The sequence below is a fragment of the Phragmites australis genome, chromosome 22 (genome assembly GCF_958298935.1).
Source record: "Phragmites australis chromosome 22, lpPhrAust1.1, whole genome shotgun sequence".
In the NCBI taxonomy this organism is placed as follows: Eukaryota; Viridiplantae; Streptophyta; class Magnoliopsida; order Poales; family Poaceae; genus Phragmites; species Phragmites australis.
This window is the reverse complement of record NC_084942.1, coordinates 5,369,223-5,439,567: the sequence shown is the minus strand read 5'-3', so window position 1 is coordinate 5,439,567 and position 70,345 is coordinate 5,369,223. Positions and strand designations below refer to the sequence as shown.

Sequence of the window (70,345 nt, the reverse complement as noted above, 5' to 3'; positions counted from 1 at the left end):
CTGCACTTCTCCCACGAGCTTTTAGGTGCTCTTTGTCTTCGTGCAGTAACATCCCAGCTTATCACGATTGATACTCGTATTGAGGCCACATTTGGTTCAAGGAATCAGATCCATTTCTGGTAAGAATTGGGATTCCATGAACCAAACAGGTAGGTGCTCGGTGTTTTGCTTTGGAAATAATGTGAAACGACGCACATTTTTTACCTACACAGCCGAATTGGCCGAAAGGGCACTTCGCTGGAGAAACAACCATCTTTTCCATACCTGCCCCCATCTTCACCTCCTTCTTCGACATGCCAATCTCCTCCTCCTCGGTGGCAGTGAGGGCCAAGTCTGCCTCAAATGCAGCCTCAACCGTGCGTAGGTTCAACCGCCCGAGCGATGATGCGGTTTGGGCCATGCCATCCGTAGCACGGAAGAAGGGGGTGAGGCCAGGCAAATGGCATCCACGACGTTCACGAAGGCATCGAGGAGGAGGACAAGGAGCTCGATCTGGCTAGATCTGACTATCAATGGCACGATCTCATCTTTACTGGCTGAGATGGAAGTAGCGGTGGTGATAGGGGTGGGGGAAGCAGAGGATGGTGAGGGAGGTGTAAGGGGAGAAGAAGGCCATCGGCTAGCTGGCAAGAGGGTAGGAGAGCCGATGAGCATGGGTGGATCAAAGTGAGGAGGAGAGAGGGCAACCAGGGAGTGGGGAAGGAATAAGGACGAGACAACAGAAAGGTGGTAAAATAATATCAGCACAAAAAAACAAAAAAAAATGGTCATAGCATGCATATTACTGAATGGGCAACAATTACCAACACAAGAGCAAAGTGGTCTATTGCACCACCATCCTCTCTTTCAAAAAACTGAATCCAACCACCTAGCCAATCGGTTTCCAAATGTGATTCTAATTCATGAGGGAAACATTTCCAAGAAGAATTTGGAACCAAAACATTTCTGGGAGAATTCTGATCCCTACTAGATGGACCATGAAAATACTAATAAAGGTACCCAACATTGAGCATGGATGGATATGTACAAAACTTTCATGAGAGAGGCTGAGACTAAAAATTAAGGGAGTGTTAAGCGTTGAACTGATTAGTGCCAGCAGACAATGGATTAGTGACCCCGCCCCCACAAGTTTCTTTTAATTTGGTTGGGGTTGGCTATCACTTTTTTGAATGCCCTTCCTTTTCCTCTAACTTATTTAATTTTCCTCTAACTTGATTACTAGTTAGGGTCTATTTAGCAGCTTCAGCTCTAAGAGGAAGCTAGTTAGCCAAATTGGGTGTTGGCAAAATGAGGCGGTTCCCAGCTAGCGTGCCTGGTGTGGCGCCCATGTAGTGATCACCTTCGGCGGGCTTCCTGCTACTGCCCTCCTCCTCTGTGGCCATCCTTCTTGGTGGTTTCTCCCCTGTCATGGATCTCCCTCATTTGGATCTTCAACCGGGTCTTTCCTTTCATGGTGAGGTGGTTTGCAAGTTTGGTAGATCGGTGGTTCCCAATCATGGCGAGTCCCTCAAACCATTCTTCCTGGTGGTTTTCTTTTGTCGTGCTTGCTTCTGGCTTTCTCCAGAATCAGTTGCTCTTGCCCTTCAGTCGATTCTTGGTGATTCAATTGGGTCATCACACCTTCAGATTCTCAGTGGCCTCCAAGGAGATTATCTTTTATATTTTCAACACTAAATCTTATGAATGTGAAGATTTTAAGTTGGTTTTCAATCTTTGGGGCAATAGAGGGGCTAATTGGCAGTCAAAATCGAAGGCCGGTTTTCAAAAGCAAGAGGCTTCTTGGACTCTTGTTCCCAAGAGAAATGGATCAAGGTCCTTCGCTCCATCTGTTCTCGTTGGTGCTAATGTTGTCCATCTTGGATCAAAGCACCTTGCCTCCTCTTCCCAAAGGGTCTCAATGTTCAATCGATTAAGCTTTCCTCACAAATCTGCATTTTCTCACCTTGGAGGTCTTGTTCTGTTTTGTTTGTGATCAGGCTTTCAAAATTTGAACATAGGGCAATCCCCCCAGGATTTTCGTGGTCCTTCCTTTTTGTAGCAATCTAGAGTTCAGCATTCCTTTCATGGATGCCCCAAATGTCTCTCTCCCAATCATTCCCATAAAATTTGCAACAATCGGATTAAATACCATAAATGTTACAAGTGGGGGCACATTGCTCCCTTTTGTAGATTGCTTCCTTCTTCTAACGGAATACCAGTCTCTCCTTCCTCTGTTCCCTCTTGTGTGTTTTCCAATCAGATAGTGGACAAGAATTGAGGAGGAAACCCTAGGAAAAGCTGGTTCCATTAGTCACCCTCAATGAAGAATGGGCCCGGCCCTAGTGGGACCAAAGCATACCTCTCTCTACGAGACTTCAGCATTGCGGTCTTAGGTCTCTCCCTAACTGCTTTGGCTTCCTCGCCACTCTCCTCCCACAATTTAGAACCTAGGGTTGTTCTTGCTGTTGAAGGAGGTGAAGTAAGTAGTGAATTGTCTCAAGAAGTGGTTCCACTAGCAATGGTGTTCAATGGAATTGATCCCACCCCCTGATGCTCCTAGGGTTTACCAAATAAGAAGTTCAAAATCATTAGCTCTTTGCATGCGCTATGATGGATGCAGCGGTTGACCGTGTTAATGAAGTTGTTGCCATTGCCTACATCTCACCTCTTCCCTTAGGTGAGCTTGACTTTGAGAATATCCGTGAAGTTCTCTTGGATTTTCTTGTTGACCACAAATATGTAGAGGTCGAAGACATTCAGCTTTGCCCATTTAGTAGGTGTGGCTTATGTTCGTCTATCAAGAGTGAATGAAAAGGATGCTCTTGTTCACCACAGTCCACATGTTGCCAGTAGATTAAGCTTTAGTTCTGTCAATCACAATGCTGGACCTAATCACATGGCTGTAAACTTCAATAGAGAATATTTGTTGATGCTAATTAGCTTACATCTAGATTATTGGTCCACTGAGGACACTACCAGGGATATAAAGTAGGAATGGCAACGGGTCTGCCCCGCTAGGTTTTGCTGGAACGGACCCGAACCCAAAACCCGACTCGCCAAACCCGACCCGAACCTGAAATCAATATCGGGCACAAAACCACCCCCGCCCCTGGCCCCAACGAGGACCCAAAACCTGACGGGGCAACCCGAAACCCGGCAGTGTGATGGCGGCGGGTCGGGGCGGGGCGGGCGAGCAGGGCGGGAGTAGCGGGGCGGGCGGGCGGGGCGGGGCAGGGCGGACGTGGGCGCTGGGTGGGTGGGGTTTCGGGTTTCGGGTGACACCCACGGATGAAAAAACAAACCCAAACCCGACCCGAGTTAAGGCCCTGACCCGACCCGACCCGATAGCTTCGTGGGGTTTTTTTTTGCACCCGAACCTGCCCCCGTCGGGTCTGAAACCTGCGGAGACCCGACCCGACGAAGGAAATTGCCACCCTTAATATAAAGTCTTTTGGTCGCTTGCTTGTTTGGGAAAGAGAGGATGTTTGTCTAGCTCATATCATTATTAAAGTTAGAGTCACAGAACTCCAAGATATCCCTCGCTTTATTGAGATCACTAAAGGGTATGGTTTTTAGGGTTTCTCCTGGACTATTCAGTATGAAATCATACAATAGAATCTTCTGGGTGCTCTTCCACAAGATGAAGATTTTCCTCCTGGAAACAATGAGGATCCTCATCAGCATAATCCTTAGTTCCCTAGCTGGCAAGACCCTACACACTTTCAACCAACTCATAAGATTCAACAACAGTAAGATCCTCAACTCGGACAGTAGTGGGACCTCAACTTTGCACTTGGTCAAGCTGCCCAAATCATTCTGCAACTTGAAGCACCAATGCATGTTCCTCAGCTAGACTTGAATGCCCTAGCCCTTTAGCCAGATGGCCCTCAGGAAGCTATTTTGTTCAATGTACTCCCACCAGATGCCTTGGAACATGAGGAACATGCAATGCAAGTTGATGATGGAGCTTTCCAAGAAAAAGAAGTTAGTAGGATAAGCTTATCGCTTTCTGTAGCCTCAGTTGCCTCATGTTCATCTACAAAATCAGTGCACAATTATCAAGATCTTCCTGACCTTAATGCTCCAGTGGTCTTGGCTCTAGAAGCCCAAATCCAGGCCCCTCAAATTGAACATGATCCTCTTGCCTTCCTTCCAGAGGTCATTCAAGTAAATAAACTGATGGAGTTTGAACCTGTCATGGATCAGCCAAACCAACACCTATATTGGGAGAATTTTAATCTGAATCTGCACGTGGGTGTTATGTAGCTTCAAAATGGCCTTGTAGCTGATCCTATTTTTTTAAGGAACTAGAGAGGGTTTTGCCCCTACATATTGTAATTATATTAAATGAAAAAGAGGTTTGTACAGACAAAGAAGAGTTAGTGAGAAAAAAACAAAATAAAGCCAAGAAATTACATTCTGGGATCGGTCCATTGACAAAGTTGATCAAAAAAATCTATTATTCACCGTATGAGTCACCAATCCTAACTCATGAAAAAAATGTGTTCTGCAATTGACAGTAGTAGGATGTTTCTGATTGAATAGTCAATCATTCCATGTTGTCCATATACTTGTTCTGCACATGAGAATGATGATGTCCATATAAAATGGTTCATTAATCTTTTGTTTCATATATTCCCAAATTCTGTCTAATTGAACACGGGAAGGAATGGGAATTCCAATTGAGGCCCAACAAGCTCTGGCAAAGCTGCACTTTAGAAATAGATGGGAAGTGGTTTCCTCCTTTTGCTGAATGCAAAGCTCGCACTTATAATCATCCAGAATCATGTTTCATCTTTTAAGCATAACTCTAGTATTTAACCTATCTTTGAGCAGGAGCCAAAAGAAAACTTTGTGCTTCTTCTGACAAGAAGACCTCCAAAACCAGCTAAAGGAGGGATGGGGTGAAGAATGGCCCATGAGAAATTTGTAGCTTTAGAGGAGGAGAAGTGGAAAAACTCCAAATATATGTCCAATAATTAGGTCGGTCAAAAATCTGGATATTGCCAACATTGAGCTGGAGAGTCTAAAACTGAGTATAAGCCTGCAGTGAGAGAGGCAGCTGAAAAAGATTCAGCAAATTTGATCTATTGAGAGCAAAGGCCAAAGAGATGTTGTTGAATTTGGCAAAAGAGAGTAGCTCAGAGGAGTCATGAAGTAAAACCCTGCCACTCTAAATATCTTGCCAAAAAAGAATTGGTCTTCCATCTTCAATATGTGCAGTTGCTATACCTTTGTAAGAGTTTAAGAGACGAATAATACTTCTCCACCAAAAAGATCCTTTCTTATTGGTGCCGGGTAGAGAACCATTTGAATAATAATTAGTCCATATAAGCTTCACCCAAGGGAGATCCTGATGATTGAAAAGCTTATCTAGGTGCTTTAAAAGTAGAGCCTCATTTTGAACACTGAGCTTAAGAATGCCAAGTCCTCCTTTATTTTTTGGCATGCATACCATATCCCAAGTAGCAAGAGGGGGTTTCTTAGCATTTATTTTAAAAAGCACTATCTTCAGAGCCTCTCTAGAGACAGTGTTTTTTGTACTTATCAATATGGTTAATCACTGTTAGGGGAATCTTGAGTGTACATATGAAGAATGTGGACAGAGAGGACAAGCAAGAGTTCACAATTTCCAATTTACCACCTTGACTAAGAAAGCAAGAGCATCTTACTAATCTTCTTTGAATCCTTTGAACCAAAGGGATAAAGTCTTCAATCTTTGGTTTAGTGAGACCAAGAGGGAGACCAAGATAAGTGAAGGGCAATGAGCCCTTTTGGCAACCAATAGTGCTAGAGAGAAGAGACATTCTAGCTTCATCCACATTCATAGGGTACATATAAGACTTGTTGTAATTGACTTTGAGACCAGTTGAATCTGCAAAGATGTTGAGCAGGCACTTAAGGACAAAGAGCTGCCTATGGCAAGCTTCCATGATAATGAGTGTATCATCAGCATATTGCATAATTGAAAAGTCATTTCCAGCACCAACAATGGGAAGAGACAAGAGGCCTTGGTCTTTGGCTTTGTTGATAATTGTTTGAGGCAAATCAGTAGCAAGCACAAAAAGAAGAGGTGATAAAGGATCACCCTACCTAACCCCCTTGCGGCAGTGAATAACTTTTCCCGGGACCCCATTAAGAAGAATTGAAGAAGTGCCAAATGTCATTATTGAATGAATCCACTGAATCCATTTGTGCCCAAAGCCTTTATGTTGTAGAATGTCAAGTAACTTGATTTTCCACAAGATCAAAAGCTTTTTCAAAGCCCAGCTTAAGAATGATAAAGTCCCTTTTAGATTTATGACAGAGATGAAGGTATTCAAATGACCACGCCAGACAATCTTGAATGGTTCTATGTTTTATAAACCCATACTGGTTTTGATGGACAATAAGAGGAATGACCTGTTGAATCCTTTCTACTTTAGTGATGATCTTGATGGATCCATTCAAGAGGGAGATAGACCTAAAATCTCCTACTATAATTGGAGTATCTTTCTTAGGCACTAGAGTGACGAATGATTTATTTATACTTTGTGTGCAGATAGCACCCTCACAAAAGGCTTGAAAAAGATCATAAAAGTCATATGCTATGATGGGCCAACATTTCTTAAGAAAATCTATGTTGAAGCCATCTGGACCTGGAGATTTGTAAGATGAAAAATTGGATACAACTTTACCAATTTCTTCCTTAGTAAAATCAAAGTCAAGCCATTTCAAGGAATCAGCAGTTTCCAGAAGCTCTGAAAGATTGAAGTGCATGTTGTAGGAAATTGAAGTACTAAGTCTTTGCTTATAAGCTTCCAAAGAAGTAAGACTTTATCTTCATGAGAAGAATAGGACTGCCCTGAGTGATTAAAAAGGGAAGAAATCAGACTTTTCCTGAAATTGATCATAGCATGAGCATGAAAAAATTGAGTCCCTTCATCTCCAAACTTAACCCATTTAATAATACCCCTTTGTTTCCAATAGATTTTTTTCTTATGGAGAAGAGACGGTAGATGATTTTGCAAGATTTTCCTGAAATTCCACTCTTGCAAACACAGGTCTCTTGCCTCTTCTATGGTGTCCAAGAGGAGGATAAGAAGCTTTGTGTTTGAAATCACTATTTTCAGGTTAGACATGTTGGAGTGCCAAGCTCTTAAAACTCTTCTCAGATTTTTTAGCTTAGCAGAAATTCTCTTGGCCTTACCAGTATGGCTAATAGGAAGTGTCCAAGCATGCTGCACAACTTGGAAAAATTCTCATGCTCCATGTAGTGATTTTTGAAACGAAAAACTTTGGCTCTGGGGATGGAAGTGGTTATAACTAACAAGCAAGGAACATGATCTGAGGTGCCTCTTGAAACAGCAATCACACTGGTACCAGGATAACTAAGAGTCCAAGCATTTGAGGTGAAGAACCAGTCCAGTCTCTCAAGAAGAGGTATTTTCTTCTTGTTTGACCAGGTGAAAGATCTACCCTTAAGAGGTAGCTCAACTAGACTCAGATAGCTAATTAATTCATTAAATATAAACATTTCATTAGTATCAACTCCTGGTTTGTTTCCATCAAAAGGAGAACAAATGAGATTGAAATGTCCCAGAATTAACCAGTCAACATCCTCAGCCACTTCAATGTTTCTAAACCAATCAATAACATAAGTTTCATATCTGTCGTGCGTGGGCCATAGACATTTGTGAGAACTCATCTTGCCCCATTAGAAGTTGAGGAGAATTCTACTGAAAGGGAGAAGTCATTTTGGAAACATAAATGTCCTAAGAATTTTCTGCTCTTCCAAATAGTAAGAATTTCACCAAAAGCTCCATCGGATGGAAGAAATTAAAAACTATCAAATTGAGGTGGGCAGAAATTTTTTATGTATCTATTATCAAAAGAGTATCTTTTTGTCCCTGGTAGACACAAGATATCACAACCAGGTTCTGTTATCTTACTTTTAATAGCTTCCCACTTTTTTGCATTGAGCCCTCTTATGTTCCAACAAAGAACCTTCCAATCACCATAACATGAATATTGTTGTGCAGCCATTAAAAAGCATAAATTGCATAGAGACACCCAAATATACAATATGAGGGTAAAAACCACCATCCATATAATAAGTAAATGATGAATTGATTCAAACTTAGTAACCAGATCAGACCAAGAAAGTAGGAATATAAATTTGATCAATACATAAATTTCGAAAGCAAGATCCAATAGCATAGGTTCCAGATAAAAGAGTGCCCACCATAGCTTACAAGTAAATTATTTCTAACAGAAGAATAATAAAGATATCTAAAGTAGTAGACAAATTTCTAAAAGGGGAGAGGGAGAACAGACAGCCAGCTACTACTCAGAGTTCTTCTTGGGCCTTCACTTCTTTGACTTTTGTTGGGCTTTTCTTCATCATTGGGCTTATTCTTTGACTTGGGCTTTTCTTTATCCTGTATTTAAAACCTTCCATCATAATGAGTGTACTTTTTAGAATCTTCATGATCTTCTTGGCGGCAACAAGGCACAGACCAATCTTTTCTCTCTCATGGGCTCCAAATGTAAATGTTCTTGTGGGCTAGGTTTCCTTTCTTGCTATGACACTTTCCTTCCCTTTATATTTCAATTGGGCCAAAACCCATCCATCTTCTAAGGCCTGGGATTTTTCCACTAAAATTTCAATTTCAATAAATCCATTCAGCTCATGATCCCTAATAACAGTCTCCGAATTAAAGAGTTGACATGTTGTGAACAGGTTCTCAATGACAAGGTCACAGAAGCTAAATCACTCCAGAGAGGAAGAGATGCCCTGGAAGCTCTGCCCATCCCCTTGTCACTGAGAAGAAGCAATAGGATCAAATCCAAAAATGAGGGTTTTAAGAAAAATACATGCACTGACAAGAATTGTTTGGCCTGCTTTGTCAAACCTCCTAACATCTCCTCTAGGGTGATAAGAAGCCTGGGAGAAACATTTTGCAAAGTGGCTCCTTCTAAGAAGAAAGACTCTGATCAACCAATGGGAACACTTAAAGCCTCCTCTTCATGAACCTCAAGAGGTTCCTCCAATTACGAAGCAAATAACAAGAAGAATGAAGCTAGCAAAAATAACAAGAAGGGCACAGATGGAGCTTCAAGCAAGAAATCCAAGAAGTGAAGCTATAGTCATAGATTTTCTAGTTTTATGCCATCTTATAGATGGGATATTTTGGATGGTTTGCTTTAATTCTTTGTCTACGGAGATGCTTTTGTTGCTTCTTTGGAACTTCCTATGACCTTCCCTATTGTCAAGGTCTCACTCCAAATGTACATTCTTATGTTAGTGTGATCCTTCCTGGGTCCTTTTATTCAGTTCTTTTCCTACATGTTGACCATTTGGGCAGAATGTTCCCTCTTCATATTTTCAATGAATCACATCCCAAGAAATTCCAAAAGAGATTGAAAAGTACATTGCTAGACCATTAGAGGTATCAATTCATAGGGGAAATGGAATGTTATCAGAAGAAAAATCATTGAAACAAATTGTAATAATATCTATCTTCAAGAAACTAAAAGACAGCACTTTGACCCTTCTTATATTAAAATTTTCTGCAATAGTGTTTTTTATTGTTTCGAGTTTCATACCTCAAATGGAGCCTCTGGTGGCCTTATAGTTATTTGGAAAAGCTCTCAATTTATGGGGAACAAGATTTTCAACAATGATTATTCCTTATCCATAGAATTTTTATCTGATCACTCAAGGGCTCAGTGGACCCTAACAAACATCTATGCCCCTTGTACTCCTAAAGGCAAAAAAGTATTCCTTGATTGGTTCAAAAATGTGGAAATGCTAGATGAGGATGATTGCCTGATACTTGGGGACTTCAACCTCATCAGATCTCCTTTAGACAGGAATAAACCTAGGGGGAACATAGGTGAAATGCTCAAATTCATTAAAGCAATCAATCACTTAAGGCTAGTTGAGCTACCTTTGAAAGGATGATCATTTACATGGTCCAACAATCAACAATCCCCCCTCCTTGTAAGGCTTGGCTAGTTCTTCACTTCAAGTTCATAGACTTCAAGCTATCCTGAAACTTTTGTTTCTCCCCTCTCTAAAGAAACTTCTAATCATGTACCTTGCTTCGTGAGAATTGCCACTATTATCCCTAGCTCCAAGATCTTTAGATTTGAGAATTATTAGATGGAACATGATCAATTCATACAGATTATTCAACACGGATGGCCAGTTCCTACCAATTAGTTTGACAAGGCAAGGAACATTATGGCCAAATTCAAAAACCTTAGGAGAGTTCTCAGGCAATGGAAAATATAGCTCTCAAATATAAAAATGACAATTTTGCTCTTAGATACCTTAGAGGAGTTTAGAGACCCTTCTCTAAAAGAATGGAATTTTAGAGAAATTTGTCAACAACATTTAGCTCATCTACTAGCTCAACAGAGGATCTACTAGTAGCAAAGAGGTACTCTAAAATGGATGAAATTTGGAGATGAATGTACCAAGTTTTTTCATGCCAATACCACCATTAAGTACAGAAAGAACTCCATCTTACCATTGTCAGATGCAATGGGTGGAAGTTTCACCTCTCATGAGGATAAGTCAAAGCTTTTGTGGGATGTCTATAAGGAAAGGCTAGGTACCTTTGATTACAAATGATGCATTTTGATTTATCTGGTCTTATAACACCCAGGGATAATTTGGATTGGATTGAACAAACCTTTTCCAATGAATAAATTGACAAGATTATTGCTAACATGCCTTCTAATAAATCTCCCAATCCTGATGGTTTTGATAGCGACTTCCTGAAAAAATATTGGTCCATCATTGCTCAAGATTTCTATGATTTACGCAATGCTTTTTTTATGGAAACATCAATATTCAAAGCATCAATAGGTCCTATATTATTCTTGTCCCTAAGAATGATAATCCAACTTATGTTGGGGGTTACATATCCATTTCTCTGCTCAACTCTTTTATCAAATTGATCACAAAGATTCAGCAGACAGGTTTCAACAAGTCATTCTTTGTATCATCCACCAAAACCAATATGGGTTTATCAAGACAAGATCCATATAAGAATGTTTGGCTTGGTCTTTTGAATACCTACATATCTATCATAAATCTAAAAAAGGGATTGTTCTTTTAAAGATAGATTTTGATCATTCATAAGGGCTTTGGATAGAGATGGATCTCTTGGATTGTTGGCATCCTACAATCGTGAACCTCTGTTGTTCTTCTCAATAGAGTACTAGGTAAAGTTTTTCATTGCAGAAGAGGGGCAAGGCAAGGGGATCCTCTCTCTCCCCTGCTTTTTGTGTTAGCAGCTGACCTTCTTCAAAGTATATTAAATAGAGCAAAGGAACAAGGACTCCTTCATCTGCCTATCCAAGTTGGGGCTGGTCAAGATTTTCTTGTGGTTCACTACACTGATGATACTCTTCTTGTCATTCAAGCTTGTCCCAGATAGTTGTTTGTCTTAAAAGCTTTTCTCAACACCTTTGTTGAATCCACTTAGATTAAAAGTCAACTACGACAAATCAGTTATGGTGCCAATCAATCAATATCTTAGATGATAAAATGGAGATTCTTTCCAGGACCTCCAGTTGCCAAAAGGGGTATTTACCTTTTACTTATTTGGGTTTACCTTTGAATCTATCAAAGCCTAAGTTTGAGAAATTCATGCCTCTAATCCAAAGGGTTGAAAAAAGATTGATCAGCACTTCAACATTCTTATCTCAGGCTGGAAGACTTGAAATGGTGAACTCAGTCTTATCTTCTTTGCCAACTTTCTTCATGTGCGCTCTAAATGTCCCTGCAGCGGTCATCAAATAAATTGACAAATACAGAAGACACTACCTTTGGAGAGGCTCAGACATAAATAGAAAAAAAATCAGCTTTGGCTTCATGGAAGATGATTTGCATACCAAAACAAGAAGGTGGGCTTGGAGTAATCATCTTAAGGATTCATAATGAAGCTCTCTTGCTCAAGAACCTGCACAAACTTAATAATAAAAAATACCTCCCTTAGGTTCACCTTATTTGGGACAACTATTACCCAGCTGAAACTTTACAAGCTAATGTAAGAAAAGGCTTCTTTTGGTGGAGAGATAATGTCAAGTTAATTGATCCTATAAAGGTATAGCCTCTCCTCAAGTAGGAAATGGTAGCACTGTTCTTCTCTAGGATGATCTTTGGGCTGGCATTGTTCCACAACAAGAATTTCGGGAATTATTCCCCTATGCCAAAGACAAAAGAACAACACTTCAATCTGCTACTCTTATGGATCAATTCTCTAAGGCTTTCAATCTTCCTCTTTCTGTCCAAACTTATGACCAATTTCAGGAACACATTTCTAATGTTGATGTTGATAATCATGAAGCTACTTGGGTGTATATATGGGGTAGCGCTACCTTTTCTGCTGGTAAAACATATAACGTTCTTATTGGGCATAGGCTAATTCACTCCATCTTTAAATGGAATTGGAAGAGCTGCTGCCAGATGAAACACAAAGTCTTCTTCTGTCTTCCCCTCAAGGATAGGCTCAACACAAGGGAGATCCTTCGCCAAAAGAATATGCATCTTCCATCCTACACCTATGATCTTTGTATTCTCCAGATAGAGGAGAGTAGATATCATCTCTTCCTTCACTGCAATTTTGCCAGGAATTGTTGGGCTTTGCTTGATCTTCGAATTAACATTCACATCAGACTTGCACATAATTTTAGTCTCTTCAGAAAAAAGTTAGCAGTTCCCTTTGATATGGAGATCATTACTCCCATGTGTTGGAGCATTTGGTCGATTAGAAATAATTGTATTTTCAATTATGTCCATCATTCCATTCAAGCAGTTTGGAGTTTCTTCAAAAAAGAATTTGCCTTTGTTATCCATTGTGCAAGAGCTTCTAACTCTATGTAACAATAACTTGCATCTTTAGAATAACATGTTTAGGTCTTTTGTATCTTTGTTTTTGGTTTATAATTCTTCCTTTGTATTTTCTTTTCGTTATTATTAATATATAATTAGTAGTGGATGATCCTACTGTTTCCAAAAAAAAGCGAGTTATTTCTAGCATTAAAAATTTGTAGAGCTAGAACTGGAAGTATACCAGAGATGTTTGAAGATGAACCATCTTATTTCTATTTTATACTTAAAAATAGAGTTTTAAACCACTTTATTTTAATAACTTACAAATTCTAAATCTAAAATGGAGATAAAGACATGTGCTTAACTAGCTTGCTCTATAATTGCCTCACTCACCAGTTAAGTTAGGTACAACCACTAGCTAGATACCGCATCCTGCAGCATGCCAACATGGTTTGGTTCGGTCGTGCCAAAGTGACTCAGTACTCTTGCTGTTCATGGCCACAACAACTGCTCGATCGATCGTGCGTCTGCTGCTGCGCTATCGTACTGTGAGTTCGCCAGTGCTCTTGCTGTTCATGACCAGTTCACAGCACAATGCCGTTGACCGGTTGACCTGGAGGAGACCATGCATGTCTAACTCTCAGATCAGGTCAAGGTACGGTTGAATTGACTTGATGAAGTTCTTTTTTTTTTTCTTTTTCTTGTTTAGACTTTTGTTTTTTAAAAGACTTTTGTATATTTAACGACAACATTTTCACTACGCGAATCTCTCTCTTTTTAAACTTATGATTTTTTTTTTAACCGTGAGACTCATTTTACAGCTTTCTTTTGGAGGCAGGCCGCTCCATGCGGCATGCCGCTCCGTGCATGCCCATGCAAGGGCTCTGAGTTCGAACGCTAGCTGGCACGAGCGCTCGTACCGTGCGAATATCGTCCTTACCAATCGGGCTAGTGCACGGATGCTGTTTAAACTCATGATTAAAGTCACAGCTACAAGTTTCAGCAGCTTGAAAAAATTCATCGCGTTATCTACCTCCCCGAACCGGGAGTGCTCACAAGTTCAAATGTCAGCATTGTTGTTCAAAAAAAAAGTTCAAATGTCAGCAGAGGTAGCGTCTGCACAGAGAAAACGAAAAACAACCGGACAAGTTTTATGGCACATGAATGGGCCGGAATAGGCCGGCCTTGAAGCCCATCAGAAAGCCTGCTGGATACCGGGCCTCTTCTGGAGTCTGGGCGTCCGAATAAACTCTGCTTTCTCTACTTGATTTTCATGACATGCGAATGTGATTGAGTTTAAACTTTATTGTACAACATCTTGGCACCTAAATAAATGTGGTAATTTTAGAGTTCCTTTTTTTTGGCAATCGACTTTTGCATCTTCTTGCCATCGAGTTTACATGACAGAATATTTGTTTGAAAATTCTGAAGTAACATTCCAGTATTCAACTTTTCGACGTTTAGTCGAATGTCCCCGTTCTCATTGAATTTTGAAGGCACTAAATCCGGGATAGTAGGAAAGACACTTGCCCTGTTATCCTGTAAGCTCAAGATTCAAGTGCAGTAAAACCATGACTTCATCAGAATCGGCTTAAATAAGAAGAAAAATAGGTCAATTCTTGACTCCATTCGAGATGAGTGGGCGTCAAAGTCAGGTGTTTAGTCAAAGATTTTCACCTCATTTCGGTTAAAGAACTGCAAACCAATGTGCTTTAGCTGCAGCGACGTCACGGCATAGCAATCTTAGGATCTGTGACAGCATAATATTATGGACTTGGGGAATATATATATATATATATATATATATATGCTACTAGCTCTTTCACCTGAACTGAACACATCACCAACGTCATTTTCCACCACAGGAGTTGTCAACATCTAAGTCTACATATTTGTTAGAGCAAGTAATTTGGACGATTTTTCCTTCATTAACATGTTGACATGTAGTTCTCCCGCGTGTTCTATTTGAAACAAAGTAGAGACTTTCTGAGGGAACATTTTCTTTTCACTACACGATTGGAACCACGTTTATCTTTCTGAAAGAAATTTAAATAACCTTGTTTTCGGCGCATCTAGTTGGCGCCAGTCATTTTCTCTCCTCTATTAACCGGCTAAAATGCAGCATCACACATGCACGCCGATTTATTCGGAAGATAAAAATAAAACCATGACACGCAAAATGGGTCGAGACATGATGAAACTGGGCCAAAACTTGTTGAAATGCTGGGAATCAAACTGGATGGAGATTGAAAAAACCTATAGCTTATGTTTGGAGACGAAGGCAGTAAGATTTCTTTAGATTTGTGATCTTATATATTGGTTTTAATGATAAAAAAATTGGCACGGCTAAGATTTTTTTAACGCCGGATGTTCCGGTGCTTAAGCCGTATTATCACCGGAATATCCGGTGGGTAGAATAGTTTAGTGCGATGATTTACAGAGAATCGCTTGGAAATTAGTCCGATAAAGCCTTTGGTGAAGGCGCCGGATCATCCGGTGAGTTCAAGACGAGATTTGCAGGGTTTTAGCTTGGTTGGACTCATCGGATATTCTGATATTCAGGATTTTGTTCTCACCATAACATCTTGTGTTCAGTCTTGGAGTTGGGAGTTTCAGCATATCGGAACATCTGATGTTGCCATCGAAACATCTGATTAAATATTTTTCGACCAAACCGAGAGGTTTGTGTTTGGAAATTCCGGACCTTCCGACCATATCAGAACATCCGATTAACTATTTTCGACCAAACTGAGAGGTCTGTGTTTGGAAATTTCGGACCTTCCGACCATATCAGAACTTCCGACCATATTGGAACATCCGATTAAGTATTTTTGGCTAAACCAAGATGTCAGTATTTGAAAAAACCAGACCTTCCGATATGGATCAGAACATCCTATCTGAGTCGGATTTAAATTTTTGGGAAGAAATTGAGTCGGATTTGAAGATAAATTTGGTGGATTCCAACTCAAAATGGGGCAAGACCAAGCCTCTCTAGAAATATAACGGGCCATGGCCGATTGAGATCATCCAATATACAATTCAACAAATACAATTTACTTTACCTTTTTTTATCCCTCTTTCCCAACCTCCCTATTGCTTCTCTTCTTGATCTCGACGACCAAGGACAAACCACCGGCCATCTATGCTCTGACGGGGTCCCTCCCGAGCATGGGTGACAACGAAGGTCCAATTGTGCGGTGCCACAACTAGGGTTTCCTAGGTGCTGTCTGTTGGATATTTGGATCGGAACATCCGACACCGATCGGAACATTTGATCCAATATTTTTCACACGAAGTGCTCAGTGTTTGGCGATAACATCATCATGGCATCCTACTACGAGTTGCCAAAAGTAGCGCGTATGACAATCGAAACCGACTTGGAACAACGTCGGCAGTAGTTCCTCTCGCATTACGTGAAGACTCGGCAAGGCGTGTTCAAGAAAGAAGATTCTCCACCGTCTGTCGACCAAAAACCTAAGGTATTAACCAATGTGAGTGCTCAACCTTATGCATCGCATGAAGATGTTGCTAATATGATTGATCAATCTGTTGGTGCAACTATGGTTAATAGTGTTCAAAAGATGGTTGGTGATACATTAGTTATAGGCTTCGGCCTTTAGTTTTACAAATACATGAGGAACAAAATTTGAAAAAACCTGCTGCTAGCAATGCTAATGCTTTAGTTCCTCCTGCTATTGTTAAAATGTTACCTATTTATCCTTATTTTAATAATCCTCATGATGGCTGAAATTATATGGGTAGTGTTGCACTTAATCATATTATTGCACCATATGTTAGGCACCATGTTTCAACTTCGACTCAAGCTCATAGAGTCGAAAGCTATCCCAATGTGCAAACGCCTTATTACCAAACCGTAGCATATGGTACTCCGCCTATACCGCCTCAAGGGTTGGGGATCCCCTATAAGCCGACACCTGAGGAAAATTTCGTACACGACCTCCTATTACATCTTATGTGCCGAATATGCATACACCACAGCCTAAGCCAGCAGTTGACCATATTCGGCCCGTGGCCGATTATGTTGAAATTATGCGAGAACAAGTAGCTACCATGTTAAAAGAACAATTTGGTGTGGAGGTTAGAAGAAAAGCTCGTGCATACGAAAAACCATATCCCGAGCATTATGATACAATCACATACCCCTGTGGTTTTAAAGTACCTAATATTGTGAAATTCATTGGGGAGGATAATAGAACAACTAGGGAGCATGTGGGTCAATTTCTTGAGCAATTAGGTGAAACTAGTTCCAATGATGTTCTAAAAATTAGATTGTTTACTCTGTCATTATTTGGAATTGCTTTTACATGGTTTATATCTCTCGCTCCCTATTCTATGCATGTGTGGTCTTAATTAGAAGAAAAAATTTATGAGTATTTTTATAGCATTGATACTGAATTGAGGCTTTCACATTTAACATCAGTTAAACAAAAATATAATGAACCTATTGTTGATTTTATTAGAAGGTTTAAAGATACAAAGTGTTTTAACCTAATGCTTCCTAAAAAGGATTTGGCTGAATTAGCTTATTCTAGGTTATTATCTCATCTTAAGGAAAAGCTAGAGGGTTATGATTTTCAGGATGTTAGTCAAGTTTTGCAAAGAGTTCTAGCACAAGAAAGCCGAGCTAAAGAGTCTAAAAATTTTCAACAGTCGAGTGATAAAGTGAGAGTCGATCATCCTAATATTCACATGCTTGAGTATGAATCTAAAAATTCAGACGATGATGATGTTGATGTATGCGTGACCAAATGGGCTTTATCTTCTAAGTCTAAACCATTTGTTTGCTCTGCCCTTAAGCCGATGCCTCCTAAGAATTGGCAAGAAAAAGTTAAATTTACTTTTGATGTAGCAAAGTGTGATAGAATTTTTGATTACTTGCTACAAGAAAAACAAATTAAGCTATCTTATGGTCATGTAATTCCACCGTTAGATGAATTAAAGATGCGAGTTTATTGGAAATGGCATAATTCTTATTCTCATGCTACTAACTATTGCAATATTTTTCATCGACAGATTCAACCAGCCATTAATGAATGGAGATTAAATTTACAAAGATTCAAGTAGACAAACAACCATCCCGGTTAATGTTGTTGATCTCCAAGACAAGAGCATCCTAATTCGGTAAACTCAAGCCGAATCAACTAAAGGGGAAAATGTAATTATTGGTGAAGAAAGAGCAGAACCTTTGGGGGAAAACAAAAACTTATTAAGAGAAGTGTTACTTGAGAAGACTTTCGAAGGCAAAGAATCAATCAAGGCCATGGTGCACACTATAGCTGCCATGGGGCATGATCGCCATGCTAAGCCAAAAATGATCAAACCAAAAGCCCAGAAGTTGACAAGTGGAAGATCAATGAAGCCAAGAGACTTGGCAAGGTTGAAAAGTTCAAGTCTACTTTTAAGCAACTTTTGTCTAAATATGAGAAAGACAAAGCCATCCCAACTCATGTGAGCCAGCTGAGTAGGTTTAAGCGACCAAGATCACCTCCAAAGCAAGGAGTACACAATCATCATCAACCAAGAGAGGATCATGCTACTAACGTCTACCCACCACTCAGTCCGTCGCCATGGCCATGGGTTTCCCGTCCTATGCCATTCCCTCCTTGCCAAACATGGGGTTATAACGGTATGTGGATGCCCCCTCCTCATATGCAATTTTCTCCTTTTCATCCAGGATGAGCAGCACCACAAAGGCTGGTATTTGACAGAATATCACATCCAGTCCATGATCGATTGGAGTATACAAATTGGTCTAGTAATGTTTAACATGCTAGAGTTGTGAAGAAAGTATATTGGGTCAAGAGAAGTAGTATTTTTACTAAAAATTCATATTCTAATACTGATAAGACAAGGACTACTAATGTTTATATTATTGAAATTGGTTCAATGAAAGTGGTTGCCGAGGAGCTTGGCAAAGGACCGATTATCTTTGGTGCTAAACCAGTCAAGTCTAAACATGTGCCTACTACTGTTTAAGTTGATTCAAAGCCCAATGGTCATAAAGCAAGTAGTAGCAAGTTGCTTTCTAAGTACCTACAGCCGAGGTGGTGTCCCTCGGGTTGATCTTACACAAAGATAAGAATATTGCAGCGATTACACAAGCAAGAGTTGATGGAGCAACAAGCTGAAAATTTACGGGATGCTACCTTCAATGAGGTTAAACTAATGCAACCCGTGAAGCAAATGTGGAGACCAAAACTAGATGCCATAGCAGCTCCTACAACAGCTCTTTCATTGACAACAACGTCGGTGCCTATGCAAGATGATAAGGAAGATAAGGAACTGCTTGATTATGGTGATTTGCCAGTGCATGCTAATAATGCTTCACCAACCGAAGGTATGGATATAAATATGGTTTTTATGTTACCTTTAGAATTTCATGTTATGGATGAAGGTGAAGTAGCTCAATTGGATTTGGGGCCAAAAGAGATGGATCGGCACTTGAAGCCATTATATGTGAAAGGTCATATCAATGGGAAGCCGATGTGAGGAACCGTCCAAACAGTATTCTAATTAATCATCAGGAGGATCATTATTCATAATCAAAACCTCAACAATTAATTAGAATACCATCTCAGTAGTCCCAGCACGTGTTTTATGCCCAAGATCGGAACACATTCCTTTCCAACATAAGCAATCATAACTAAGTTTAATAAAGAGTGAGAAATTAATCATATTACAAGTTCTTAAATATTTACAAGTTTAACAATTTATAGCAAAAGAGATCTAGAATGATACTAAAACTGATCAACTCCTATCCCAAAAGAGAAACTATGTAGCGGAAACCAAAGCTAAAGACAGCAAAAGACTTAAACAATAGGCTTCACCCTAAAAGCGCGACCTCTGAGCAGTTGGCTACTCATTCCCACCGCTAGCATCAGCGGGCATGAAGTAGCCAACACTGCCCCTTCCTTACCTGCAGAACCTGTAGAGCAGCTGAGTACGAAGGTACTCGCAAGACTTAATCTATATAGGCTGTATATAAATAACCCAACTCCAAGGATTATGCATTGGGCCATTAGCAAGAAAAAAGGCCACAAGTTTGATTAAAACATATGCGCCCACAACCTAGACATATATATGTGAGCATCTAAACATAACCAACAATCATACAATTATACCCTGCAATAACCAAATGTACACAAATGTAAATGGAACCATAGTAATACCTCAATAGCCAGCCATAAACATTACCTAACATACCATTCATACCACCATTCCACATTCATAACTCTACAACCGATACCAATGAACATAAACATACTCATGACCGAGAGCATGGTATTTCAAAATATTTTTACACCATGCAGGGGGATACGCCTGGACCCACATAACTCGAGGACCATACAGCTCACGTGTCCACACAGGCCCACGCAAGGAGGTACTCGTGTCAACCTTTCCTAATAAGCCCCAACCATTTGGATCATGCATCGCTCGACATGGAGGTATCTAGAACTACTTCCGGAGCAAACTAGATACCTCTACAAGCCCGCTCGCTCACACCATCAATGTTCAGGCCCAAATTATCACAGTTACAGAGGTATTCGGCTCGCCTTACCATTAGATCGGCATGTGGTGAGTAAGGTAAGTGCTAGAGACAACTGCAACAACGGACGGCCTTAAACGATGCAGGCAGTCTACGGTGTCCAGGTTCCTCTCTTGAATTGCCCTGAGGACTCCTCCTGAGCAGAAAACACTCCTAACAACGCCCACATCTCGCCTCATACTCACCACTCATCCAACCATCTCAACATCATAAATGTATTCGTAAATCATAAGTAAGCCCTAAGCTCACGAACAATGGTTACACCATCGCTCGACTTCTACCGAGGATCTATGCATTGCTAAGCATTTCGAATAACCTTCAAGTTAGACATCAACCATGTTATCAACGCTACAAGGATATGGATCATCAAATAACCAAGGTAGGATAATGCATCACATAGGTTCTACCCATAGAAGCCCAACATCGACTCATTGAATATGCAAACTTACATAAAGCATAATTTATCAATTTTAGACTTCATTCAATTGAACAAAGGGTGTAATATGCTTAGATATGTGCCTTGCTACTCTGGGGTTTGCCTAATACTTCCCACACAACACTCACAGAAGTGTGGTAGACCGGCATCATTTTCGCTTGCTTGAACTATCGGATCAATACTCTCTAAAAGAAACATGGATGCAATGCATAAATAAATGAACAATGCAAAAAGGATGCAATATGCATGCTCAAGTAATAGTAGAGCACTACGACTCGAAAACATCTGCAAAGGATCGCTAGAGGATTATGGTTTCAAAGTTTGCAACCCCGAATAAGCTAACCTAGCCTCACCTTAGCCTTCACAGGCAGGCGGTCAGACTGACCTTAGGGTGGCAGTCTGACCGACTGTCACCAGAGAGTTTTGGCCTCTGGCGGTCTAACTATAGGCATGGTAGCAGTCAGACCACCCACCAGTGGTCAAACCGGTCCAAGTGGCAATCAGACTCATGTATAAGTTTTCAACTTGGATTCTTCGGTCCCTAACTGGCAGTCAGACCGCCAGACCTTGCCGGTAGTGCCTTTACGGGGTCACCGGTGAGAATTCTAGCGAGACCTTCAATAACGAAGGGTACTAAAATACTCTATGGGACTAGTGGAGTGTTTCTAAAGTGATTTGGACATCATTCACCGAGCTAATCTCCAAATAACCCATGGATTGGATCTAGACTAGGTTGAACTTGGGCCTAAACGACAGAGGGTCAAATCAAGCTTGGAAACAATGGGGAAATGGTAGAGGATAGCTCACCTCAGCTTATGGAAGCTTTCTATTGAATTGGAATGCTTCAGGGAGGCTTCGATTCACGGGTCGGCTCCCGAAGTGGTGGTGAAGCTCGCGGTCGATGAATGGCTCTACGGCGAGGGAGAAGAGGGGGAAAACTTAGGGAAGTCCTCCAGGAAGCTCACGGGAGTTCCCACCTCGGATCTCCGGCCTTCGAACGTGACAAGTAGGGTGGAGAGAGAGAGAGAGAGAGAGAGAGAGAGAGAGAGAGAGAGAGAGAGAGAGTGAGTGAGAGAAAAGTGAGAGTGGGAGAGCAAAAGGAAGTGATCGATCCACTTAACCCGAGCCTCTGTGTGCTGGCATTCAAACCGTGAGCTCGGGTGGTCAAACCATGGGAAATCCGATTTAAGTCGGATTTGGCTTTTTGGAAGAGATTGAGTCGGATTTGAAGATAAGTTTTGGTAGATTCTAACTCAAAACGGGGAAAGACCAACCCTCCCTATAAATATAAAAGGTCATGGCCGATTGAGATCATCCAACATCCAATCGAACAAATACAATTTACTTTATCTTTTTTATCCTTTTTGTCCTAGTTCTCTTTTCCAACCTTCTTATTGCTTCTTGTTCTTGATCTCGACGACCATGGACAATCCACCGGCCATCTATGCTCTGATGGGATCCCTCCCGAGCATGGGTAACGATGAAGGTCCAACGGTGCAGTGGCACGACTAGAGTTTCCTAGGTGCTATCCATCGTATATTCAAATCGAAACATCCGACGTCAATTGGAACATCCGATCGGAGGATCAGAATATCTGATCTAGTATTTTGCACATGAAGTACTCAGTATTTGGCGTAGCATCTTTTCGCATCAACAATTGTTAGTGCATAAACGCTAACCAAGATTTTTTAACTTACCAGTGAAAACGATGGTCAACCCACTCATACGTAGTCGATCTGAAAATAACGGTATAATCAATTATATTGTACGTTGTAATGCCTTTTTTTCAGCTTTCTAATCTTCGGATGTTTGAAATCGCACGAGATTTTAGACGACGTTCAAATTCCACCAGCAATGAGAGGTTATGATTCGGGGCTTTTGTCGGTGAGCTTTTTCGGCGAGGATTTGTGCCCTGCGGCTTTAGAGGGTGGACAACGGGCGGCAAGTCAGCCTGACGGAGGAGACGGGTGTGGGGGTGCCACCGGCCACGGGATAGGCAACGGACAACCGGTGGGTCGGTGCCAGAGCGGGGAAGCTCCAAAACAGAGTGGTTAGCATGACGGAGGTAGCGGGCGAGACGAAGGTAGGACAGCGGTGCAACGGAATAAACGCTCTGAAGGTTCAAGAAATTATTGTCTTGGCTGAAGGTTGAAGAAAGTCTATGAGCCATTCACAGCTGTCGCCTGAGAAAAGAGGAAAAACATGGGCTCAAAATTAGCAACTCCCTTTTTTTAAATAAAAAAAAAACACGCGCAGTCCCCTTACGGCAGCAGTCCTGAACGGAGCAGCACGGCCGTGCATCTGCGAATATCCAGATCGGACGACTGGGGCGACCTCCTGATTCCAGCAGAACAGCGGCCAGTCGCGCGCGGCGCCGGCGGCACCGCTGGATGCGACCGCCCGCAACCGCAAGCCGCGCGGAGTGCAGACTGCTTCCTTCCAACTCAAACAGCCGCGGCGGCGGCACGGCAGAGCTTTAAAAAATCTGGCGCCCGCGCAGCCAGCTTCGATGCCACGGCAGCGGCAACGGGCATATAACGCAACCGCCACCTGCTCCTTCTCTCCCCCGTCCAACGAACCAAAGCAGAGCAGAGCAGCGCGCCAGATCAAGAAGCAGAGTAGGTTCTTGATCCATTTGTATTCGAAAGGCATGAAGTTCAGGCCGCTTTCTTGCGTCCGGTGTGCGCCGCCGCCGCTGGGGGGCGTCGGGGGGAGGAGGACGGTGCTGGTGGCCCTGCACAGGGACGCCGCCGGCAGGGAGCTGCTCACCTGGGCGCTCGTCAAGGCCGCCGCTGCCGGCGACCTTGTCGTCGCGCTCCACGTCGCCGCCGCCGCCGCAGATGGTGCGTTTTCTGCCGCGGTGCCCTTGCTTTTTGCTCTGCTCCCCCATCAGGCTCCTCTTCTCGACCCCTTCCCACCAGGTGTCCTCCTCACGTTTGCTGCTCCGTCTCTGTTCTCGCGTCGCAGGAGATGAGAAGGACATGGCGGAGGTGAAGATGAGAGCCGTCGGCTCGCTCGCCTCCGTGCTCGGCGCGTACAAGGGCTTCTGCGACCGCAACCAGATCGACCTGGAACTTAAGGTCTGCCAGGGGCCATCGATCAAGAGGGCTCTGGTGACCGAGGCGACCTCCTACGGCGCTATGCACCTCATTCTCGGTGTCACAAAGAGCTCCAGCAGGCCTCTCGGGTACCGAATCGACATTGGGGATTTCCATCAAAATTGATCAGGTGTTTCCCTGATTCTCTCTTCTCCAAGTAGTGACTTTGTTGGTTTCATCCGGTGATCAGATCCTCCGCCACCGCAGTCGCGAGGTACTGCGCGCAGAGAGTTCCCCCGAGCTGCACGGTCACCGCTGTCAGCGATGGCATGGTCGTGTACCGCAGAGATGCCGTGCAGGTGCAGCAGCTCAGTCCCTACAGCGCAAGTATGTCGCTCACATAGTTTCATCTGAATTTAGCCGCCTTCTTTGTCGGATCATCGAAATGGCTAAACTTTGTTCCAACGGCGGTGCAGTGTTGGAGACGCCGCGGAGGCTCTACCGGAAGATACTCGACGCGACGATGGCGACCGGAGACAAAGCTCAGGATGACCTGGTGATCGGTGACGGCCGGTCCTTGCGCCGGAACATGTCCGTGTCGATGAGCGCCCTGATCTCGCCGAGAGTGAAGTTAGCGCCGGGTCCGGTAAGGTGTCAAAGGCCGGAACCGATGGCAGTGGCCGCCGGCTGGCCGCTCCTAAGGAAGGACATGAAATCTGCCTTGCCGGACTCGTCGGAAATTTCTGTGGCTCAGTGGGCGATGAAGCTCCCGACCCGGTGGTCAGCAATATCGCCGGTGAATTCAGACCAGCTTTCTGATGACCCGGAAGTATTCCTATCGGGAATGGATTCGGGAATGCCGTCTCCGGTGATCGAGGGGGCGGAGATGAATGTTCCTGAGGAGCTGGTCTCACTCCGAGAGAAGTACTCATCCAAGTACACATTGTTCAGTTACAGTGAGCTTGCCAAGATCACTGATGGCTTCTCTCCAGGTATGTTTCCATTTCAATATTGAACGATTCTTGCTGTTCCCAACCCATCTTCTTCAGATGCATCTAGCTGAATGATGATGATCGAAATGATTTGCGTTGCGCAGAGCGAATAGTAGGGAAAGGCAGTGCTGGCCGGGTTTACAGGGGATGTACTGAAGATGGCAAGGAGCTGGCAGTGAAGGTCCTGAAATCTTCGGACGAGGTTATGGATGAGTTCGTCTCCGAGATCGACATCCTCAGCTCCGTCGAGCACAAGAACGTCATGTCCCTCGTCGGGTTCTGCCTCGACGACAGCAAGCTCATGCTCGTGTACGATTACATGCGGCGAGGCAGCATGGAAGAGAAGCTGCACGGTGAGACACAGGGCAAGGGCGTGTACGGCTGGCCGGAGAGATTCAAGGTGGCCGTCGGCGTCGCGCGCGCTCTGGAGTACCTCCACGGTGACAGCGACCACCGCCCGGTGATCCACAGGGACGTCAAGTCCTCGAACATCCTCGTCGCCGACGACTTCGAACCCAAGGTGACGACGACCTTTCCCACATGTCAGTAGCAAACATTCTTCAGTCTTCAGGTCCTGTGACGACTGGAGAGTAGTAAGCGTGGCATGAACTGAGCCCCCTCTTCTCTGTGCTCGTCTGAGGCAGCTGTGTGACTTCGGCCTCGCGATGTGGGCGGCGGACGCGGCGTCGCAGGTCACCGGCGCTGACGTCGCCGGAACCTTCGGGTGCGCTCCGCCTCCACGACTTTAATCATGTCACTTTGGAAGTTATTGACACCGTGACCTGACAAATGTGGACATGTCTCTCTCTCTCTCTCTCTCTCTCTCTCTCTCTCTCCTGTTCATGGCAGATACCTGGCTCCGGAGTACTTCATGCACGGCAAGGTCAGCGACAACATCGACGTGTACGCGTTCGGCGTCGTCCTCCTCGAGCTCATCTCCGGGAGGAAGCCGGTGAGCGCCGGCGGCCCCAAGGGCCAGGAGAGCCTCGTGATGTGGGCGAACTCCGTCATACAAGGAGGAAAGCTCATGGATCTCGTCGACCCGAGCCTGCCGCCGGCCGACGGCGAGGTCGAGAGGATGGCCCTCGCCGCTGCCGTCTGCATCAGGCGAGCACCGCAACGCCGGCCGAGCATGAGCAATGTAATAAGCTCTCAACTCTGAACCGAACACACATATGCAATTGTCCATTTCAGTGAGCCACTGCCATGTTCTTTGGTTGTGCTAACATGCTACTGCACTGAACGTTAGGTCCTGAAGCTGCTCACCGGCGACGGCGACGCCGTCAAGCGGGCGAGGTCGCAGGTCGGTGTGTTGGGCGACGACGACGATGGCGCGGTCACCTCGCCGGACAAGAACGACATCCAGTCGTACATCAACCTCGCGCTGTTCGACGGCGTCGACGACGACGCCGGGTCGGTCGGCAGCGTCGACTTCGTCGGCGCAAACATGTCGTTGGAGGAGTACATGAAGGGAAGATGGAGCCGATCGTCCAGCTTCGAGTGAAGGCTCCACCCATGGCGGGAATCGCATTTTGTGTGCATAGACCATTCTTTTGATTCGTCATTCCTTTTCATTTCCGACAGATTCATTATTCTTTGCGTTTTTCTCTTTGCCGTTAGATGGGAGGTTGCATATGCAAATATGCGAAAGCAGAGCATCTCCAGTTTTGACATCTCCTCAAGTATTCATGCATTCATCGAGTGTTCTCTTCCAAAGGATGAAAGAGAGAAAGGGAAGAAGAAGAATCAGTAATGGTTGATTCCAAAATTTATGCAAGAATCAGTAATGGTGATTCCAAAATTTATGCTGCCTTTCTTCTTCATGCAAGAGGATAGAGTTGACAGGAAACCTTTCAATAATTCAATATAGCCTGCTCAAATTGACACAGGTGTTTGATCGAGTAACCCCATCTCTATGGTCACAACTTACAGAAGACAAGAAATCTAACAATGAAGTCGTTAAAATTCAGTCAATCGGTGCAGGCGTGAAGTACAAGTGTACAACGAAGAATCTGAACATGCCAGTCCCAGAAAACCCGTCACGAGTCAACGAAAATGCGAGGTAAATTGTCCTATGATCAGGCCTACGAGGAACATGTTGCATCACAAGCACATGCAGCATCATGTGGATACAATCATACAAACACGGTCTGCAAATATACAGTAGCATTCGTGGATCATTCATGCGCCTTTGCTAAGAAATTTCATCAGTTGGATGTGATCACTGCACCCAAGTCAACAGGAATGAAGAGGACATACCCTTGCCTAATGATAGCTCAAAGGTCAGCCTTCTCAGGGCGACAGCCGACAAGCAAATGGCTAAAGACAAATTGCATGTTTAACAAAACCTCTACCAGAATGGCTGAATGTGCAGAAATAATATTACCAATCTGGATTTATAATCGGCAATATCTTCTCTGGATCAGAAATTCAACAGCACGTACACAGAGTATCATGCAAGTGTGATGCTTTTCTCTCTTTTTTTCGCTGGAGTGTAATGCATTTCTATGCAAAAGATAAATGGCAAAACACCTACAATCATTTACCACTAAATGAAGTTGAACAGAAAATGCAAAAACTATTAAGTTCAACACTTACAAGTGTAAAGTGAACATAACAAACAAATGTTACAAAGAAAAGAGGCAGATATCTTTTGTTTGATTGATTTGGAAGTATCGCATGACTCACACAACAATCTACTCATTGACAAATATTACAGCAGAAAAACTCATTTGCTAACAAAATATTATAGATCCATTTCACACAAATATAAGGAGTTTTCGTTAATAGAAATATCCAACAGTGTCACAAGTACATAGATGCAACACACACCGTCACATCAAAACTCTTTGGACATCATTTCAAAACCTGTCTCTCCTCACACAGAAGAAACAAGATACCACCAACACAAGATACTAGGAAACAAAGTCTTTTTGGAGATGATGTGTTCGATTAACTTGTCGTCTCGGTCTTCTCCAATGCTGAAAATGAATATTGTTCCATTTATAAATGGTGTAGTGAGAAATGAAAATTGTAACTTAAATTGCAGCATTAAGTATCAACTTACTGTTGTAGTTGAGCAGCTTCTCTATGAGGTCAACATGGGTCATGAGCATTCGCCTGCAGCAGTAGCGGACCAAGTTCAAAGCATCCAGAGCATCCCTGATAATAGAAAGCACCGGAAAAGGGATATAAAAATATGATTCTGGATAGCTACAGTTCTGTGTACTAATAATTCAAAGATTAACATATTTGGTATACTAGGTACTAGCTAGAGACAATTCTTTAACAATACTGTCCAGAAACTACAAATTGACAAGTCTGTTCATAAACAAGGCCAAGGAGCCCATCGATGATCATAATTTTCTGGGTAACTGCAACGCATAGCTCGAAATCAATATGCAAATGTGTGGGAGCATTTCATCATGGTAAGGACTCCACTTGTTTGCTGGAATTCAGTTTCTTACATTCATAATCAAATGAGGTCTCCAATATGTGTTGTAATTATGTGAGTTAAACTATTATCAGTTTCCTCTGGCATATATAGTATCAGTACCGATTTATTTCGATAACCAATGTTCAAGATAAACATAGCAAAAGTTTAAGCATGACCCTAGTAGGATGCAAAGAGAAAACCTGAAGTTCTAGATATAGGTCTTAGCTACTCTGAAGATAACATGTAAGTGTACCTAGAAGATCTCACAATGACAATTTCCCAAAATTGATAAAACAAGAAGGCTTAAAAAGTTACAAATCTCTTAAAGCAGTAAAAAGAAAGCGCCCTATAGATCAGTGACCACTGATCAGTAAAAGTGTTAAACGATCAACCATATAATCAAAGGCTGCAGGACACAGTTACTACTTCTAGATCAGTATAGCCAAGCTCTTGTTTTATTAGTCATGGATTAAATCCATTATGGTGCTCATTGTTATCTGACATGAGACATAGTAACATACAGCATATCGCTCTCACACTACAAGCCAAATTTATACAAGACTAGTATTGTTTTGCATTTACCATGGTCTTTCACACTTAACAAAATGTACAACTGATCTTGTGTGCCTAATTTCCTCACAAAAGCTTTTAAAGTGTCGCTGTGCAGGAACTAATAAATACATTTATAAGGAGATGAAGGAAGCACGGAAAATCTTCCCTTTGTCTTTGAATCGTTTTGTGAGTCCTGTTATTCTAACGAAAACCACCACTAGACACCACAGCATGAACCAACGCAAACACTCAAGATGCAAAAGATATGCAAATTTACCCCTCGGTGTAGTCGGCCTGGAGGAGGTCGAGGTAGAGGTCCCACTTGTTCCCGATCACCTGCCAAACAGAAAAAACAAACCTTTCAGGTCACCTCACCATTGTGATAATCCCTCTTAAGACTAAGAACATAGAAATAAACCTAACCAAAATCAAAAACCTAGCGGGCCTCTGCGCATCCAGGACCTAGCCAAAATAATTAACGAAATGGTGCAAAGAGTCGGCCACCACATGCAAGAACAATGGAACAATCACGCCATCCTACAAGATCCCCATGCTCTAGGGTTAGAAGACGAGCTAGCGGGTACCCTAACAAATGGTGTGCCCAAATCACGGCGTGCGTTAGTGAAGGCCCAGAGAGGTAACAAGCGGAGCACGAGCGGGCGCCGCAGCGACAGCGAAAGAGGCCAACCAAACCCTAGGGGAACGAAGCGAGCCGAACCGCACTCGAACCGGCGGCGCGGCAACCGCGTGAACTGGAGGCTGGGGAGTACTGGTTGGGAGGGAGGGTTTACCTTGCCGCAGGTGAAGCAGCGCACCGGGATGATCATCTTCGCCGCCGCCGCCGCCGCCGGAGCCCGGAGAAGAAGTGGAAGGGTTTCGGCGTGAAAACGAGGATTTGATAGCTCTGGGCGTGGCCTCGCACGAATCTTATTGCATTTCAAACGGCGGAGATCCTACCGCGTGTCCCTTTTCTCCTCCCTTTTCCCCTCTTTCGCTTCGTCTAGCGGGCCTGGCCATCCAACTTGATCGGAGTTCCCAAAGAAATAATTGAGTGCTGGTGCGTATGTAGTAATCAATACATGTCTACTTCTCTTTGTTCTCATTTTCAATTAATAGCATGCAATCCATCAATAGACCACACTCGTTCAATTCTACTCTTTAACTTCTAATATCTTTTAATAGAAGCTCTTTGGAAAACTATTACCTAAAAAATATAAAATGATATATATTTGAGAATAAAACTAAATTTCTAAAGCGACATCTATTTGAGATGATGGAGTATACGTTACTATGATAATAGCAATTTTGTAGTTAGTTAACCACTTTTTCATTACCCTAGGCTACATTCATGTGATTTATATGGTGAGATGCAATCAATATTATTTTAGCTACAAGCTGATGAAATTATAGCATAATGAATTCACTTATTCCCAGCATCGCTGAAGTGCGATAGGGTGGAGGGGTGTCCGGATCGAAAGGGTAACGAGAGGAAATGGTGCATCGTTATGGTAGAAAAGCACACGAGAACGCACACCAACACGATTAAAATAATATATGTTGGTGAGGGGGAAAGACACTCTTGCCCTTAATTTTTGTCTTTTTCCTTGAAAATTTCTGTCTTTGCTTTTCTTTTTCTCCATTCTTCCCATTTGCCCAATTCTTTCCTCCTGGCCAAGGAGCATAATTGGTGTAGCAGGTCCTGCCTTCACCACATCATGCTCTCTCTGCTCCACAGAATTCCCTTTTTCTTCCCCAAATCTACATAGTTGCAAAGGCCATAGCAATTGATCCATGTTGCAGAGCTCCTAATAAATAGCTACGGATGCAAGACCCTGCACCACCTCGAGCTCCACCTCTAGTCCATACTCACGCCGGTTGCATCCCGCTCGTCAATACCTAGGGCAACATGACCATCGCTACTGCCTCGCTCGTGTGGCTTCGGTGCGCACTCCAAGCCAAATAGGAGGGAGGCGTAGTTGCACCTATCCCGCGAAGCGCAACCAACAACTCCTCAAGGTGGACAACGGTAGCTTGGGTGAGAGGGAGTAGCGGTGCTGCTACTAGGACTGACGTGAAAGACCAACACGACGACGAGATGTACCTTCTTGGAGGCAGATCCCTTGCTCGGCAATCGAGATGATGACTTGGGCGGCAACAACAGGCTCCTGCTAATGATGCTCCAAGTTCGTGCGATGCGACTGTGTGGCTCTAGGGATGATGGCGCGATGGTGATAGGCGGTGGTGAATTTGTCGTTAATGGAGAGAGAGAGAGAGTAGAGCCGGTGCTTGCTTCTTGCTCTACTTGGATTGGGAGCAGCAGCGGTTGGAAGGAAAAGAGGAACATGAGAGGCAAAAGGAGATTACAGAGGTAGATCCGGTGGTGGTGTTCCTTCTTGGCCAACTCTTGTTGTCTTCTCTTCTTACCACCATGCTGCCAAGAGGCACAAGAAGGAAGAAGATGTTATGGGCCCGGTTGGCACTCAAAGGAAAAGGAAGAAAGAGTGGGAGCAGAGAAGAGCATGACAAGTGGGGTCAAATCCCGCATGTAAGTGTAATCAAGGGTATCAAAGTTCATTTAGAAACTATTCTCTTACATCATCAGCAAAATATACTATTTAATCATGGTGGTGTTCTACAATAAATAGTCATAATTTGATAGTGTCCTCCAGCAAATTTCCACTTTGTCGATGTCCTGTAGCGAAAATCACATAGTCACAGTATCACACAACAAAAATTACCCATTTTTCTTAGACCAATTTTTTTCATTGTATAAAACTCCCGGATGGCCCAAGAGTGGTAGGCTCCACTCAGTGGGACCTCGTATGCATAGAGCAACCAAAAGGAGTTTTTTTTATATTTTCTAACATAAAAATTTATTTAAATATATCTTGGATGAAAAAATTTACGAAAATAAGAGCGGTGCGGTAAGCTGTGCATGAAACAGTAACCCACGGTGAAAGTACTCCAAAGTTAAATTTCCCCTTATATCTTCTGTGTTCAAAACAGTGATATTATGTTGCTCCAAAAATTCTAATTTTTTTTATGTGTTCCATAATTCATGTTCAACCTATTTTAATTGAATTCATCTAAAAATCCTATGTAGAATTTAAACTAAATTTTTCTAAAAAAGGCTACTTTTATAACGGGTAGCAATTGTTACTGCCTCAAATAAATTTCTAAAAATCTGATAAAATTCACTAATATTTTTCTTATGTGATTTGATAATTTCTAAAATTTACTAATATTCTCTCTCTATTATGGGGCGGTAAGGGTCTAACCGTCCTATGAGAGAATGGTAGGTGTTTATGTTTTAAATCTTTTCATCGGGATATATTTAAATAAATTTTTATGTTAGAAAATATAAAAATAAAAAAAAAACTCCAACCAAAAGTAGTTTCCCCATAGGATAGCCCAAAGTAGCCCAGCTACGGCTCATCCATCAAAGAGTCACGGCCCACGGTGCCAGAAGGGTATTTTTTTCTTTTCAAATTTTTATATTTTGCTAATCTTTAGTATGATTTTGTTGTGTTTCTTGGTTTATGATTTTTGTGCATTTTATGTATTTAATATTTTGAAAGGTTCGATTCAAAATTTTGCAGAATCTAATTCAACATTTTACAGAACCTAATTCAACATTTTGAATCTACTATTTCAATTTTTCACATAAAGCGTGTTTATTGATTTAAAATTTGGTGCATTGTATATGCATTATTATTTTGAAAAAAAATGATTTAATATTTAATATTTTGCAAAATCTAACTCAACATTTTCACATAAAAAGTTGAATTGATTTTTTTTTTCAAAATATTGAACTATTACATTCAAAATGTTGACTTTTTCTAAAAATTCAAAAGTTAAGAAAACATATTTATATTGGATCTTATTTTACTACATTAGTACTAAGCAACATCATGATTCAAACAGATTTAAAAATGGATATACGGTTTGAGAGAAAAACCCATTTCAAACCAATTTTTCGCCACCCATCCCACGAGCAAATCCTGGCGCGACACTGGTCACCACCTCCAGGCCCGGGATCTGAGGTAGATTTTTTACTTTTTGACCTTTAAAAAAATGTATTTTACAAACCGACTCTTAAAAAATATTATTGGACTATTCTTAGTGCCACTTGATTTGACGATCAAACTTTGCGCACTTGACACGTAACATATCTCATGCTGGCGTGTCTATTATTAAAAGCTTTAGTTCAACAGAAATTCTACGATTCGTCATCGAATAACTACCAATTTTATAATTCGTCATCAAATAAATTATGTTTACTTCTATACCATCGAATAAATATTTCAGTTCCTTATATGTCATCGGCTTCCGATACTATCCTCCGCTGTATTACCCTCCGCTGTACTGTTCAGACCCTCCGTTGTACTGTTCAGGTCATTATAAACAGTATCTGAGAGTAAAAAAAATCAAAAAAATATGTCGATTTTTGTGCACGCTCTATAATTCATAATCAACCCGTTTTAACTGTATTCACCTAAAAATACTGTGTAAAATTCAAACAAAAATTCTTCAAAATGTACTACTTTTAACTTCTTGCAATTTTTAAGCCTCATAAAAATTTTAAAAAAATCTGAGAAAATTTACTAATATTCCTCTAATGTGATGTAATAATTTTTAAAATTATCTCCCACGGTGAAAAAGTGAGTTCTTTGTAATGCACAGTATTACAAAAGTAGCACATTTTGAGAAATTTTAGTTTGAATTTTACATAGTATTTTTAGGTGAATACAGTTAAAATAGGTTGATTATGAATTATAGAGCGTGCACAAAAATCGACATATTTTTTTTGACTTTTTTTAAGCTCTTGGGTACTGTTCATAATGAGTGAACAGTATATCAAAAGTTAGTATCGGAATTCGATGGCATATAAGGAACTAAAATATTTATTCGATAATACTAAAGTAAACAGAATTTATTCGATGATAAATTATAGAATTAACAGTTATTCAATAGCAAATCGTAGATTTTTTCTTAGTTCAATGGCACGGTGGCCCTAGGATCTGGCGCCGTTGTCCGGTAATATATTTTGTTTCGGAGCAAGAACACGCATCCGTTGGGATGACAGGGCAATAGTGTCACTGTGGCGTCCCTGTCGTGTTGGTGCAGGGGAGCGCTCCACTTGGCGGCACAGTGCCTAGCTACGGAGCTACCACAGTACCACTGCCTCACAAATGTGCACGCATAGTGTCGCTGCGTCCCTCCCGGCGTTGCCTGATTGGCCCGAGCCTGAACCATCATCCGTAGCTTTCACTGCAAAATGGTCACACTGACAAAATGGTCACACTGCCATGGGCTTATGGCCTTGTTGTTCTACGCTTCTGCTTCATTCCCAACTACCCAAAAGCGTTATGGTGAATATTACTGTGTTCCTGATCGGAGTAATGGTTGATTTCTACCCTCTCATGGATGGTTGGGTGCATCAATGAGTTGAAATGGTACCACCACTGCTACTACGGAGTACTCGATTAGAATGTGATGGTTTATTCTGAAACTGATGAAGTTCAGTGATGAAACAGACGGTGATTTGGCAAGTTCAGGTGCACCCTTGTTAAGTCTAAGCAGAGCCCACAAGAACAGACTTCAGGACTAGCAGCAAGATCAACAACAAAAAAGGTGCAGTGACAGCTACGGACGATGGTTCAGGCTCGGTCCAATCAAGCAACGCCAGGAGAGACGCAGCGGCACTATGCATACACACTTGTGAGACAGTGGTAGCTCCGTAGCTAGACACTGTGCCGCCCAGTGGAGCGCTCCCCTGCACCAATGTGACAGGGACGCCACGATGACACTATTGCCCTCATATCATCTGACCCCAGGGGCGAAGCTAGAAATTAGATACGGAAAGGGCTAATAAGACATAGAGGGGATCAATTAAATTGAACTGCAGTTAACACGTGCTGATTAGTATTTTATTAGCGAGATGACAGCGTCGTTGGGGGTGCCAGGCCCCCTCTGGCCCATACCATGGCTTCGCCACTATCTGACCCGACGGATGCGTGTTAGATCATCTCCAACAGCTACCTTGAATTTTTATCTTCAAAACACTATTATAGTATCCCCTATCACTATTACAGCATCCCTTATTTTTCTATTGTAACAGCACTGTAGCACTGGATAGAGGATTTGTTGGAGATGAATTTCTACTGCTACGGTAGACCGCAAAAATACTGTAGCACTGGAAAAGTGAGATTTGAGGACTCTCTTGGAGATGGCCTTATTGCTCCGAAAAAAACGCATTACCGGACAACGGCGCCAAATCTTACGGGTTATGACATTAACCTACGACGTTAAATAATGGGTTTAAATTTAAAATTAGATAACATATACAGTTATATTTGTCGAAATAGATGTTATATCATCGTATTTATAATTTTAGCATATGTAATCGGTACCTTATTTACTAAAACTGACTTTTGATACACCATTCATAAAATAACATAGACCTAACCATATTACTCCTTCCGTTTCGTAACGTTTGTCCATGACCTCGGGCTATACCTTTGAGTGCATGCATGCATTTACTTCAATATTGATGAATTATTTGCTCTCATTCTTGCATTGATTAGGGGTAGCATATTTATCTTATTGTATTTTTTCACTCGATTTCAGTATTTTTTGGTTTGTACATAATCGTATGCATGAACAAATATTGTGAAATGGAGGAAGTAGACACACGAGATGCTAAATATAACACTGTAGTTAATATTTGACACCTCGTAGATTGATAATCAGATATATTCGATATATAAGATGTCGAATACAACGATGACCGATACCGGCGGCCAAAGTTTATTTGTGAAATACGTTTTCGAAAAGGGGAAAAAAAAATCCACGGATCTGATCAGCCTCTGCTTCGTACACGTAACCGCCCCACATATGTGCTGACGTGGCTAGGAATTATAGCGTGGTTGGTCTCGTCTTCTCCGCCTTGTTTATTTCCCACCAAACAAAACCGCACCTGCGTTGCGGTCTCCAGACCTCGCGGCGACCGCGCCTCCACGTCACGTGCGCCGCCGCCCGCCGGAGCCTAGCAGCCGGAGCACTGATGGCGGCGGCCCCAGCGGCGCACGCCTACCGCGCTACGGCTTCGGTAATTACGCGCACTCTCCATTTTGCCCCTAGCTGTTCCATTTTCCCTCTCTTATTCTCTTCTTATAAATTAATCTGAGGCGTGCGAATGATAGTGTGTGGATTGGTGTTTGAGGGTGCTCAGCAGTAAACATTGGCCAAGGTTTGGGCATGTTTGACAAGTGCAGCGTAGAGTTTGGCGATTTAGATATCAGCCGAGAGGCCTTGGGGATATGAATGGGCAAGACTGTCGTTCTGTTTGGTAGCTCAGCGATTTCAGAGTTGCGATTTCAGAGTTTGGTAGCTCAGCGATTTCAGAGTTTGGTAGCTCAGCGCAAGATTTGTAACCTGACATTACTATGGACAAGCGAGCGCTGATACTTGGCTCAAACGGCCTCCTAGTAGAATGTTCAACTGACCCAATACGGATTGATGGAATTGGTACGGAAATTGTTAAAAGAGAAGTAGCACAAGGCTGGTATTTCGCATTTTGACCTTCTAAGGATGGAGCTAGCAACGATTTGTTGTCGAGACTATACTGATGCAAATGCAAAAGATTTCCCACCGATGGAGATTCATATGCTCGAGTTATTCTAAAATTAAGAAGCTGCTTCTAAGGACTTGCAAACTGTAACTCTATTTGGTTCGTGAAACTGCTCACTTATCTAGTATAAATGTAGAAGCTGATACATAAGTTTAATATCTGATGTAGATTTTTGTGGTGAGGTTTTTGGTGTTTGTTAGGTCCAGATATAGTTAATGAAAAACCGAGCAGTGAATCTGTTCTTCCAGAAATGACTTCTTTTCTTAATTGAAAAATGAACACTACCAAAAGTGAATATTGCTTCTATAAGTCTCCTCTCCTATTTTCCCCATACAGTACTTCTCTCATATTTTCAATTTTTATCATAAAATAAAAGCATGTGTTATGACATGAAGAAATTCAGTGCTCTCTTCATTTATTACGTGTGAGAACTGGAATGAACAAAGCACAATATTATTTGATGCAATGGTGAGCGACTGGTTTCGACGGGTGGACTTCTCTTTGTTCAGAGCTCTGAAATAACATTTTTGGGGTTCCAAAACTAGAAATTTCCACAATTGTTCAGTATTTTATATATCCATGTTTGTCCTTTCTATATGTCGTTAAGTATATAAGATATGTTATACCTGATGTATCATTTAAAAAATGGAATAGCTACAACTATTGCCCGAAACTCAAAGCAAGAACTCTTATTTTTTATCCCTAAAGAAAGGCACTGTATTTTATATATGTTCTTGTTTAGCAGCAGTTATGATACCACATTATGTAATTTTGAAGTGAATTTCTGTGAGTAGTATGTACTAGTTCAGGATGGAAAGGATATGTTCACACAGGGAAAACTTGGCTTTTTCTAGCTGAGGTAGATTAGGATAGTGCTAGGCTATGCTTTCTGTGAAATATGCAACTTATTAGTTGTGAGTTGTCTCTGTGGCCCTTGCATGTGCCAACTTTGAACCATTTTTGTGAATGGGTTGTCACTTGCCAGTACAAATTTCAGGAAAAGATACAGTGGAGATTGGAAGTTCTAAAGAAAAAATTGAGGTCATATTGGGAAAGACTGTGTATCACTTCATTTGACATGCTCAACACTTAGATTATGAGTTAGTGTAAAAGAAATATAGTATGAATGTGATCCTTTCTTTGTGGTACTTCCGTATCGAAGTTTCTTGGAACAATTTTCTGGTTATGGTTGCCTTGTTGGCTATATACCAATGCAATTAAGTTGGTGCCTTATAAGTATATTTTTACTGTCTAGGACTCTAGGTTTATTGTACAACCAACTTACATGTGTAATGGAACTCAGATCATTGCAGGCCTAACAGGTGCTCTGAGAGCAGCGTCTAGAGGCAAGTTGGTTGAGAGGAACTTCTTTTTTCTGTGGTTATTTGGCTATTGCTACTTTTGTACTAATTAGTTGAAATTGCTTATCAGGATCATGTTCTCCTTTCTGCTATTTCCAAGCATCAGTACATAATGGACTTCTTAACAGAAGGAAAAATCTTTTCTCTCTGAGATGCTCTTTTCACTCCTTGCAAGCAAGAAATAACCATTCATCGGCTGTTGCACCTAAGGACTATTGTGAAACATACATCCAATTTTTAAGAGACAAACGGATAGTGCCTGATTCAGATCCTCCAAGCTCTAAGGATGTGGACCTACTGTATCAATTTATTGATAAAAGGTAACAATCCGTATTTGAACTTCCTTGTCAAGCTTCTGAGCTTTATTTGAAGTGAAATGAGCTACATTAACTTTTCTTCTTCAGTAAAAGGCTCATGGTGTTAACTGGAGCAGGAATGAGCACTGAGTCAGGAATTCCTGATTACAGGAGGTACATGCATTGCTAAATCTGTCATGAAACCATATTGCCGGCCTTGCCATTCTTATATATGTTCTAACCATCATAATCCTTATTTTATGACAGTCCTAACGGGGCGTACAGTACTGGTTTTAAACCACTTACTCATCAGGTTTGCCCTATTATGCTTGTTAAATGACACCTCTTGTTCATACAAGTGCACTTAGCATTTTGTCTTTCATATGAAGCTATTTTTAAAGTGGACATCCTATGCCAAATTGTTTGAATTATTGGACCTGGTATTTGAATCTTGGATCCTAAAAATAACAAGGTTGTGCACTATGTGTTTATTTACATCCATTATCTGTGTGCAAGACTCATAAAAAAGGCCAGTTGCATTGGTCACTTCTTCCTTTACAATCAACTATATTTTCAAAACAAGTTTCTGGAGTCCTGACTTCTGACTTAAATGTTGTTTTGATTTTTGAACAACAATTCACCTAGGAAAACCATTTAATAAAAGGTGCTTCTACCATTAGGGAATATTAACTGCTCTATCTAGGACTCATCTTAACTTCTCTGCTATGTTCTGTAAGCCGTTGAATGATTTGTGTCATCCTTTTATGATTTTGCCATATGATTTTTGCAACTTGGTTTTCTATGACTATATGAACCAATTTTCATTAGAAAATAATTCGAACAATCACTGATTCTCTCTCCATTATTTAAAATCAACTTACCATGATCATCTTTTCCTTGCCCACTTACCATTTGGATAAATAGGAGTTTGTTCGCTCTATTCGAGCCCGAAGGCGGTATTGGGCTAGGAGCTATGCTGGATGGAGGAGGTTCACGAAAGCACAACCAAATACAGCCCATTATTCCCTTGCATCTCTAGAAAGAATTGGTCGTGTTCACTCAATGGTTACCCAAAATGTGGATAGGTCGTGAGCTGGATCTATGTTATTGTTAACTGAGAGAAGTGTAACTTTTTTTATGGGGCAATGTAACTTATTTTTCACCTTCACTTTGTGCATATGTAATTTAGGTTGCATCATCGTGCCGGAAGTAAGCCACTTGAGTTGCATGGAAGTGTATATGAGGTAATTTGTTTAGAATGTGGTACATCCATTATCCGAGAGTCATTCCAGGAGCAAGTGAAGTACCTCAACCCAAAGGTTTGTCATCCATTTGATACTTGTTATATATCTCATTCAAATTGGCAGTAGTATTTGTTTGATTGTTTCATATGAGCCCTTGAAAAATATGTTTTCATAGTGAGTTTCAGTTCCTTGTAAAGTGTTTGACTTACTGTAATCATTTGATTTATTTTTTTGCGGAACTAATCATTTGATTTTTTATTAAGCTTTTTTTAATTATTTGAACATGGTTCGTTTGTAGTGATTGTTTGGCTGTACAACTCTTGCATTTGATGTTCATGTTATTAAATTATCTAATTTTGATGAATACAGCAATACATGTATGTAGATGACTGATGCCACTTGCTACTCAAATTTTCAAGTGAATTAATGCCTATTATTTTTCCTTCTTTGGACTAATGGTTTCAGTAGCCCCGGAAGACTGACCATTGCTGCTGTGTCTGCAGTGGGCTCAAGCTATTGACAGTTTGGAAGTGGGGCAACCAGGTTCAAACAAAAGTTTTGGAATACAGCAGCGACCTGATGGTGATATTGAGATTGATGAGAAGTTCTGGGAGCAAGATCTTGATATTCCTAGTTGCAATCAATGTGGTGGAGTGCTAAAACCTGATGTGAGATTCTCTTTGCCCCTGTATTTGTGGTATTTATTTCTTCGTATGTTGGTATTGATCAACTACAGTTTGAATTATTAGAAGAATGATACTAAGCCACATCTAGGTTTCCTAGCTAGAATTATCTGGTATTAGCAACATTTATTTCATTAGCATCTTATATGATACAGTTACTAACGAGTAATCTCTTTAGCAATGACTAGAACTAGAATGTAAAGTGCTATATCAATATATTATACCATTTCCACATTCTTTCTCAACTCAATGTAATTCTATAGAAAACGTAAGTATAAGTTGAAAGCTAATGTGTTATTTCTGATGTTTGAAGGTTGTGATGTTTGGTGATAATGTTCCTCAAGAGAGAGCTGATAGCGCTAAGGAGGCTGCAAGAAATTGCGATGCTCTTCTGGTGGTTGGTTCAGCACTAATGACAATGTCTGCTTTTAGGCTCGCAAGGTATCATTATAAAATACTACATGATCGAGAGAGTTAATCATCATGTTTGCTGAGAGTTCTTCCTTTTCGACCAAATCTTTTAAATTGGGTTAAATTCTGTCGGACTGATGATAAATCCGCATCCAGGCTTGCACACGAAGCAAACGCTCCAATAGCCGCGGTTAGCATTGGGGAGACGAGGGCTGATAGTATTTTATCGTTGAAAATCAATGCGAGATGTGGGGAGGTTAGTGTCTCTTACTTTGAGCTTTATGTAACGCAGTATATGACTTACTGCAGTTCTCTTTTGCCTTGTTGCACACCTTCTTCAGATATTGCCCAGAATACTTCAGATGGGAAGTCTGGCCATACCGAATGTAAGTTGAGTATGTGCTGCCGAAGTGTCAAGGCGTCTTCTGTGGCAATCACAGTCTCTCGTAAGAACAATCTTAGGAGAGCTCTGTTAGCAGTGAAGAAGACAAGGTGAACCATATAATAGGCGAGGCAAGCAGTGGCGGATCTAGAAAAATTCTCATAGATGTGCTCATTCCACACTAGCTGCATACAATTGTAATTTCTAGTACAACATATGTACTACATCACAAGTCTAATGAAATTAAGGTTAAAATTAAGCGAATTGCAATACAACTTGTTCAGATTAGAGTACCAGAGGTCTTACATGAATATAAATTGCAATGTTTGCTCTCTTTTTTTTTGCTTTAAACTATGTCTATACTTGAACTAATTTTCGTTTTTTTTTGGTGTCTGGGCACACCCGGGTACCTACCTGGATCTACCCCTGAAGGCGAGGCAAACAAAAATGAGGCCCACCACTAGATGTAGAAGTGCTACCGTGACGATGATACTAAGGGCTTTTTTTTTTCATGCTATGGCTCTTTCAGAAGTTGATCCTTTGGAGAAGCTGATTCTTCAAAGCTGTGGCGATTTCATATCATAGTCTTTGGGTTGAATTTTGATGTAGATGAAGTGTACAATATTTGTAGTACCTCTATCGACCACCTCCGAATGTCATACCCAGAGTGCACAGAAAGCACCTCCTGAGCAGCTCGTGGGTTCTAAATTTCTAATGCTAAAGGTAGCTTTGGATTCTAGGAGCTGAATCGTGAATCCTAATTCTAAATTTTCACCGCTAAATCATACTATTTATTTCAGCTTTAGCTTTTGAGAGCATATTTCAGAATCAAAACCTGAAAGAAACATAGCCTAAGCATGACCGGTCAAACAACCAGTCCATCTTCATCCTTAGCACCACGCATAGGGGTGATTGGTTGTCCGTACAAACAAATCTCGATTTGACTGATATGTATAATCTTAGAGAGAAGTGTATTTGTTACACGTATACACTGTTCTAGTCTGATCCAGTAGATGCAAATGTACGCTCTCAGTCTAACACGGGAGGGACGCTCAATTATATGCAGTCTTGCCTGACGGATGCAAGTTCATACATACTCTCATGCAGATGGACTCACTTGTCAGTGTCAAAAAAAACATCTTTATGCAAGCAACCAATCGGAATTTTAGCTTTTGCATCCGCTCATACAATCCCAGATTCGATTAACCAAACAAAAATATAGCTCAGCATGTCTAGACAGATACAACCAAACAAACACTCTTCTTTTTAACACTCTTATATCCGCTCATCCTGCTTCTTCTCAGCCTGTGCATACAATTCATATGGAAAACAGAACATACGATTAAACAATCACACCCATATATTCTCAGGTGAATGGCCCTTGCCGTCATGCTTCTTACCTCCACTGCACCCATTGCTCGAAATGAATTATACCCGTGCCTTATGTCTCCCCTGCAGTCTAAGCCGATTAACTCCTCACCGTCGACTAGATTTTGAAATAGCCACAGCCATTTCAAAATTTTGATCACTGAATTGGATTAGATGTATAATGATCATCGTGTAGCGGCCCCTTTTCACCTCTAGATAGAAAATTTTAACATGTAGTGGCTGAGCTAGGCTCGGCACTAGGGTGTTGCAGGACCGTTCAAATCCAATTAATCTCACATAACCTACAATCCTTTGTATTTTGTATCCCTACGCTACCGTGGAGTAAATGTAGACAAAGAGAATCGTCCCCTATAGTCCTTTGTATTTTATAGGCTAAGATGATAAATATCCCTACTCGACGCAAAAAAACATAGGGAAACAAAATTTTCCTTAGTTTACTGTGTCGATTCTTCTCACAATTCATTGTAGAAATCGGTGAATCGGTGGAAAACTCGCTTCCCGACAAATCCAACCGACCTACTATTGACCTGCCCCTTTACTTCGTGAATATTTACCCCCAAATGCCATGGAACAAAATCAATGTTTCCCATCTCTCCCTCCTCTCGCATTTATCTCCCATGGCGATTCTAGGGTTTGGAGTATCATGCACCGCCAGCTAACCGCATCGCCTCGGACGCCCGGATATTTCCCCTCGTCGCCCATCTCCACCGATGCCGTGTCTCATCGTGCGTGCAGGGCAGTTGGCGTCGTCCTTGACTGGAAGTACTCTGCGTCGGTCGCTGCCGAGTGAGCCGCAGCATCTCCGGTCGTCTCGATGCTTCTTGTAGATCGAGAAGGAAGCCGAACTGGACAATCTTCTCAACTGGACCCTCAGGTCAAGAAGAAAGCCAGCACTGTGAGTCCTCCTATTCCCCTTTCTCTGCTCTGCTTAGTATGCAAGTAGCACTGTGACCCTCACGCCTCCGGACGTCAGCCACCAAGTCGTCGTTGCCAGCCAACTCCATATCACCACCGCCAAAGTCCATTTGGCCGCTTTCGGACCCCCTCGCTGCTGGATCAAAGTTATGTGGTCTCTCCTCCATCCGTTGTGCTTGTTTACTTGGTACAATTTAGTTTTGCTCATTTGTGCCATGATTTGCTAATTATGCTTTGATCTGGCTGGACCTATCTTGTATTGAAATGGTTGTTCCTATATCTGTTTTTCAGTTCGTTACATGTATGGTCAGACAAAGATTACCAAGCTCTTGCTGAAATGCATGTTGTTGCTTCTCCTCCAGGGATGGCATGTTGCACGGATAATTTTCACTCTAGTTGTGACGGTAACCGTAATATGTGAGATGTGGATGCAAAAATAGTGAATGGGTTGTGAAATGTGAATGCAAACTCTCTGAAAATGTGTGTTTTCTGAATATGGGTGTGTTTTCTGCTCACATTGTTCTCTGAAATTGGAGCCTGTCAGTTTCTTCAAGAAGTGTATTTATTGGTGACATGCAGTTAGGAGATAGCTCGACACTTCCATGTAACTTTATGAGATTGCTTATGGAAGTTTCAATGACTTGTGCATGTATCTTCATGAGATTGCTTACGGAAGTTTCAGTGACTTGTGCTACCAAATAATTGTATCTGAAAGAGCATGTTCATGTACCGCGGTAACTCACCCCTTTCTCTAAAAATACGTGTTTTCTAGTATGTTACACGCTAATTTTTTTTGGGTATGGTCATACGTCCATATTGTTGTTGATGATCCAATCAAACTTGTGAATTTCTTTTTTACTTTTAATTGTACAAGAAGTTTCAATAAAATAAGAGAGCGTATGTATAATGGGATACATCACATATTGACATGTCTTGCAACATAAAAGCATGTACATGTAGATTGTAGTTGACAAGGGCATAATGGTCAATTCAAACACTATCCTCTCTTTGAAGCATCAAAATCCAGTCAGATAGCCAAACGATTTTATAGCTGAATTTGATTCACCAAAGAAAGATTTTTAAGATGAATCAGAATCACTTTTATGATGAATAATGCGGAGCCCTACCAAACTAAACCTAAAAAACAACTAACCTTCCATCCTTCTAAATTTTTCCCTCTCAAAACTCACTGGCTTTCGCCTAACACATAAGGTGACACCCATGGCCTCCTTTATTTTGCTTGGAGTTTCAAGAAACTGTCAATGTGACTCGAGACGCTGCTACTTCTGTGGTGTCCGGAGAACCTTCACCTAAGCTTGATGGTGACAAGCTCGAGAATCCACTGTTGCAACAAAAATGGATCCTAAAGGCAACTTTGTCATTATGTAAGTTTTCTCTTCCTACCGTATACATGGTTTGCAAACAATTTTTTTTCGCAAAATGCATTTGAGTTCATGCTCTATATAACCTTTTATCAAGTATTACATGACACCACACTGGTGGTTCAAAAAAGTAAAACAGGTGAATTTTTTACTGTTTATATGCTGTGTCGAGTCTTACTGCAATCATACATGTGAAGTGCACGACGTCAACTTAAAATGCACATCCTACGTGTGAAGTGTACGACACTAAATCAAGTTGCACCGTGTAATAGACCAACAAATCCAAAGTTCGTGGCACCATCAAAGGGTTAATTTCCGAATAACGTTTTCTGAAGGATCTATTTGTGAAATTATTTTTCGAAAAGGGCTAGAAATTAAAGTAAGAGAACAAAAAAGAGATAACGCACGGGACCCTTTCGTCTTCCCGCACTGCAGCACGCTTGAAACCTCCCCTCCATTCCCCACCCAACCCACTCCAAAACCCTACGAAAACCACCGCAATGGCGACGCCGCCGCCGTCGGCGCCGCTATCGCCGGATGCGGATGCGGAGGCGGAGGAGGCGCGGGAGCTCCTCTACGAAGCGTACAACGAGCTGCAGGCCCTGGCGGCCGAGCTGGGCGGCGCCGCGGCGCCCGCGCCGGCGGTGGTGGTGGTGGGCCACCAGACGGACGGGAAGAGCGCGCTAGTTGAGGCGCTCATGGGGTTCCAGTTCAACCACGTCGGCGGGGGCACCAAGACGCGCCGCCCTGTCGCGCTCCACCTCCGCTTCAACCCGCGATGCGACGCGCCCCAGTGCCGCCTCCTCGCGGGCCCCGGGGACGCCGACGAAGATGACGCCGGGGTTGCCGGCCGCCCGATGCCCCTCGCCAACATCCAGGTACGTATGTTCAGTGACGCGCACGTGTTTGTCGAAATGCCGCTGCGGTGTGTCCCGGTCTGTGCAAGCTGTTATGCACCGTGTGTTTGTGTAATTGCCGGACGCACGTGTTTGTCGAAATGCCGCTGCGGTGTGTCCCGGTCTGTGCAAGCTGTTATGCACCGTGTGTTTGTGTAATTGCCGGGTTATTTAATAATTTGCCACTCCGGGGATTGAGTGATTAACAATTTGCCACCTTGGCCCACTGTTAGTGACTTAGACGGACTCATAGAGAACAGAATTGGCTGTAGGACTCTAGGATTAGTTGCCAGCTAACTCCATCTACTACTAATGATGTCGAAGTCTCGCCTAGCATGCTAAAAGCAAACTTTGTGCTTGAGTGAAGGTTATACTGTTTAGGAACTATTTGGTTAGTTTGCTAGAACATGGAGGCATATAAAACAAGTACCACCGAACATCAGCTTGATACATATTTGTGAAACCATTGAATCTTCACAATGTGGGACATGAAACTCCTGTGTATATTGTTTGATTAACTAGGAAATAAATAATTTGCCAGTTTTGTTATACTGTCGAATTGGAATGCAGAGAAGATGGGACCATTGTTTATTAGATGATTTATTTCCCCAAAATTTTCTGTGGCTTAAGGATGTTATTTTATAAACTCAACTATTTTTCAGGCATATATTGAAGCTGAAAACTTGAGGTTGGAGAATGACCCTTGCCAATTTTCGGAGAAGGAAATCATAATAAAGGTAGAATACAAGCACTGTCCCAATCTCACCATTATTGACACTCCAGGCCTCATTCTTCCAGCTCCTGGCCGTAAAAACCGAGTTTTGCAGGTACTTTTTCCCCCTTTGGTTTTCCCTTTTTTAATCTGTCAGTTAACAGTAGTAATTTTTAGCTTTATGAGTGCCTTCGATTCCACAGAAATTGCACATACTGTGACCTTAGGGCCTAAGTATTAATTCTGACACTAATGTTTTACAAAAGCAACAACCTTTGACAATCTTGCGACCTGCAGAGCCAGGCTCGTGCTGTTGAGAGCCTTGTTCATGCTAAAATCCAGCATAAAGAGACCATAGTACTGTGCCTTGAAGATTGTAGCGATTGGAGTAATGCAACTACTAGAAGAGTGGTGATGCAGGTTGGTTCTTTAAATTATTGTTCTATATGGATAAGTCCCTCTATAAGACTATACTATCTTGCATGATTTCCCACATACTCTCTTATTCAGTTGCCATACTTAAACAAAAGACAAAATTACTTTTCTTGAGTTTTAAGTCAAACAGTGCTCGACTTAGCACAATCCTTCCTTACTTGATAATAAAGCGGTTCCTCTAATCAAAGTTTTGTGTTTCCTTTTGATACTGCAGGATGATCCTGATCTTGCAAGGACCGTTCTAGTCTCCACAAAACTGGACACTAAAATACCACAATTTGCCCGGCCCTCTGATGTTGAAGTGTTTCTTCACCCACCAACTTGTGTGCTAGATGTTTCCTTATTGGGAGATTCTCCCTTTTTCACATCAGTACCTTCTGGTAGAGTTGGTTCTTTCCATGAAGCTGTGTTTAGGTCAAATGAAGAGTTTAAGAAGGTAACTTAAGCCAGTACTTCCCGGATTCTTCAGAGCTTTTTGTTTCTGCCAATGAAGTGTTGACTTATCTACTATTATAAACATGCTTGACCTCTGGTGTTAAGCTGACTGCAAGTTTTCTTCTTGTGCACATGCGAACCATCTGCTCACCTGATTTCATTAAGTATCTGACCAAAAACAGTCAGGTGAATTAAAATCAATCACGAACGTCCAACTCAGTATGATGTGTGTTGTTTTTTCCCTTAGAAGAGGATCACAACTAACTACATAACTGTTGTTTTAAAGAGGTTTCAGGGAGCTAAGTTTATGTATCGAGGTTATAGAACACTCCTTTGTGTATTTTTATTACATGACTAAGTTTTTACATTAAATATTATAAGACACATTTGTTCTGAAGCTCGAACTCCACTATGAAGTGCCATTCCTAGATTATGCTTCTATATTTATGTCTACTTCCATGATTCCATGCATTAAAGATGTATCCAGGAATAATCTATGGCTAGTAGATAGGATTCTACCACTCTTTTCGGAGGTCAGGAATGAAAATAGACAGCACTTAAATTCTGACTGAAATACGTGCAGCACTATTGGATTAATGATTATTGTTTGTAAGATAAATGAAATGTTGTACTCCCTCCGTTCAAGAATATATGACTTATTGGACAAGATATGATCTCCAATAAGCAATGTTGACCACAATTTTCATAGTAATATATTATTGAAAAGTATATACATTTCATATTTTGAAGTACTTCTCATTAAAAAGTTCTAATGCTATTATTTTCATGTTAATATTCTAAATTTTGTATACATTTGTGGTCAATGAGTAGGAAGTTTGACCTCTCGAATCCTAAACATCATAAATTTATGAACGGATGGAATTGTTAGAAGGAGAGGAGTGTATGAATGTCACTTGTATTGAGCAGCCCACGATTAGGGGTGGGTGGGTTATTAACAAAGGTCCATTAGCGGCTTGAAGCGAGGATAGCAACCTGATGTACGCGCTGGGCACGCACGACTTCGAGATAGGCAGTCGGAGGTGCGACTGCAATGCCCGGAAGGTGAAGAGGGAGCTCTGTGCTGTGCCAGCGGTGACCAACTGGGAAACGGCTACTCCCAGCGTGCAGCGAAGATGCGTGCTCCGGCCAGAGCACGCCCGTGGAGATCCGGGCATGAATATGGCCACGTTGCTGCGGTGGACACACGTGGATCAAATTCGATGGAGGAGCATGACAACAGAGGAGCAGAGGATGATGGCAAGCTTGAGGAAGCACAGATCTAACGATGGTAGGCGGTGCTGAGCAGGAGTCGCACCGCTAGAGGAGAAATTCAGCAACGGCCTGCGGGAAGCGTGAAGCACAGTGCGTGCACGTAGATCTAGCCGATGCAGATTGGTGACGGTTAGGGGAAGCTCGGAGGCGGCCGAGTTTGGCCACGACGAAGATGATGACTCCCCTTTCCTTCGCACGGATCAAACCAGATCCATGTTGGAGAAGCCCAATGACACATGGATCCGGCACCGGTGAAACTTGTTGACGACAGAGACCTCAAACCACCTGGATCTGACTCACAGAGCTGTGGACGAAGCAGAAACGAGATGGTTGTTGCGAGATGGCTGCTGCTGTTGTGGCGAATAGGGTGACATACACAAGTACGAGAGGGGTTTGGGCCTCAGGTTGCTGCCCTTGGGAGTGGAGTTGGTTCCTCCCGAGGGCTCTGATGCCATGTTAGTGTTAAGAATAGCAACTTGTATTCAGTGGTAGCCCTATGGGGGCAATATATAAACTACACGAGGGAAACACTAGGACTAGGAGATTACCTTAATACCCTTGACTATTATACCCTTAACACCTCCTCAAATGCAAGGCATATAAAATATCGTTGCATTTGAAAGAATGGACACTTAGTACTAAACTTAGACAAAATAAACTATACATCCATAATCTGTCTCTTCAGAGCCATTGTAGAGTTGTTGGTTTGCTACAGCCTCTCCTGTGATGTGCACCTCCTTTGTTGATCAAGGCTGCATGTGCTGTTTTGGTTCTGCTGTGCTGCTAGTCATTGGCCGAGCAATGCTCTTTATGTTTTGTCGTTGCTATAGCTGCAGCTGGCTAGTATCAGTATGTCTCATCTTAGGGTCGTGTCCTCCGTTGTGTTCATCCAAGTCCGCTAATCCCTCTCCTTGACTTAGTCTGAGCCATGCGAGTCCACAAAATCTTTGTCAAACAGCCGATTGCTACTTTTGGCTAATCACTTCCTGTTGTTGATGCGATTTTGCCTTCTCGGTCTTCTTGTAGACTGTGTCTGCTACTCGTAGATTCTGTTATGCAGATTTGTGCGGCAATGGCACGTCCGCTCCAACCTTGCTACCGTTTGTCCCCTTTGTTGCGACTCTTGACTAGAGGCACGTTCATCGTCACGACTCTCTACCTATGTGCTTCCCTTTGCACCTTCTCGATTTAATAAGGTTTTTCAAGGCTTAAACGCTACAACGACATGATGGAGACTCAGGCTTGTATCACTTATCTTAGTGTTGTAATGCCTCTAAGTCTAGTGCTTAGTGTTATCCTTTCCAAATGCAACGTGATTGCATACGCCTTGCATTTGAAGAGGGGGTGGTGTTAAGGGTAAAATAGTCATTGTACTCTAGTATAGGGTTTGGGGTCCTTGTACTACATATATTGCTCATTGGGCCTATTCAATACAACCGACTTCATCCTAAAATAGTATCAGAACAGTGTGTGAATGTTAGTTGTATTAAGCAACCCACAATGGGGATATATGTAGTACATGTGGGACATGAGACACCCAAATCCTAGACTACTATTACAATGAATTTTTTACCCTTAACAGGAATAACCTAGAAGGAAAGCAAAGAACTGCTTTAAGAACATATGGAATGTTCTAGCTTGAACTATTTTACAGAACACCATGCCTGTCTTCTGGTACAACTTTTTGCCAGTATTGTTCTTTCTCAGCATCTGATATCCAAATTTGGGTTGCCTTTTCTCTTATGTGTAATGAGCCGGCAACTTTTTCATTGATACATCCTTGTAAGGCCTCTAATTTATTGATCTTATTGTGTTATCTTGAAGGCCATCTCATTGAGAGAGTTGGAAGATATTGCATCTATTGAAGACAAGCTAGGAAGGTCACTTACAAGAGAGGAGAAAGATAGAATTGGAGTGAGTAACCTAAGACTATTTTTGGAAGAGTTGCTGCGGAAGAGGTATTCTTGTATATTAACTGTAGAGAGTAATGTATTTTCATCATTCTTCATATCTCTTGTGAATAATACAAACATTATTGACAAGGTACATTGAGGGTGTTCCATTAATCATTCCACTTCTTGAGAAGGAACATCGCAATACAACAAGGAAATTACGTGAAATCTGTCAAGAAATCAGGTGATTCCTTAATTGACTATTAGCACATATATCTAAATACAGTTGAATGTCCCTGCAATCTAGATCCCCGTTCCCTAAAAAACAATGGATTATTTTTCCCTTATAGTAAATTATTTGGTGTTTCTGAAGCTCAAAGCTTTTAAGGGAAGCTTAGTTACATTCTTCCATATAAGCCTGGGTTTGAATGCTGTTTAGGGTATATTTTTACTCAAGATGTATGATATATGCTGGCATTCTATATCTTGACAGTGATTTGGACGAAGCAAAACTGAAGGAGAAAGCTCAGCTGTTCCATGATTCATTTTTGACCAAGGTCTTTCTACAACATACTATCAAGCAGAATTTACATTACTTAGACAGAGCAATGTTCTTGCTCTACAGCATTTGATACCAATGAATAATCTTAGAATGCTGTATTCAGAAACAAAACCTGCTTCAAATGGGCTAAAAAACCTGAAATTGATGCTGTATTATCTTGTTTCAGTTATCTTTGCTACTGAAAGGCATGGTGGTTGCACCTCCCGATAAATTTGGTGGGTGTTTTATCTCCTGTTATTGATTTTCTGGAGGACTTGATGTTCTTGCTGCTCCCTTTGTTATGACTTGTTAAAACTGTTGGACCACAGGAGAAACTTTAATTAATGAGAGGATTGATGGAGGAACATTTACTGGAAGTGAGAATTTCCAGCTTCCAAACAAGATGATGCCAGTGAGTTCTACTTTTCTTTTTATTTTTTTGTATCGAAGGTGCTCTTCTACTACTCTGTCTTAGTTTAAGCTTATAATGTTTCAAGCAGGAGCTGAATGTTCCTTGTTACAACTAAGCTCTGATGTGATTGTGTTTGAAATGCCTTCGGCCTTCCTCAACGGTTTCGTGATGAACCTTTAATCTATTAGCATTTAGCAGTAGCAGATTGATATGGGTTACTTGAGTACTTGACCCCAGTAACTTTTACTGTCCTTATGATATGAAACATTTCTTTTTGATGAAAACAAAAGGGTAACCATATTTTTTCCTCACTACTCAGCTAATTGTGTTCATTTCTGGGTTCAATATACACCATATACTTCTGTACCTTGCCTATGGCTGTCTATACATTTTGTGATTATCTTAAGAATGATTTTTATTCATCTATGAAATGTTTCAAAATGTTTTTTTTTCCTCAGAATGCCGGAATGCGTCTTTATGGTGGTGCACAATACCATCGGGCAATGGCTGAATTTCGTCTGGTAGTTGGAAGTATTAAGTGCCCTCCAATTACTAGGGAGGAAATTGTCAATGCTTGTGGTGTTGAAGATATTCATGATGGGACAAACTACTCTAGGTACTCTCTTTCTCAAGGTTATCGTAATGAAACAGATGCTAGGATAGTACAATTCTACAAGCACATGGAGCTGAAATGACATGGGTGGTACTAGGATTTAAATCTGGTAGGATGGATCTTACAGACTCAGGCAGGATTGAATAGGATCTTGTAGGATCGTGGTTAGGATTGGGTAGGATCTTCATTTTAAATATGATGCTAGATGTTTTTACTTCAGGTTCTGTTAGTCTAATTTGCCTTCTTTCAGATTTTTATGGATTTTTTAGTTTAAAAAAGTTATCTTATAATGTGAAGAGAGCCATGGGTCGATCAAACCTAATATGGGAGTTTGTAAAAAGAGATTTGAAGGAATGGAATATCCCCAAAGAACTATCTATGAATAGAAGCATGTGGAAGTTTGCAATCCACGTGCCCAGTGGCGGAGCTTGGGCCCAATTCCAGCAGAGGCCAGCATAGTGGGCTGGGCCGAAGGGGGGGGGGGCAAATTGTGCTTACGAGGGTGGGCTGGGCCGAAGGGCAGGAGGGCAGGGGGGCCACGACCTAGGTTGGCCTCCATAAAGCTCCGCCACTGCACGTGCTAGAACCATAACTTACTTATCAATCTCTTTGTACCGTTATTACTTTTGTTTTTTTTACTATTACTAGTACATTTATTATTATTATTATTTTCTCATCATATTTTTAGTTGGATCTTATGGGTTTCATTTCTAGTCTACCCCAACTTGCTTGGGACAAATGTTTTGTTGCTGTAAAAAAGTTATCTTATACAAAATTTAAGTCTGTATAACATATGGAGTGAACTGAATAAAACTATGTGATTAGTTTACGTGAACTAAATGTGAATTAGCACATCCAAACCTGTAAGAGTAAATTACACTTTGCCCCAGTTGCCCAAAGCTGCAGAAACTCCAGATCTAAGCAAAAGTCTCACTTAGCAGCTGGTATTCATGCCAAAATGTTCAACAAAATCCGAGATCTAAATAATATGTCCTCGCCGGCTCGACAATGTGGCCATAGGATCCAAACATGTTAGCCAAATCTCCTTTTGCTTTCCTGTCTTTCACCTCTCTCTCTTTCTACGCCTATCTACCCGGTCATCTCCCATATCTCTACGCTCGCCCCCTTCAATGATTGATGATGGCTAAAGCAAAGAGTGTCCGAGGGTGCTGGAGAGGGTCCTGGCGTTGAGGTAAAAAATGAGGCAGATGGCAGCGCATGGCAGTGGCCGATGTCAAGAACAGAATGGTAGCCAGTGGCGAAGCCACATTGAGCCAAGGTGGTGCACATGCACCAGGCTAGAATTTTTTTAGAATTGTTTTCTCATCATGTTTTTAGTTGGATCTTGTGGGTTTCTTCTCTAGCCTACCCTAACTTGTTTGGGACAAAGGCTTTGTTGTTGTTGTTTGTAGCTTATTTTGACCACCTAAAACAGTTAAAATTGATAATGTTGATTTAAAATTATACATGTGTGCACCACCGTCAATTTTCTTCTAGCCTCGCCCCTAATGGTAGCATAGTAGTAAAGAGAGTAAAGCTTGGGGAGGCAACACCAATATAACAGAAGTGGTTAGTGCAAAGTGGTACCAACACAGATTGGGCCAAAGATGGGAGAGGACATGGTGGTGTGTTGTGGCAATGGCAAGCTGGCCGAAGGTGAACCAAGGAGGTGAGGCAGCATAGGTGGTCTTGAACCTGGAGTGTCTTGTTGCTGGCTAGTAGTGATCTAAGGTGGTGGCCTCTACATCAGCTAGTGATGGTTGGCGGCAATAGTGCAATATGTGGGCTACTGTAGAGGTGATGGGGAGGGATTTGATTGACATTGGTCCAATTGCAAGCCAGCATGCTATGTTGTCCATCTCAAAAGTGAGTGGCAATAAGTTTGTTGGACCTAGGGTTTTGTGCAAATGTGTAATTATAACATTAATCATATAGCTAAATTTTTCTGTTGCAGATGCATATATCTTGGCAAATGTTGGCCTTATATAATGTATTTTTCAAAATCTGATAAAATCATGATCCTCAGATCCGATCCTATCAAACATAAAATATCCTACTTATGATAGCGTCCTGTCAACCTTGCTATTTCTGTATGTCAGAAATACTATAGTTGTGCACTTGTGCAGTATATTTGTTCATTTTGAACATTGTTTTGTTTTGTTAGGACTGCTTGTGTAATTGCTGTGGCAAAAGCACGTGACACATTTGAGCCATTCCTTCATCAGGTTAGTGAGCTTAACACAAGTTTGGGCTCATTGATGATCCCTGCGATCAGATTTCTTCACGTCTGTTTCTAGATTTATGTCATTATATATGCTTTTGTGTGATTAGGGTTTCAGAAACCTGCAGTAGGCTTTTTTATTTGGGCTTCTTGTACCAGTCTGCCAGACATTTCCTACTAAAGCATGTGAAATCATTAGTGGTAGTGTGATTTACAAAATAATTTTAATTGTTGAACTACTTGTTCGTGGTTAGATAAGGGTTGATCATTGCTTCTGTTTGATATGTTCCTTGGACTAATCTCACTAATTTTTTGTGCAGTTGGGTTTTAGGCTTTTGTACATACTAAAGAGACTGATCCCAATCTCTGTTTATCTATTGGAGGTACTAATTTGTCTTAACTTATTCAGATAGTATGTTTCTGTTTCCCTTTTTTTTTTTTGGTGAAATACTCTGATGGACTTTAACAGAAAGATGATGAGCGCTTTAGTAGCCATGTAGTACTTGTAAAGCGTGTCCAAGCTGCATTCAAGAGGTTTGCTGAATCCACTGAACAATCATGTCGTGAAAGGTAATAACCTTCGTGCTTCTGATACTTATGAATTGGTTTCTTTATTACTTTTACTGACATTTCTTGTTGTCAACTGTAAATGTGCTACACATGGATCACCTTTCATTAACAGGTGTATGGAAGATTTGGAGAGTACCACTCGTTATGTCACTTGGTCCCTGCATAACAAGGTACAATTATTTTCACATTAGAAATTTAGAATATGTTCTATCAGCATGCTTAATGGCTTGCTCTATTGGATATAGAATCGTGCTGGATTGCGACACTTCCTCAATTCATTTGTTGCACCAGAGCAACTATCAGTAAATACACACACTGCACACGCAACTGCTGGACTACACGAGCAATCATCTAGGTTGAATGATAATAAACAGGATAGGCCGAAGGGAGACTTGAAATCAGATTGTTCCTCAGACTCGAATTCACCCAGTGTTGTGCCAGAGACCAGGCTGGTTGATCTGTTGGATAGCACACTTTGGAACAGAAGGCTGGTGCCCTCATCTGAAAGACTTGTTTACGCACTGGTCCACCAGATTTTTCATGGGATCAAAGAGCATTTTCTTGTCACCACTGAACTGAAGGTCCCCCTGCTGAAAATCCTGTACTCAAACTTCGTTGCTCGTATTTTGTTCATGTTTTAATGCTTTGGTTCATCATGAAATTGCAGTTCAATTGCTTTCTCCTCATGCCGATTGTCGACAAATTACCGGTGCTTCTACGACAAGACCTTGAATCGGCCTTTGAAGATGAACTTGGCAGCATCTTTGATGTCACTCAGCTGCGCCAGTCTCTTGGGCAGAGGAAGCGAGCGCTGGAGATCGAATTGAAGCGGGTACTTCCTTTCATGAGTAAATTTCACAAAACTACAGATATTTTTGATAAAATTATCGCAGAACTACAGATTTAAGTAATAGTTTCACAAAACTACAAATATTTTGATAAAATTATCGCAAAATTACAGATTTAAGAAACAATTTCACAAAATTACAGATTTAGTGTCGATTTTATTGCAAAATTACAGATTCTAGAGGAGCTGTTCCCAGCCTTGTTACCATGATGATCGGGTCTCGTTTGCAGTCTCACAGCATCTGCCAGCTCATGAAACGGATCGTCTGTGAGCTCATGTGATTGCAAGCGGGGCCTATTCGTCAAGTTAACAGATCTGCGATAGAATCTATAGCTCTACGATAAAATCAACGTTAATTTGTAGTTTTGTAAAACTGTTGCTTAAATTTGTAATTTTACAATTTACGATAATTTTACCAAAGTATCTGTAGTTTCATAAGCTCCTGTACGATCCGTTTCATAAGCTAACAATTGCTGTGAGACTGCAAACAGAGTTCGGTCGTCATGGTAACGGGATTGGGAACAACTTCTCCAGAATATATAGTTTTGCAATAAAATCGACGTTAAATCTGTAGTTTTATGAAATTATTACTTAAATCTGTAGTTTTGCGATAATTTTATCAAAGTATATGCAGTTTTACGATAAAATTGACACTAAATCTGTAGTTTTGTGAAACTATTGTTTAAATCTGTAGTTTTGCGATATTTTTGTCAATGTATTTGTAGTTTTGTGATAAAGTTGACACTAAATTTAAAGTTTTATGAAACTATTATTTAAATATATATTTTTGCGATAATTTTATCAAAGTATCTATAGTTTTGCGAAATTTACTCTCCTTTCATCAAGCAGTTTTAAATGTGTTCTATACTATGAACGATGGGAATAACTAATGTTCTTTTGTTGGATTCAGATTAAGCGCTTAAAGGAGAAGTTTGGGGAGATAAATAAGAAGCTCAATTCTCTTCAGGTTAGGCAGTAGGTCACTCCAGAATCTAGAAGTAGCTGCTAGCAGGCTAGGACTCCAAGTAAAGCATTTGACGCCGTAATAATCTTTAGTCACCTAGTGTGACTTCTTGTTGGATCTATTTTTTGTAAGTGAATACGAGTGCTTCCTATGTTTTTCTACTTAATGTATATTGTTTCTATATGGTTTTCCAATAAAATGCTCTATCCCTCGCAAAGTTCCTAAATGCGAGGTGTTGTTTTATTGTTTAGCAACTTTAGTTTCTACTGGACAAATGCTAATCATCGTCCATGTATTCGACATTTACACAATTCCAACTGCGAAATGTTTACTGAGTTGCTCCTGTTTTTCTTTTCTTTTCTTCTTTTTTTCCTTGAGAGTATGCTACAAGCAGATTGCTAGCCATGATTCAGGCTGCATTGAGGTGCCCAAGAGGGACATTTGTGAGAGCAGCATATTCATCGCATATAGGATACACACATACTATACTAAATGCTTTCTCAATGAAAGAAAAAGAAGTCGGTTCAAGTATGAATACTGCATGATTTGCACACGAAACTTCGCATAAATGATAAACAGGTTATGTGACGTTGGACGAAGAAAAGTTGTATCAATCCTGTGAGCATGATACTTTTGTAAGTTCAATGCAGTACAATACATCATCCAAAGATAGTTCGTGTAACAAATGTTACGTCCTGAAATTGCCCAGAGCTGCTGTTATTTCTGATTGGAGCTCACAACTCAACATAGAGCATGCGCAGCACAATCTTTGATCTGTGACTCCAATCTGTGGAGCAGTCATAGAACCTGAACAAGTTCTATGAGCTATGAGCAAAACCTTATAATAGCACAAAGGAACAGGGACCTTGTCTTGTTCACTCATCGAAATGCATTTCATCAGCAGCTGATGCAAGCTAGTCAAGTGAGATACCCTGCACCATTTCAATTAAAAGCATGTCCATGACCTGACAACATATTTGTTTTCTACCTCTCAAGAATGGAAATAATCTTAATCCCATTTACCTTTGGTGGGTCAAACTTTGCACCGAGATTGCTTAATTTCGCATGAGCTTCAGCATAGTCTTCGAAAAATGTATCCTGATCCTTGGCATATTTTTCAGCGTAGATCTTCAAGCATGACAAGTCATAATGAAACTTGGTTCAGAGCATCAGCTAGAGATGTACATTTTTTTGGCAATATGATAATCTTCACTAACCTTAAATGATGAATCCTCAAAGAGCACAGCATCAGTAGGCAGAACTAGAAGGTCCTCATCCTGTCTTTCTTTGACATCCTGAATATATATGCCCGTATTTTTGTAACTGTTCCATGATAGCTGGTAATGCTATAGCAAATTAGGTACCCTACCTTGAAATAGCTGTTGTCAAACTTGAGCCACTGAGATGTCCAAGGCTGCCCCCCAGGCGCACCAGGCCCGTTTTTCTGGCCAGTCAAGTAAAAGAATCAATTAGCTGAAGCCTGAAGAATGCGATACACAACTCCGAACACACTTCAACAACAACTTTATAATGCAGATGCTACTACTATGTACTGATCACAAGAAGCAAAGAGTATCTTTACAAGAATAATAATGGTCGAAAATAGTACAAGAAACTACAGTTGTATGTTACGTACAGTGTATTTTGTTTCTGGTTTGCCCCAGCCACTACGCTCTGGTCTTGCCCGTCCAAGTGTATGAGCTCCTGAAAGTGCGACAATTTCCTATAGAGCACAAAACTGATGTGACTAGCAAATTCAGAACTATGTTGTGTTGAATAGTTTAAACACAGCAATCTGTGAGTACCTTGTCATTCAGGCCCATTCTGTAGAATACTTCACGCAAATGTTCCGCAGGTGAAGGTGGGCCAGCAGCTGAATGGGTGTAAACACAGAAATATGAGTAACCTGGGAATAAAATCTGCCATACAAATAAAGCATTGGAACATAAAAGAGGTACGCACTATAAACAATGTTTGGTTTCTAAATGTAAATAAATGATGTGACATATGAAGAAATTTATCAGGAACCGCTGGATAGGAAAAAAGAACACTTGAAAACATTGCAATACTTGGCAAGATAATGTGTAATGAACTTTCCAATTATATGACCAAAAGACAACTGCATGGGAATAATTCCATCCCGCACGGGTGGTGCAACTTCGAGGTTTTTGTATTCTTTAACCTCTTATACTAATATTTTAAAAATAACCCCCTACCAACTAATTTTTTTTTAAAGAATCCTTTTGGCCGCACCAATGCAGGTGACGTGGCAAGACAACACTATCTCTGTGTTTTTTTTCTCAGGCATGGCAGCATTGTCTTGGAAATTTAGTTGGCAGGGAGTTATTTTTAGAATATTACTTTATAATGGGTTAAAAAAAATCTGCAGCTTCCCAATATCCTGTTACATTGTGAGATGTGGGCAGCTGAAACAATTTATCTTGTGCATTATGCATATTCAGTCATGTGATTCAACCCTACCATAGACCTCACAATGATATATCTATAAGAAACTTGTGTTTTACAGATCGCATAACTCTCTTATAGGCCTTTAGCCTGTTGTTACCTTCGATTTTACTAATTAAATTTCACAAATATATGGATTAGTCTGTCCTAACCGTCTCAACAAGTTGAATTTGGAGGCATTATAAGGAACCCAACAAATACTACAGGAATGACAAGGGAAAAAGGATAAATTTGTGATACGGGAAAAGATAACCATTAAAAGTTAGTGGGAAAGTATTATGCTGTATCTGGGTCCTCGTAATATTACAACAGTGTTTTATTTTAGTGTTTTACTTTGATGTGCCAAATTTGCATATTGAAGACAAACATTTAGATGCCATAAATCTGATAGGAGGCATCTCTGCTTAAAACGGATGATGTCCAGGACAAAGTTTTATTACATGTCGTATCTCATATGTAGATTGCAGAGATAAAATGGAAAAGGAGGTCGAATGGAATTAATCTGTGAGTTAATTTCTTTGTGCATGCAATTTTATGTCAAATTATCGAATATATTTTCTGTCACATGAATCATAAAGTTTGGTCATACTAATCTATTGAAAGGTACCAGTATACTGAGATTTTAAACTTTCATTCACATATAAGAACTAACCAAGTAAACTGAAGTGGTAAATATAGTCACCACACTGGTAACAAGAGTTTAAATATGGTAATATTTTATAAGAGGCAGTTTATCAATGTTTTAGTCAGGGAGTTAGCTGAAAGTTTAAGAGAGGTTTAAATCCATTATTTACTAACCAGGAAGCCTCCCCTCTGGTGGGCATTGTTCAGGGGCAGCAACATCAACCCTTCCATAGACCATGGGTATTTTTGGGCCACCTGCTTCCTGAAATGTGAGAAAATCAAAACAGCTAGGTATCATTAACAAAAAACATTTTTATGAGTTATCATCACTTAATCAGTGAGCTGAAGCACTATAAAGGACCTCAATAGCTGTAGCACTGGCAAGCTGAAACAGATCTGCATATGTGACACCTGAATACTTGTCCTTGATGGGCTGGATCAGCTTCAAAGCATTCACAAGACCTGTCGTGGAAGAATTAATGTAAGAATCATCCCTCATCATGGAATAACAGATAACCGATGGAAGAGAAGCACTACCAGCATTAGCCGCATGCTTTAGCTCAATTTCAAATCTCAAGCTACCATTAGCTCCACCGCACTGCGGCCACTCAGTAATGTTCTTGTCATAGGTACCAGCATCATGCCACCCCAACCGAACCTGGAACACAAGAGAACTCATCATATAAGTCATACATAGTCAACAGCAAGGCTGCATCCTCTATTTGCACCAAGAAGGTGCAAAGGCAAAGTGTGCAGATAGAGCAAAGATCAAAATTTACAGACTAGTGCATCTACAGCAATAGCATATTTTCAAAGCCTAATCTTCTTGCATAAGCAGTCGTATGGCCAGTAAACTAGACATATAGTACTACCCAACTAAATTGCAGTACTAGTTCATCAATTGCATGGCACATGAGAATAAACTTATGCATAGATGCAACATTCCTGGACGGCTAGATAAATCAACAAAAGACCAGTACAATCACTTGTCTGCTCGAGCTACAGGAAGCTGCAGCCTTTGCACGAGGAGAAATACCAGGATGGGATGGCAGGAGGTGGCCTTGAGCAACTGCTTGACGTCCTCCCGTGCACCCCTCATCTCGGCCGCCGCGTCCCCTGCCGCCGAGCTCAACGGAAGCCGCCCGGGCTCCTGCGCCGCCGGGAAAGAAGCAGGAAGCACGAATCAAGAACCGGTGTACCGGCACGGACGATGGGCGAGGCGAGGAGCCGCCGGTACCTGGGAGGCGAGGAGGAGGCCGCGGAGAGGGGATCCGCAGGAGACACCGCGGCGGAGGAGGTGGTGGACGGCCATGTCGGCGGCGGCGGCGGGGTTTAGAGGTGGTTCTGGTCCGCGTGGGTAGGGAAAGTAACGGAATGGACTAAGACTGAGGCGAACCGATTCCTGTAGAGTGATTTTCGTTATTTTCAGCATTCCAATAATTACTTTTCATAATTTTTATCACGAATTTTTTTTTAAGATTATTCTCTTCAGAACAGGATTATCTCTTCTTTCCCTTCGTGATTCTCTTCGAAAAAAACTGTTGGAGGTAAGAAAAAATAAAAAGAATAGAAACAGAGAAGAACATCGAGAAAGCAACGAAACGAAGAAAATATGGTTAGGATGGTCTAACAATAAAATTTTACAGGATTTGTTTGTGGGGAAATAAAAAAGAGAGACAAAGAAAAAAGAAAAAGAAACCCTCGGCACGTGTTCCACTCCCACTGACTTCATGGCCCCACCTCGCAGACTCCCTTCCGCATCTCAAGCTGATTGAACCGAACCAAGTAGCACTCGATTAAAAGAAGGGACACGTCTAAATTCCGTGCATCTCCAAAATGATAAGCAAATCATCATCTATGTAAATGCAAATTCAAATAATTTTGTGAGTAAATTAGAACAAATTAAAAGCAAATCGCTCGTTAAAGGTTTACAGGAAAATACATGCAAATTTGGAAGAAAACATTGTATCACAAATCCTCAAAACCAAAACATGCTTGTAGTTCCAGAGATATGCAGTACAAATTTAGAGAACACCCTAAAAAATCAATTGATACATATCTACGTTCATAACAGTGTGGGATAAAAAGTAAATTCGGTATAAATATGAGGGCATATGAATACACAAATTGTAAGACAAACCCATACCAATTTGAAGGCAAAACGTAACATTGAGCTGGGGATCAAATTGGTGCCATTATGGAGCACACCAATACAAAATTTGAAGTAATATTCAGAGCAAAATTGGGTAATACTTAGAAAGCAAAATCGATGCATGTTTGCGAGCAAATTAGTGCAATATTTGGGAGTAAATCTTTATATATTGGAGAGCAAACAGAGCACCAACACAATCAACTGCGCTCCCGCCGCAATACCAACTACACATCTGCCCACCATCCATCACCATGGACTCCCCTTCAGCACCCCTCGCTCCTCCTCGTACAAGGCCAGTGGCTCCTCTAGCATGTATGAGTCATCATCAAGGTTGAGCCATACCACTAATGCTGCTGGTGTGGTGCATGCAAGGACTAGCAGAGCAACCTCCATCAGCACAAAAGAGATCTACCGAAGATCGCCGCAAATAGTGAGGCCTCACATTCAGGGGCTAGATTGGGGTCAACATGTTGCCCTCCTCGCCAACCGTCGCTTCTTCGACCAAAATATTGCCACCGACAGCTATGCTTCGTGGCCACCCAAAGCTACTTGGGTCGCTCGCTGGAGCATCGCAGAAACTTGGTGCGGGCAGAGAGAGAGTTTGGGGGCAGTGCTGTTGGTTGCAGAGGATAAGAATGGATGTGGGACTTAGGAGAGAGGAGGACCACATGAGAGAGAGAGATGATCATATAGAGATGATTAGAAATGAGTGGCTCCGATAATCCTAATGAATTAGTCATTGCACGCCCCACTTTGCTTTGAATTAACGGATTATGATTAGATGGTTATGGATGTCGTGCGGATGGAATAGCACCAGCACGCACAACTGAAATTTAGATTCTACCACAAAAACCCACCACCACCCCTATTCCCCATCGCACCATCGATGCTTGACCAAGCGGTTAGGGAGATAACACCAACACCGAAGCTGACAGAGGATGTCATCGGCGAGATCCTTCTCCGCCTTCCGTCGGATGAGCCTTCATATCTTGTCCACGCCTCCCACATTTAAAAGCATTAGAGATGCCTTCCCACTGACCCCGCTTGCTCCGCCTCTACCACACGTTCCACTGAAGGCCACCCCTGCTCGGCTTCCTACATAACCACCTACACCGCCCATACATGGCCCGCATTCCTTGCTTCATCAAGGCCACTACTAGCACATGCCCCTTCCTGGTGTTGAAGTGTGTGCTGTGCAATTGGTGGGTCCTTAACTCCCGGCCCAGCCACATGCTGGTCCTTTATTGGATTGAGCCCATGGACCTCCGCCGCATCTCGAGGCCAGGGGCCTCATCGTCCAGGACCCAGTCACCGGCGGCTGCTAGAAATTGCCCCTACTTGTGCACACATATCAATCCCACTCTGCGACAATGCGACTCTACAATAGTGCTTTGCGCTATGGACGGTTACAACCACCTCTACTGTAGTGCTTTGCGCTATGGACGGTTACAACCACCTCTACTGCCACGTGCCCCCTTCCTTGTCATCTTCACGACCACCAGCAACAACACACGGGTGTGCCTATATTCGTCGGAGGCTGGAACATAAAGCGCACTAGCATCCTAAATCCAGCTCGGCCTCGCCTCTATCGTTGTCACTGGGCTCGGTCTTCTTACTAGAGGCGTGCTCTACTTTGTCCTTCAACAAGAAAATTATGGCATTGCCATCCTTAAGTATGACCTAGGTGCGTAGGCACTATCAATGATTGACCCTTCATTCCTACAACTTGTGTTAGGCATGTGGTAGTGAAAGGATCAAGATGCCCAAGAGGAGGGTGAATTGGGTTCTAAAAACTTTTCCAACAATTAGAAACTAGGAGCAAAGAATTAAAACAACCATAACCTATATATGTGGTTTCTAATGAGTCTATTCAACACACAAAGTTTTGGATCCTAGTTTTGTTCCAAGTCTAGCATGACAATTCTACAAATGTAAATGTGGGATATAACTTGCACAAAGTAAATCCTAGAAGATAATACTCAAATGTAAAGAGTAGGAAAGGGAGGCTAATTTTTTTCCAAGATGTCAAGGAGTTGACACTCCCCCTAGTCTATATTGAAGCACCCGCGTAAGGGTCTAGCTCCCTCTTGATCCACGCAAGGACCAAGTGCTCTCTAGTGGTAATCCTTCTCCACTCCAAATTGGTGAACTCCAAACCAACACATCATCATCTTGGAGCTTGAACAAATCATCTCCATGAAGCTCACCAAGATCAAACAGCGCCAAACCATCTAGGTGATGCCAATTACTCAGAGTAACAAGCCAGATACCTCACTTGACCTAAATCTAAGCCAAAGAGATTGATGAATGCACACTAGCTCCTCTCCTAGCACTAATGACATCCTTAATCTTCAATCAAGGAACTTGCAAATCATTCTAGTGCTTTCTTCTTTCTCTTGACTCTTCAAGATGTAAATAAACTCACCAACTAGCTAAGAGAGCCACAAGGAGGTAGGTGACGCGATATTGATAGCCCAAGGACCTACTAGCCGTTATACCCCTCAACTTGCAGAAATCCTAGTCACCGTACAATACGACGACATCACCCTATAGTACGGTCATTGAAGAATCCAACAGTACAAAAACTAGCTGTTATTGTTCCATATTGGTCACCATAGAGTATGAAAAAACCACCATACAATTCGGTGATTGAACTAGCCGTACAATACGATGACCTTAGGCTTCATCAACTAGCAAATATGCTCTTTGTATAATAGTACAACGACCACCTGTCATATAATATGGTGATTATCGTACAGTCTGGTCACTGTTGGACCATTTAATATGGTGATTGAAGCTCATCATCCTCAATTGCAACCTCTGTATCAAAGTATGACAAACGTCATACAATATAGTGACCTGATTGTATTGTACGATGACTGGACAATATTGTATAGTGACTAAAGAGATGCGGGGACTTGTCCTTCAGTCGATACTTGTTCTTGTCTTCAGTCCTTCACTTCCTTGGGCTTCTTTTGAGCTACATAGTGATAGACTTAACTAATATGTATCACAAATACCTTTCTAGCTCCAAATAGGTCAAACTACTATCCTCAACCCCCTTTATAGTATGGTCAAAGGAAAAACAAATAACATATCCACCACTAAGTGTCAACTTTAACTCCTTGTGACACTTAGAGGTAAATAGTCTTTCAATAATCCTTCATAAAACAAGTTAGTAATAATGATTCCATTATCATTAATCTTCAAAACTCAAACTAGGGGCTTAGATGCTTAAATGTTGCTACCCATGCCTCCTTACTCAGGCTATCCCAATGGCAAGTCAGGAGGGGACCCCTATGTATACGTCAACCGAAGATTTCAAATACATTGTTACAACGATTTCACACAAAAGACTAGTTTTTTTTTGAAAATTTTGAACTAGATATTGTAAAATGTTGAATCAAGTATTTTGAATTGTTGAATCGAGTCTTTCAAAATGTTGAACCAGTGCATTCAAAATGTTGAACCAAGGTATTTAAAACGTTGAATGCATATAAGAAGCAAGAATTATAAATCAATAAAAACAATATTTAAATAATATTGTTTTTTAAATTATATATATATATATGTATTGGATCTTATTTTGTTGCATGAATTCTAAATAACACCATGGTTCAAATGGATTCAAAAATAGACTCATGGTTCGAGAGAAAAATTGCATTTGAAGTTTGCAAATCAACCTCTTTCTCCACCCACCCTTCCAGACGCAATCAAGGGCTGACACGTGTCCCATATGTTGTATGCTTGCTTCATTCGCCTCGATCTTAGCTATTTACAATGCCCCTCTCAAAGTCTTTACAATGCCCCTCTCAAAGCCTTTACAATGCCCCTCTCAAAGCCTTTATAATGCTCCTCTCAGCATGTGCATACCATATAAGGTTTCACCACCACATGAATACACCTCATCAATGGAATCCTCTTCTTGCGCCAATAAAAACTCTGAAAGTACACCATTCTGTTTCACACAACCAGATGATCTACATAATGCTGAGAGTATACAAATTAATTGGCTATGCCTATCTCTTTCCAAGCTTGTGGTTGTACTGTTTACTCAAAAAGATCGCTTCACAAATCGATCCTTAGATTTAAGCAAAACTACCAGAACCCCGGTCTCATCAAACCACTTGCTCAAATCCCTATACCATATTGCTACAAAAATTATGCTATCATCTTTTATCATTGTTTTATAGGTCCATTATCATATTCATTGAGCCATTATCATGATCACCATCCCAAAGCAAGGCTAAGTACCATCTACCCTTTTATAATCCAAAACCATGGCTACAAGTATGATAAGAAAAAACTAAGGTAAAACATAACTCTTGAGATTCCTGATAAAATTATTAGCATACATATTTATAAAACAAAATATTTAAAAAACTAGAATCGATATGTTCAAGGACATAACTTGCATTCACTGTACTCAGTTAGATCTTCAAAGTTTTGATCCTTAAGTCCATCTAGCTTCTCTGGAATATTGGCATCTACTCGTAAACATAAGCAAAAAAGCAACGCATAAACAACAAGATCCAAAATAACCAAATAGCACATAACAAATATCATCACACACAAGATCACGTTTTTCCGGACATTTTGAAAAAAGAAAGAGTCAAATTAGAGCTACGGTTGATAAGTTAGGCTTCCAAAAGATTAAAACATGACAAAAAAAAATTAACTACAGATAAAATTACGTAATTAGGATTTTTTTAGAATTTTCTAAAGTAATCTATGATTTTCTAGAATTTTTTTTAGAATTTATTAGCTTTTATTTGAATTATAAAACTATATAAAAACATGAAACATGATAAATAATATTATTAAAACATTACTAAACATTATTATAACTATTTACTAATTTATTCCTATTTTTCAATTGTTTTTATACTAGAAAATAATTTATTATGTAATATACCCTATTTATGATCTCAGCAGAACATTGAAGCAATAGAAAGGAAAAATATTGCTACCTAGATATGCCACGCAAGCATTAGCGCTGATGTGGTATGACATGCGGATGACAAGAGAGGAAAAGGCTCGGGATGCTCAATAGAGGGTAGATGTGCTTCTGATTTATAGTTTGGTCGAGGGAAGAGTCGAATTATGGTTCGACGGAGTCTGGGTCATACACATCTTGGTTCAAATTCGATCTCCCTCGTTTGAGCTTGATTCCAGCTCAAAATGAGGGCTTCGGAGGTACGCGGTACTGTCCTTGTACATCACGACGACGCTCTTCTAGAAGGCTTCATCCACACGAACTGGGGTGTATTTGGTCGAGATTTGCAACAGTTTCGGACTGGGAACAATAGAGAGGAGGAGGGGAGGAAGACGAGTCCGCTTGGGCCTCGGCTTCACGCGCGCATGGAGTGGGTCAGGTCGGCGATAGCGTGATCAAGCATAGAGGAAAGAGGAGGGGAGAGTAGAGCTGGCCAGGCTAGCTATCGGGTCGGAAAGAAAGAGAGGAGGTGGAGAGGTGAGAGCAGGCCACTGGTAGGATTTGGGCCTGAGGTGATTTTTTTCCTTCTCATTTTTATTTTCTTCTTTTCTCTCTTATATATATGTGTGTCTGTGTATTGTATATAAGCACACATAAGCAATCAAACAGTTCAAACAACTTTTATTTATACACATATGCATATATAACTTATAAAATGTCCCCTTTATATATATATACACATGTATATGCTTATATATGCGTATGTGTGTGTGTATATATATATATATATATATATATTTGTTTTAAAATCTGCAAAAGTTTTATTTCTTTTATAAAAATATTTTTATTTCTCCTGGGCTCAGGATTTGAGCTGTTACATTAGATCACAGATCGATGCTCCTCCACCATAAGCCTACACGGGAGGATCTCTCTTTCATTATTTTGTTGCACTTTTCTGGTTTGAACTTTTTTTCCTTTTTGTTGGCTATGTGTATCTCTATTATACAGAGGTCGAGAGTATACACTTATACGGTTATATCTCTTTGATACGACAGTTTGAGTTAATAAAACTTTCTTTATAAAATAAATAAATAAATAAATGGATTGACTTTGAGAGTAGTTTGGATAGTTTTAACAACGTATCCACGTATATTTTTGTGAATTCTACTCGACTAATGATCCCTACTTTTGTGTAGGCGTTGCTAATTTGTGAAGTTTGCATGCGCACACAACCATTTCATCGATCAGGCGCCGGCATTCGCTGACCTTCAGGGTTCTTTGGAAGAACCTTTTGCGTGTTTACGCTTTAAGTACCACTAATAACCAGTGAATCACAGATCTACGCAAAGTTAGCACGAGGGCGTGCATGAAAAAGTGCATGCATGAGGATGCCATCGATCAAAGCCTCGAAGGCAAAGGCGTGCACGAAAAAGTTAGTTAACCTGCTTCCGCTGCACGCGTTCTTCCATCCAAACCCTCACATGATCCGAAATCACGACATCACTTCGTTGCTCGCTCCCTTCAGTGCAATTTTCCCTTTGGCTAGGAGTCGATTTATCCCGATTACCTGTTATGTGTGGGTAAATACCGAATAGGGTAGTATATGGATAGTAAATAGTATCCACAGGTATATTTGTGGGTAAAAAATACTACCCGACGGATAAATGAGTACATGTATAGGCAAGACATATCTATACATGCGAAACTCGTGTACCCGCCATATAAATATCTCATCTCTAAACTCTAACATTCTATATCATATAAATGCACCGGTCTAGCCCGCCATGCTGTCGCCCCGGCCCGCCCTGTGCCTCCTCGCGCCACCTCGCAGCGTCGCCCCGTCCCGACCCACCCCACCGCCCTGTCTCGCCGCCACCGCCGCCACATCGCGCTGTCATGCCACGTCGCACATCGCCCCATGGGTATACCCGCGGGTAACGGGTATCCATGGGTAATAGTTTTGGAACCGACTCTTCACCCACGGGCGTTTGTGAGTATACCTACAGGTAGGTAAAAACCCGTGGATATAAGTATGAGTGAACACTACTTGTATTCATCGTAGCTAATTGTCATCCCTATCTTAGGCTATAAGTTTTTTTAGCCAAACTGTCCTAGAGTTTTCTAGTTTTGAAAAGGAAGGGAAAAAACGAGCTTGAGCTTGGCCAAATGGAGCCACAGTATCAGGTGGAGGAAAACCTTTCCAAAGAAATATATGTTTGGAAGAAATCCCCAAAACAACAAATACCGTATTTTTGCAAAATAGGTTAGCCCCTGTTTCCCCTCTCTTTGGCATGCTGTGGTGTATAAGACCGGTGAGTGGCGTTCGTGGTCGCCCCTCTTTCTCCTCACTTGCCGCTTCTTCCTCCTCCAACCAAGCTCGCCCACTTACGACCACACCAATAAAAGAAGACGCAGATCCGAGCGTGCATGCACGGCCGGTTGCTTGTCGCTGGGAAATAGAAAGGGGGTAGATTTGAGGCTGATGCATGGTTACCTTGATCACCTCTTCTCCTCCGAACAAGCACCTCCATCTGGCCATCTGTTGGGGCCACATCGATATATATTCGCTGCTGCAAATTGAGAGGCATTCTTGATCTCGCATTCGCCGTCCGTCAGTCGCACCGGTGCGGGGATTCCATAGTTCTTCGGTAATGTTTCTTCATACCTGCTGATTCGATTTGATTTTTTGGTTTGATTGTAGCGCTCAAATGTCACTTTTGTGCCTTGATCATTGCTCAGGGTTTTTTTACATTAGCATTTCTAAAATTTCAGTGTCTGTCTATGAACGTTACCTGATTAAATGAGTTTTTTGTGTACTAATTTGTAAATTTTTAATTCAATTTACAGTTATACACTTATTTGTTGCCTAAAAGGTTCATCCTTTTCGTATGACTCTGCAGATTAGTGTTGAGTATTACTCTGCATGAGCTAGCTGAAAAAGGAAGGGAAAGATGCCGTTGTTTGAACGGGATCGGTACCAGAGGCTGGAAGGTGGCGGCGGCCCCGGCCGCAGGTCGTCGTCTTTCTGCTCGTCGGCCACCATCGTCGTGTTCGTGGCGCTCTGCCTCGTGGGCGCGTGGATGATGGCGTCGTCCAACAACATCCCGGTGAGCGTGTCGCTGGAGAACAAGCCGGAGGCCAGGGAGGAGGACAGGTCCATCGACTTCACCCAGAGCATCAAGGGAGGCGACGCCAGCGGTGACACGCTGCAGACGAGCGACGAGACCGGGGACGCCGGCAAGAAAGATGACGTCGGCGGCGGCGACACGCCACAGACGAGGGACGAGGCTGGGGACACCGGCGAGAAAGATGAAGGCAGCGGCGGCGACACGCGGCAGACAAAGGACGACGCTGGGGACACCGGCAAGAAAGATGACGGCTCTGGCGCTGCGCAAACGACGGAAGTTGCCAGCAACGACGTCAACCGGAGCGACGTCGCGGGGACGACTGATGCGACAGCCAACAGCACGACCGGAGGCACGGAAGCGGAGGAGCCCGTCAAGCTTGCCGCCGGCGCGGTCACCGAGGGCGAGACGCCGTCCAAGGACCAGACCTTCTCTGACGAGAACGGCAGGACAGAGGGCGGGGACGTGGCGAAGCCGGAGGACCCCGACAAAAATGTCGAGCAGGGCGCTGAGGACGCGAGGACTGACACCAAGGAGACGACCGGCGCCCAGGCCGACAAGGATGCCGAAACGGCGTCCACCAATGTCAAGGACACCGGCGGCCAGGCTGACAAGAAAGCTGAGGAGGCGTCCACCGACGACAAGGACACCGGCGTGCAGGCTGACAAGAGTACCCGGGAGGCGTCCACCACCGACGCAAACTACAT

General features: G+C 41.7%; 5 protein-coding genes across 8 annotated transcripts; 3 read left to right on the top strand and 2 right to left on the bottom strand.

Annotated features, from left to right (window-relative positions):
- Positions 1 to 23,393: 23,393 nt before the first annotated feature.
- LOC133905220 (protein kinase STUNTED-like) lies at positions 23,394 to 26,534 on the top strand. The gene is made up of 8 exons (XM_062346956.1): positions 23,394 to 23,671; positions 23,787 to 23,998; positions 24,100 to 24,236; positions 24,326 to 24,841; positions 24,946 to 25,361; positions 25,486 to 25,565; positions 25,691 to 25,982; positions 26,091 to 26,534. Exons 1-8 carry the CDS (start codon positions 23,462 to 23,464, stop codon positions 26,343 to 26,345), a joined length of 2,118 nt encoding a protein of 705 aa, XP_062202940.1. The 5' UTR covers positions 23,394 to 23,461; the 3' UTR covers positions 26,346 to 26,534.
- A 1,038-nt stretch (positions 26,535 to 27,572) lies between these two features.
- Positions 27,573 to 29,780, bottom strand: LOC133904242 (DNA-directed RNA polymerases I, II, and III subunit RPABC5). Its single transcript, XM_062345699.1, has 4 exons — positions 29,621 to 29,780; positions 29,107 to 29,165; positions 27,909 to 28,003; positions 27,573 to 27,822 (listed from the first exon to the last, which is right to left on the bottom strand). Exons 1-4 carry the CDS (start codon positions 29,654 to 29,656, stop codon positions 27,794 to 27,796), a joined length of 219 nt encoding a protein of 72 aa, XP_062201683.1. The 5' UTR covers positions 29,657 to 29,780; the 3' UTR covers positions 27,573 to 27,793.
- A 5,985-nt stretch (positions 29,781 to 35,765) lies between these two features.
- LOC133904421 (NAD-dependent protein deacylase SRT2-like) lies at positions 35,766 to 41,114 on the top strand. 3 transcript variants are annotated; one of them, XM_062345925.1, is made up of 11 exons: positions 35,766 to 35,940; positions 37,766 to 37,808; positions 37,894 to 38,143; positions 38,228 to 38,293; positions 38,387 to 38,432; positions 39,044 to 39,204; positions 39,309 to 39,438; positions 39,867 to 40,031; positions 40,360 to 40,487; positions 40,614 to 40,713; positions 40,799 to 41,114. In XM_062345925.1, exons 1-11 carry the CDS (start codon positions 35,896 to 35,898, stop codon positions 40,850 to 40,852), a joined length of 1,188 nt encoding a protein of 395 aa, XP_062201909.1. In that variant the 5' UTR covers positions 35,766 to 35,895; the 3' UTR covers positions 40,853 to 41,114. The 3 variants fall into 3 exon arrangements, with proteins under 3 accessions (XP_062201909.1, XP_062201908.1, XP_062201910.1); XM_062345924.1 differs by having other exon boundaries at positions 37,718 to 37,808; XM_062345926.1 differs by having other exon boundaries at positions 35,797 to 35,940; positions 37,726 to 37,808.
- Positions 41,115 to 44,935: 3,821 nt separating this feature from the next.
- LOC133904420 (dynamin-like protein ARC5) lies at positions 44,936 to 56,578 on the top strand. Its single transcript, XM_062345923.1, has 17 exons — positions 44,936 to 45,403; positions 46,084 to 46,248; positions 46,431 to 46,553; positions 46,783 to 47,004; positions 50,100 to 50,233; positions 50,319 to 50,411; positions 50,661 to 50,724; positions 50,896 to 50,944; positions 51,038 to 51,120; positions 51,579 to 51,736; positions 53,898 to 53,958; positions 54,275 to 54,337; positions 54,424 to 54,524; positions 54,637 to 54,694; positions 54,770 to 55,105; positions 55,192 to 55,356; positions 56,282 to 56,578. Exons 1-17 carry the CDS (start codon positions 45,026 to 45,028, stop codon positions 56,348 to 56,350), a joined length of 2,322 nt encoding a protein of 773 aa, XP_062201907.1. The 5' UTR covers positions 44,936 to 45,025; the 3' UTR covers positions 56,351 to 56,578.
- Positions 56,579 to 56,938: 360 nt separating this feature from the next.
- Positions 56,939 to 60,824, bottom strand: LOC133905295 (probable L-ascorbate peroxidase 6, chloroplastic/mitochondrial). 2 transcript variants are annotated; one of them, XM_062347056.1, is made up of 12 exons: positions 60,663 to 60,824; positions 60,462 to 60,575; positions 59,963 to 60,083; positions 59,787 to 59,887; positions 59,600 to 59,687; positions 58,141 to 58,208; positions 57,972 to 58,058; positions 57,705 to 57,779; positions 57,553 to 57,630; positions 57,359 to 57,463; positions 57,220 to 57,267; positions 56,939 to 57,143 (listed from the first exon to the last, which is right to left on the bottom strand). In XM_062347056.1, exons 1-11 carry the CDS (start codon positions 60,735 to 60,737, stop codon positions 57,250 to 57,252), a joined length of 930 nt encoding a protein of 309 aa, XP_062203040.1. In that variant the 5' UTR covers positions 60,738 to 60,824; the 3' UTR covers positions 56,939 to 57,143; positions 57,220 to 57,249. The 2 variants fall into 2 exon arrangements, with proteins under 2 accessions (XP_062203040.1, XP_062203039.1); XM_062347055.1 differs by having other exon boundaries at positions 56,939 to 57,267.
- Positions 60,825 to 70,345: the final 9,521 nt, after the last annotated feature.

Bases quoted from the DNA above. Each gene is read 5' to 3' on its own strand.
- LOC133905220 (XM_062346956.1), top strand. From the start codon at position 23,462: ATGAAGTTCAGGCCGCTTTCTTGCGTCCGGTGTGCGCCGCCGCCGCTG. The intron at 24,237-24,325 runs GTATGTCGCTCA...ACGGCGGTGCAG, and splicing joins GCTCAGTCCCTACAGCGCAA to TGTTGGAGACGCCGCGGAGG. The intron at 25,566-25,690 runs GTGCGCTCCGCC...TGTTCATGGCAG, and splicing joins GACGTCGCCGGAACCTTCGG to ATACCTGGCTCCGGAGTACT.
- LOC133904242 (XM_062345699.1), bottom strand. From the start codon at position 29,656: ATGATCATCCCGGTGCGCTGCTTCACCTGCGGCAAG. The intron at 29,166-29,620 runs GTAAACCCTCCC...TCTGTTTGGCAG, and splicing joins GCTGCTTCACCTGCGGCAAG to GTGATCGGGAACAAGTGGGA. The intron at 27,823-27,908 runs GTAAGTTGATAC...ATTCATTTTCAG, and splicing joins GAAGCTGCTCAACTACAACA to CATTGGAGAAGACCGAGACG.
- LOC133904421 (XM_062345924.1), top strand. From the start codon at position 35,896: ATGGCGGCGGCCCCAGCGGCGCACGCCTACCGCGCTACGGCTTCG. The intron at 40,032-40,359 runs GTGAGATTCTCT...TGATGTTTGAAG, and splicing joins GTGGAGTGCTAAAACCTGAT to GTTGTGATGTTTGGTGATAA. The intron at 40,714-40,798 runs GTTAGTGTCTCT...CACCTTCTTCAG, and splicing joins TCAATGCGAGATGTGGGGAG to ATATTGCCCAGAATACTTCA.
- LOC133904420 (XM_062345923.1), top strand. From the start codon at position 45,026: ATGGCGACGCCGCCGCCGTCGGCGCCGCTATCGCCGGATGCGGATGCG. The intron at 51,737-53,897 runs GTACTCTCTTTC...TTGTTTTGTTAG, and splicing joins GATGGGACAAACTACTCTAG to GACTGCTTGTGTAATTGCTG. The intron at 55,357-56,281 runs GTACTTCCTTTC...TGTTGGATTCAG, and splicing joins TGGAGATCGAATTGAAGCGG to ATTAAGCGCTTAAAGGAGAA.
- LOC133905295 (XM_062347055.1), bottom strand. From the start codon at position 60,737: ATGGCCGTCCACCACCTCCTCCGCCGCGGTGTCTCCTGCGGATCCCCT. The intron at 57,780-57,971 runs GTACGTAACATA...TTGACTGGCCAG, and splicing joins AACCAGAAACAAAATACACT to AAAAACGGGCCTGGTGCGCC. The intron at 57,464-57,552 runs GTTAGTGAAGAT...TCATGCTTGAAG, and splicing joins TTGAGGATTCATCATTTAAG to ATCTACGCTGAAAAATATGC.